This window comes from Hemitrygon akajei, unplaced genomic scaffold (genome assembly GCF_048418815.1).
Source record: "Hemitrygon akajei unplaced genomic scaffold, sHemAka1.3 Scf000033, whole genome shotgun sequence".
In the NCBI taxonomy this organism is placed as follows: Eukaryota; Metazoa; Chordata; class Chondrichthyes; order Myliobatiformes; family Dasyatidae; genus Hemitrygon; species Hemitrygon akajei.
The window spans coordinates 16,829,763-16,901,851 of record NW_027331919.1 but is presented as its reverse complement, the minus strand read 5'-3'; the positions used below and the strand labels follow the sequence as shown (position 1 = coordinate 16,901,851).

Here is a 72,089-nt window from a genome sequence, read left to right as displayed (position 1 = left end):
TAACACATGGCGAACTCCAATTCGAGTTAGAATGTCTAATAATATTATTCTCTAACATATATTCAACTTCTTTCTCAGCAAGTTCACATTTTTCAATGTTCATCCTATATGGATGTTGTTTAATAGGTTTGGCATCTCCAACATCTACATCATGTGAAGCTATAGTAGTCCTTCTCGGAACATCTGGAAACAAATCCTTATGCTTAAAATTAATTCCTCCATCTGCTGTTTCTGCTTTAGCTGTAAATATGCTAATTTCTCATCCATACTTTCCAGAATGGTTGTCTTAGGTAACCTAACAGAAACAATGTTGGATTTAAAATGAAAGTCAGATGAATCATCTATCATTTTCCTTGTTAAATCAAACTCATTCTCACTAACCACAACAGTCACAGTATCAGATTGTTTCCCAAAATATGGTTTAATCATATTTACATGGCAAAGTTGTGTTAACCTTCTACGATCTGGAGTTTTTATCACGTAATCCACACCATTGATTCTAGACACAATTTCATAAGGACCATGAAATCTAGCTTGTAAAGCATTTGTCTGCCCCCGGAAAAGAACCAACACCTTATCTCCAGGCTTAAACATCCTCATCCTAGCTTCTTTATCATACCAAGTTTTCATTTTCTCCTGAGCCAACTTTAAATTTTCCTTGGCTAAGCTACAAGCGTTATGTAACCTGTCCTTAAATTTCAAAACATAGTCCAACAAATTAGTGTGGACTTCCTTACTAATCCACTGTTCTTTCAATAAAGCTAAAGGTCCTCTAACTCTATACCCAAACACAAGTTCAAATGGACTAAAACCTAAAGATTCCTGTACCGATTCCCTTACAGCAAATAAATGGAAGTTTATACCCTCATCCCAGTCACTTTCATTTTCCACACAGTATGTCCTAATCATATTCTTGAGGGTAGAATGAAACCTCTCCAAGGCACTTTGCGACACTGGATGGTATGCAGACGAAGTGATTTGCTTAGCTCCCAATTTATAAACAATCTGTTGAAACAATCCAGACATAAATTTACTGCCTTGATCAGTTTGTATTTCCTTAAGTAATCCAAAATAAGTAAAGAATTTTATAAGAGCCTTTGTCACAGTTTTAGCTTTTATATTCCTAAATGGTACTGCCTCTGGAAACCTAGACGAAGTACACATGATAGTCAACAAATACTGATAACCAGTTTGTGTCTTTGATAATGGACCAACACAATCTACAATAACTTTAGAAAACGGTTCACCAAATTCTGGAAAAGGTTGTAATGGAGCTACTGGTGTAACCTGATTTGGTTTACCCACAATCTGACAAGTATGGCACGTTTTACAAAACATCGCCACATCTTTTCTTAGACCAGGCCAGTAAAAATTTTTAAAAATCTTGTCCACAGTTTTCCTTACCCCTTGATGTCCACCTAAAGGCACACTATGAGCTAAAGTCAAAATCTCATTCCGATAAAGTTTCGGGACAACTACCTGGTAAACAACATTCCATTCCTCACTTGCAGGAATTGTAGGCGACCTCCACTTCCTCATCAACACTCCTTTTTCCAAGTAATATCCTACTGGCACCTTCTCAATTTCACCATCTAGTAAAGCTTGCTCTCTTAACTTTATAATCTCAGGATCTCTATTCTGCTCTGCTATCATCTGCTTCCGAGACAGAGATAAATCTTAATAGTCTGACATACTCCCAGAATCTTGTTCAAACAACGAAGGTAAGAAAGTCTCTGACACATCCTCAAAACTCGAATCCTGAGTTGAACAGTCATGAGTAACAACCTCATTCTGCACATCAATCTTTTTAGCCATAGCTCTAGTCACAACACAGGAAAAATCTGTGTTAGAATTCATCTCTGGTTCCTCTGCCTCCATTGTCAAATGCACTTCAGGAAAAACTTGTCCACCTGCCAAGTCATTACCTAACAATAAAGGAATACCCTTCACGGGTAAGCTATGCTGTAATCCTACTTTAACAAATCCTGTAACTAACCCTGATTTTAAATTGACTTTATGTAAATGTACAGGCATAAAATCACTCCCAACACCTCTTATGTAATTTACCTCACTAGTATCATTCTCTTCATTAAACTTCAATACACTGTCCAACATCAGTGATTGAGAAGCTCCAGTATCCCTAAGGATTTTTATTGGCACCAGAGTAGATCCTTCTTTCAAGGATACCAACCCTTCAGTTATAAAATGATCATATCCCTTTCTAACTTGGTCAGACTCTAACAAAGCCTCATTTGTGTTTACCAAACCCTGTAATTTTACAGGTGCTTCAGTATGTTGCACACAAGCATCTGGAACTGCTTCCTTCTCTTTCTTTTTCAATTTGAAACAGTTAGCTATTATATGGCCAGGCTTCTTACAATAGTTAAAAATAAGACCAAACTGTCTTTCCTTCACAGGTTTTCCTTCCTCCTTACCTTTCTCATTAACCTCTGATTTAATTTCTGATTTACCTTGAGTCTCCATGTTATTTTCCCTCTTAAAAATTCTGCCCTGAGGAAATTTATTCTTATGGATTAAAACATACTCATCAGCTAATCGAGCACAGTCCTGCAATTTATCAGTATCCCTCTCATTTAAGTAGGTCCTTACTTCAACAGGAATGCTTCTTTTAAATTCCTCCATTAAAATCAGCTCTCGCAATGTATCATAGTCTCCATTTACATTTTTAGAAGAAACCCATCTCTCAAAACACATAGCTTTATCATAAGCAAATTCCACGTAAGTCTTTTCCACAGACTTTTTCAAACTTCTGAATCTTTCCCTATAAGCTTCTGGGACTAATTCGTACAGTTTGAGATTATGCATTTTCAAAATATCATAATCAAGTGCTTGCGCAGCAGTTAAAGCTGTGTAAACTTGTTGTGCATTACCTTTAATTACACTCTGTAACAACACTGACCATTTATCTTTCGGCCACTCTGACATCCAAGCAATAGTTTCAAAATGTTGAAAATATCTTTCCACTTCTGTTTCACTAAATGGAGGGACCAATTTAATTTCTTGACTAGCAACAAACGGTTTTTTAGAACCAGAAGACTGTTTCCCAGACCTTAATTCCTCCATTGCATATTCAAATCTCTCTGTTTTTGTGCAGCCTCTAATTTACAACGCTCTAACATCATTTGTTCGATTTGCAACTGCATCTCCAGATTACTTATTGGAAACGTCTCTAAAACCGAATCATCAAAAACACCCGAATCCAAATAGTGAGACGCGATTTTTCTCTGTATAACAGCTTTTGATGTAGTCGTCAAAATACCTTTAGGTTGCAATCTACTAGCAATCTCAGTCACCTCAGTCTTTTTCGCCTTCGCTAACAGCTCGGCGCCTGGCGAATCCAGAAACTCAACAATATTCAGCGTTGCCGATTACCTCTCACAAGCCAATCAAACAAAAGAATCGAGTATTCCCCGTTTCCAAAACACCGACTCAAAAGTTAACAAGCATTTAAACTCAAACGATCCAATCCGGACGCAGCCCCCATATTTATGTTACGTATTCAGGCAACAATAAATATATCTGAGTTAGGCAAGGGTGTATATAACAAGCAACACCTTTATTAAACACAGAAAACAAACCCCCCAAAAGTAAACAAACACTAACGTAACCGGAAATCAGCTGCTATGCGGCAGCTTAACAGTTCTTAAAGTGCTGTTGCAAAAACAGTTCTTTAAAGTGGTATTGCCCAAAGTTCAAAATGCTCAGAGTCCATTCAAAAGGAGAGACTTTTTAAGGCGATTTATATTCTCTTCCACGTCGTGTTGCTTCGATCCCCGGCGTCAAACTCTTCCCACGAAGAATTTTATGAAACGTAACGGCTTAAAGGCACTGACCTTTCCTTGATCACACTGTCCTCAATCTTCTGCTATCCCGCAGAGATTAACACGAGAACTGTCAACGAATTCCTTTCGAATAAGGATTAATCAAGGTCGAACCTGTTTCACCGTCGAAATTCGATTCTCCTCAATCTTTAACTCCCGAACTCCGATCTTCACTCTCCACCGATTCTTAACCAACAGTATTGTAAAGAAACTGCTGGCAATGACCTTTTAAACTTTAGGCATTAGATAAAACTTCATCTTTCAACTAAACTGTGTCATCACATTAAATCACGCAGTGGCATGAAGTCAACATGGCAAATCCAGCCACGAACTGCCCCACCTCACAGGGTGGGGATTTCCTTTTATACCCTGTAAAAAAAAACCTGTCACATGATCTCTAATGGCGGGAAAATGACGTCACTCCACCATCACAGGACCATTACCTCAAGTCCAGTATAGCTTCAACCCCAGTCACGTGACAAAGGTACCACTGTCACGTGTCACGGATACGTAACAGAATAAAGAGAGTTCTGCAGTTGGGGAGAGAAATGTCTCAGGATTGGAATAAAGAGAGTTCAGCAGTTGGGGACAGATGTGAACCACGGTCTTCGGGATTTGCCCAAACACTCCCCTCAGTACGCGGACCAGGCCGGCGGTGTTTCTGCCGCTCCCGGTCTATCACTGACCACACAGATGAGTTTGTTGCTTCTGCAGAGTCATCACTGACCAGATCCTCACGAGTCATGCACCAAAGGACAGGGTGAGTGCAGACAATTACTCTGGAAGGATGGGGAGCTGCTTCAGTTAAGTGCATGGAACGATCGGGTTGTTGTGACAGGTTTATGAATTGCATTTAATATATGCTTCAGCAGGGTAAAGATGGTAGAGCCACAAACACGAGCAATCCAAATGAAGGGTGTTCATCCCACATCAGCAACTCGGCTGCTATGCAAAAAGGGTTAACGGCATCTCTCATTTTACAGAATAGAAACAATGTAAATTCCACGGAGGATTTCGACGTCACAAGAGAGTTTCTCTCTCATATTAATAGCCGTCCGACTCACCGAGTTCTCTCAGTGTCAACGTCAGCAGCCGCCCCGGCACTGACAGCGACTGGAGGACCCACCAAGCGGGACAGAGAGGACATACTTTGGGGGAAGAAGCTTTGCTGGCTCCGGAATGGATCAGAGTCTGCGAACAGCAGTGTGGAATGTAACAGGAATTCGGCAGAATCCCCTCTGGGCTGCTGAATTTCTCTTTGCAAATGATGTGTGGATAACCTTGCATTTTCGAATCCTGTATGCAATAAAAGTAATTCGGATGATTTACTGCCCCGTCCTCGCTATGGTTGCTCTTCCGGCTCAATCTAATGTGTACAACGAATTTGAAATTATTGCTACTGTCACACACCAGATATGAAATCTTCAGCACTCTAAAATCTGCAACCGATGCTGTTCACTGTGGCTTTTAGAAATGTTCCAGTGTAATAGTCAATGATCTGATCGGCAAACTGTGTTCAATCTTTGCTCGAATTAGTTTAGGGTCAAGGCTTTGATATTTTGCATCTGTAGACGTTGCTTCATTTTTGTTTCCACCATACTCGCCTCGGGAATATCTGGTGCTGAATCAAGGTGCTTCTCGCGTTGTGTTTCCATTGAATTTAATCTGATCTTAATATCGGCAATATTCCCGGAGACAACTGCTCTGTTGTCTATTTGCGATGGTCACTGTAACCTGAGATCCAAATCCGCACTATTCCTGCAGGCAACTGTTCGGACTGTGTCATCTACACGCCGGGGTCACTCCCCAACAGCGACAGTCCACAAGCGTACTGAAGCTTCGTACGGGCCAACCATGTCATAAACAGATCATTCCCCCGTTCTACTTCTCCCAGGGCCAGCTGTCTATTCTTAAACTCTCGGGAGGTCCAGAGAACCCCCGGCCCTTTCCTCGCGGTTCTCTGTTGGCATTCGTCCCACTGCAGCTCCATCCTCACAATATCTAAACTTATCAACTGTTCCGCCCCTTCGAAATTCCACATTGTCCTTTCCTGTCTCCACCAAAGTAAATATTTCATTTCCCTTGACTCCCTTTTAGATTGTCACTCTGACCCCATCGTGGAATTGTGTAATAATGAAAGCAAAGTGAAACGGCCCATTATTTGTCTTCTCCTCAAAGAGTTAAGCTATTTTGAATCCTCCCGCCTCTCTTATCCTCTGGTCATTTCAAAAAAATAGTAATCCTCATATCAACAACATGAGCTTCGGCGTTATTGCTCGAAGTTTGGAATTATTCCTTGAAATCCGTTTAAATGTTCTTCATCAAACGGAAAGTGATCACAATTTCCAGTATCCCTCCATTAAAATGTTGCGATGACCCATGCTCCTCCTCACCATGTTGGATGTATCATAGTTATATCTACGACTGGAATTCAACTTTTGTAAAATGCCAATGTTTTTACTGATATTTGGCGGGCGCATTTGACTCAGTGATTTACGGTAGTCGTTGCCTAAAACTGATTGCATTCTCCGATTGCATTACAAAAATGTCCTGAACTGATAGTTTTGTTATCATCGGAGTTTGTTTTGGAAAGTGAACTCAATCCTTGCTCAAAACTGAAAACATACCTGCAAACTGTAAGATTGCGAATAGGCCACGATATTCTTACTGTGCTACTGTGGAGGGGGATCACAGCTGCGGCTAAATAATATTTCGTCAGGAATGGAATAAAATGCATAAGAATGAGGGGAATGCCGTTCATACCGGAAGGTGTTTCTGAAGGGGATAAAGGACCTTGCAGGAATTATTCCGAGTGAGTACGATCTGAGCAGGTAACCCTCGGTCTGTGATCACATCATTTGATGCAGGAAGGTCGGCTCTTCCACTCCGCGTTCCGGAAAGTCTACCCGTTTCTCCAAGCTTTATTTCGGTTGCTTTGTATCAGTTGACGGGTCGTGTGAAACTTGGTTCGATACCGCAGCTCTGACACACTCGCTCATTGAGCGAATTCAACGGAGCTACTGCTGACAGGATGATCAGTGACAGTACCCTTTTGGTTAATGCATCGGGCTAGCATAGGATCTATCATAGGATAGAGAGGCTGGTCGAGACCTTTGCACAGTACTGTACTACAGTAATTTTATGCATTGCACTGGGAGGCTACTGCAAACAAAATAATTGATTCATTGACATGAGAGGGTGATGATGAGCCTGATCTGATGTTGACTGACAGTGGGAAGAGAGCAGGGAGAGGGGAGTCACGGTTGGGAAAAGGAGAAGATAGAGGGCCGGAGCGGGAAGCACTATAGAGACATTCTGTTGTTACGTATTCGGGCAACAATAATATAGATGAGTTAGGCAAGGGGTTTTATAACGATTAACACGTTTATTAAACACTGATAACAAACCCCCTTCAAATGTAAACAAACCCAAACAATGGTCCGAGCTCAGCTGCTGGCAGCTGGTCAGACAGTTCTTAATAGCTTTGCAGTCTCAAACAGTCTTTAAAGTAGTATTGAAAAAAACAGTTCTCCAAAGCGAATTGCCGAATGAAAACAGTTCAAAGAACGATATGCCGACAGTTCAAAAGCTCACGGTACTTTTAAAAGGAGAGACTTTTTAAAGCGATGTAAATTCTCTTCCACGTCGATGTCCTTCGATTCCCAGCGTCGAACTCCCACGTCGAATCTTATTAAATATAACAACTTAAAGTGACTGACCTCTCTTCCACACTATTCTCAAACCCTTTCTGGTCATCCCAGGGGTCAACAGCGAGAATAGTCAACGAAATCCTTCCGAATGAGGATCACACAAGGTCGAAGTCAAACCATCGAAAATCGATTTTTCTTGATCTCCAAACTTCACTCTCCATTAGCAAAGAAACCGTTGGCTCTGACCTTTTAAACTTTTGGCATTAACAAAACTTCATTTTTAACTAAACTGCGTCATCACATTAAATCACACAGTGATATGAAGTCATCTTGGCAAATCCAGCCACGAACTGCCCCACCTGACAGGGTGGATCTTCCTTTTATACCCTGTAGAAAAAACCTGTCACATGACCTCTACTGGCGGGAAAATGACATCACTCCACCATTACCTCATGTCCAGTATAACTTCAACCCCAGTCACGTGACAAGGGTACCACTGTCATGTGTCACGGGTACGTAACACCTCCCTCCAAAAAAAACATTTTTGGTCTGACAAGAACAAAAATTTTAACAATCACTTACAAGAAAAACAACATGCATAAATCATATAACATACACAATATACAATACAGTAGGAGTGTTACAATAAAAAAAAAACACTCCAAAAAAAAAACATTGTACATTCAATATCGAGATAGACAATCAGCAACCACATTATCTTTACCTTTAATATGAGTTATCACAATATTGTACTCTTGTAACATCAAACTCCAATTTAACAATCTTCTGTTTTTGTTTTTCATCTTACTCAGAAAAACTAACGGATTATGATCAGTGTAAACAATAAGTGGTTTTTGAGTTGTACCAACATATACCTCAAAATATTCCAAAGCTAAAACAAGAGATAACAATTCTTTCTCTATTGTTGAATAGTTTCTTTGATGCTTATTAAATTTCTTAGAAAAGTATGCTACCGGATGATCAACCTCATCACCCTCATTCCTTTGCATCAATACTGCTCCCGCAGCTTCATCACTAGCATCTACAGCTAATGAAAAAGGTTTTTCAAAGTCAGGTGCCTTAAGCACAGGTTGTTCACATATCATTGTTTTCAATTTTTCAAATGCTTCCTGACAAAACACTGTCCACACAAACTTTACATTCTTCTGCAGAAGGTTAGTTAATGGAAGGGCAACATTAGCAAAATTCTTACAAAATTTTCGATAATATCCTACCATTCCCAAAAACCTTCTGAGAGTTTTTTTCCCCGTCGGAGTGGGAATTTCTAAAATTGCCTGAACTTTTGCCTGAACAGGAGCTACCTTACCTTGACCCACAACATAACCAAGGTAAGTCACAGTAGCATGTCCAAATTCACTCTTGGCTAAATTAATAGTCAAGTTAGCTTTTGAAAGCTTTTCAAACAATTTCTCCACCGCAATAATGTGTGCTTCCCAAGTATCATTTCCTGTCACTAAATCATCAATATAAGCATCAGTATCTTTCAAACCCTGAATCACAGAATTAATCATCCTCTGAAAAGTACCTGGGGCATTCTTCATCCCAAATGGAAGAACGTTATACTCATATAACCCAGATGGAGTTACAAATGCAGAAATCTCTCTACCTCTGTCCGTTAGTGGAACACACCAATACCCTTTCAATAAATCAATCTTTGTAAGGAACTTTGCTTTTCCAACCTTATCTACACAATCATCTACTCTAGGAATTGGATATGCATCTGTTTTCGTTACAGCATTCACCTTTCTATAGTCCGTACAAAACCTAATACTACCATCAGGTTTTGGCACCATAACACATGGCGAACTCCAATTCGAGTTAGAATGTCTAATAATATCATTCTCTAACATGTACTCAATTTCTTTCTCAGCAAGTTCACATTTTTCCATGTTCAACCTATACGCATGTTGTTTAATAGGTTTGGCATCTCCAACATCTACATCATGTGAAGCTATAGTAGTCCTTCTCGGAACATCTGGAAACAAATCCTTATACTTAAAAATCAATTCCTTCATCTGTTGTTTCTGCTCTAGCTGTAAATATGCTAATTTCTCATCCATATTTTCCAAAATAGTCGAATTAGGTAACCTAACAGAAACAATGTTAGATTTAGAATGAAAGTCAGATGAATCATCTATCATGTTCCCAGTTAAATCCAACTCATTCTCACTAACCACAACAGTCACAGTATCAGATTGTTTCTCAAAATATGGTTTAATCATATTTATGTGGCAAAGTTGTGTTGACCTTCTACGATCTGGAGTTTTTATTACATAATCCACATCATTAACTCTAGACACAATTTCATAAGGTCCATGAAATCTAGCTTGTAAAGGATTTGTCTGCACTGGGAAAAAAACCAACACCTTATCTCCAGGCTTAAACATCCTCATCCTAGCTTCCTTATCATACCAAGTCTTCATTTTCTCCTGAGCCAACTTTAAATTTTCCTTGGCTAAGCTACAAACTTTATGTAACCTGTCCTTAAATTTCAAAACATAGTCCAACAAATTGCTATGCACTTCCTTACTAATCCACTGTTCCTTCAATAAAGCTAAAGGTCCTCTAACTCTATGTCCAAACACAAGTTCAAATGGACTAAAACCTAAAGATTCCTGTACCGATTCCCTTACTGCAAATAAAAGTAAGTTTATACTCTCATCCCAGTCACTTTCATTCTCCACACAATATGTCCTAATCATATTCTTGAGAGTAGAATGAAACCTCTCCAAGGCACCTTGCGATTCTGGATGGTATGCAGACGAAGTAATTTGCTTAGCTCCCAATTTATAAACTATCTGTTGAAACAATCCAGACATAAAATTACTACCTTGATCAGTTTGTATTTCCTTAGGCAATCCAAAATAAGTAAAGAATTTTATAAGAGCCTTCGTCACAGTTTTAGCTTTTATATTCCTAAGTGGTACTGCCTCTGGAAACCTAGACAAAGTACACATGATAGTCAACAAATACTGATAACCAGTTTTTGTCTTTGGTAATGGACCAACACAATCTACAATAACTTTAGAAAACGGTTCACCGAATGCTGGAATAGGTTGTAATGGAGCTACTGGTGTAACCTGATTTGGTTTACCCACAATTTGACAAGTATGGCACGTCTTACAAAACATCGCCACATCTTTTCTTAAACCAGGCCAGTAAAAATGTTTTAAAATCTTGTCCACAGTTTTCCTTACCCCTTGATGTCCACCTAAAGGCACACTATGAGCTAAAGTCAAAATCTCATTCCGATAAACTTTAGGAACAACTACCTGGTAAACAACATTCCATTCCTCACTTGCAGGAATTGTAGGCGACCTCCACTTCCTCATCAACACTCCTTTTTCCAAATAATATCCTACTGACACCTTCTCAATTTCACTACCTAGTAAAGCTTGTTCCCTTAATTTTACAATCTCAGGATCTCTATTCTGCTCTGCTATCATCTCCTTCCGAGACAAAGATAAATCTTCATAGTCAGACTTACTCCCAGAATCTTGTTCAAACAACGAAGGTAAGAAAGTTTCTGACACATCCTCAAAACTCAAATCCTGAGTTGAACAGTCATGAGTAACAACCTCATTCTGCACATCAATCTTTTTAGCCATAGCTCTAGTCACAACACAGGAAAAATCTGTGTTAGAATTCACCTCAGGTACCTCTGACTCCATTGTCAAATGCACTTCAGGAAAAACTTGTCCACCTGCCAAGTCATTACCTAACAATAAAGAAATACCCTTCACAGGTAAGCTATGCTGTAATCCTACCTTAACAAATCCTGTAACTAACCCTGACTTTAAATTTACTTCATGTAAACGTACAGGCATAAAATCACTTCCAACACCTCTTATGTAATTTACCTCACCAGTATCACTCTCTTCATTAAACTTCAACACACTATCTAACATCAGTGATTGAGAAGCTCCAGTATCCCTAAGAATTTTTATTGGCACTAGAGTAGATCCTTCTTTCAAGGATACAAACCCTTCAGTTATAAAATGATCATATCCCTTTCTAACTTTGTCAGACTCTAACAAATCCTCATTTGTGTTTACCAAACCCTGTAACTTTACAGGTGCTTTAGTATGTTGCACACAAGCATCTGGAACTGCTTCCTTCTCTTTCTTTTTCAATTTGAAACAGTTAGCTATTACATGGCCAGGCTTCTTACAATAGTTACAAATAAGACCAAACTGTCTTTCCTTCACAGGCTTTCCTTCCTCCTTACCTCTCTCATTAACCTCTAATTTAATTTCTGATTTACCTTGAGTCTCCATATTATTTTTCCTCTTAAAAATTCTACCCTGAGGAAATTTATTCTTATGGATTAAAACATACTCATCAGCTAATCTAGCACAGTCCTGCAATTTATCAGTATCCCTCTCATTTAAGTAGGTCCTTACTTCAACAGGAATGCTTCTTTTAAATTCCTCCATTAAAATCAGCTCTTTCAAAGTCTCATAGTCCTCATTTACATTTTTAGAAGAAACCCATCTCTCAAAACACATAGCTTTATCATAGGCAAATTCCACATAAGTCTTTTCCACAGACTTTTTCAAACTCCTGAATCTTTCCCTGTACGCTTCTGGGACCAATTCATACGATTTGAGAATATTTTCTTTCACAATATCATAATCTAATGCTTGCGCAGCAGTTAAAGCTGTGTAAACCTGTTGTGCCTTGCCTTTAATCACACTCTGTAATAACACTGACCATTTATCTTTCGGCCACTCTGACATCCGAGCAATAGTTTCAAAATGTTGAAAATATCTCTCCACTTCTGTTTCACTAAATGGAGGGACCAATTTAATTTCTTGGCTAGCAACAAACGGTTTTTTAGAATCAGCAGACTGTTCTACAAACCTTAATTTCTCCATTGCATATTCAAAATCTCTCTGCTTTTGTTCAGCTTCCAATTTACACCTTTCTAACATCATTTGTTCAATTTGCAACTGCATCTCCAGATTACTTATTGGAAACGATTCTAAAATCGATTCTTCAAAATGACCCGAAGCCACAAAATGTGATGCGATCTTTCTCTGTATTACAGCTTTTGATGTAGTTGGCAAGATCCCTTTAAGATGCAACCGATTCGCAAGTTCAGAGACTTCAGTTTTTTTCGCCTTCACTAACAAATCTGCGACTGGCGAATCCAGAAACTCATCAATATTCACCGTTGCCGAATACCACTCACAAGCCAATCAAACAAAAAAAATCGAGCAATCCCCGTTACCAAAACACCGATTCAAAATTCAAAAAACTTTTTAAACTCAAATAATTCAATCCCGAACGTAGCCCCCATAATTAATGTTACGTATTCGGGCAACAATAATATAGACGAGTTAGGCAAGGGGTTTTATAACAAATAACACGTTTATTAAACACTGATAACAAACCCCCTTCAAATGTAAACAAACCCAAACAATGGTCCGAGCTCAGCTGCTGGCAGCTGGTCAGACAGTTCTTAATAGCTTTGCAGTCCCAAACAGTCTTTAAAACAGTATTGAAAAGAACTCAGTTCTCTGAAGCGATATGCCGAAGGAAAACAGTATTTTAAAACGATATGCCGACAGTTCAAAAGCTCACGGTACTTTTAAAAGGAGAGACTTTTTAAAGCGATGTAAATTCTCTTCCACGTCGATGTCCTTCGATTCCCAGCGTCGAACTCCCACGTCGAATTTTATTAAATATAACAACTTAAAGTGACTGACCTTCCTTCCACAATATTCTCAATCTCCCGCTTTTTCCAGCGAAGACTATCGTGAGAATAGTAAACGAAATCCTTCCGAATGAGGATCACACAAGGTCGAAGTCAATCCATCGAAAATCGATTTTTCTCTTCACTCTCCATTAGCAAAGAAACCGTTGGCTCTGACCTTTTAAACTTTAGGCATTATATAAAACTTCATTTTTAACTAAACTGCGTCATCACATTAAATCACACAGTAACATGAAGTCATCTTGGCAAATTCAGCCACGAACTGCCCCACCTGACAGGGTGGGTCTTCCTTTTATACCCTGTAGAAAAAACCTGTCACATGACCTCTACTGGCGGGAAAATGACATCACTCCACCATTACCTCATGTCCAGTATAACTTCAACCCCAGTCACGTGACAAGGGTACCACTGTCACGTGTCACGGGTACGTAACAGTCTGTCAATAGGACTATTTGATGGTAGCGTGCAGAGGGAGCTTCACTCTATTTCTAAACCTCAAAGTCTATGTGATCGGGTGGTTCGGAGGGATCATCTCTTTACAAGTGACGCCGGGAATGTGTGATGGCCCGTTGTGAAAGGATCCCCATTCTGTGTCTGACTGACGGCGGATGTAATGGACGCTGTAGAGAGAGACCGATTTTCCAGAAAAGCCGATGGGACGAGGCAGCAATGTTCTCACTCTCTTTCAAAGCGTTTTGAAATACATTCAAAAAAGGAAGAGGTATGTGTCAGCCAGACAGAACTTACGTACATATCAGACTGAAGCTCCCTCCACTACATCCTATTTCATACTTCGGGTGTAAGACACACAGAGCGTCTCCCTCCACATCGTCCCGGTTTCAGACGCAGAGTGGATCTCCCTACACGCCGTCAACCACACACGCCCGGGGTCAGAGACAGAATGAATCTCCCTCCACACCGTCCCATCACACAATCCCGGGGTCAGAGACAGAATGAATCTCCCTCCACACCGTCCCATCACACAATCCCGGGGTCAGGCACAGAGTGAATCTCCCTCCACACCGTCCCATCACACAATCCCGGAGTCAGACACAGAGTGCATCTCCCTCCACACCGTCCCATCACACACTCCTGGGGTCAGACACAGAGTGAATCCCCCTCCACACCGTCCCATCACACAGTCCCGCGATCAGACACATGGCGAAACGCCCTTCACACAGTCCCATCACACACTCAGACACAGAGTGAAGCTCCCTTCCCAGAGTCCCATCACACAGTTCCAATGTTAGACGCATATTGATGCGCTCTCCACACCGTCGCAGCGCACACACCTGGGGACAGTCACATGGTGAATCTCCCTCCACATCGTCCCATCACACACTCCACGAGTCAGACCAGAATCAAGGTCCTTCCACAAAGTCCCATCACACACTCCCGGGGTCAGACACAGAGTGAATCTTCCTCCACACCGTCCCATCACACTCTCCCGGTGTGAGACACAGAGTGAATCTCCCTCCACACCGTCCCATCACACTCTCCCGGTGTGAGACACAGAGTGAATCTCCCTCCACACCGTCCGATCACAAACTCCCGGGGTCAGACACAGATTCAAGGTCCTTTCACAAAGTCCCATCACACACTCCCGAGGTCAGACACAGAGTGAATCTCCATCCACACCGTCCCATCACACATTCCCGGGGTCAGACACAGGGTGAATCTCCCTCCATACCGTCCCATCACATACTACCGAGGTCAGGCACAAAGGGAATCGCCCTCCACACCGTCCCGTCACACAATCCTGCAGTCAGACACAGAGTGAATCGCCCTCCACACCGTCCCGTCACACAATCCTGCAGTCAGACACAGAGTGAATCGCCCTCCACACCGTCCCGTCACACAATCCTGCAGTCAGACACAGAGTGAATCTCCCTCCACACCGTCCCATCACACACTCCTGCAGTCAGACACATGGTGAGTCGCCCTGCACACAGTCTCATTGCACAATCCAGGTGGCGGAAACAGAGTGAATGACTCTCCACTCTCCCCCCTCCCCCCCCATCACACACTCCCGGGGTCAGACACGTGGTCAACTCCTTGCACAACGTTGGAGTTACTGCTGCTCACTTTCACCGGATATCGATTTCTCGCTTCTCAGCTTCTATACGTCTCTGTGTGTACAGGCCGGTCGTGTGGTTTAACAACATTTCCTCAGAGTGACTGGAAACTCACCACCCCTCCACAGCCCTCTTTCCACTCCCCCACCTTCCTCTGTTCTATCTCTGTTCTCACACAAACTTATTATCCCTGAGACAGACACACTGTTGGAGACTACAGGAACGCTGAAAAAATCTAGTGATTGCTCAGAGGGAGCGAGGGAGTGAAGAGAGAAACTCAATCTGTGTCTGACCCCGGGAGAGTGAAATTGGACGGTGTGAAAGCAAATTTACTCTGTGTCTAAAGCTGTTTGTATGTGCTGGAACTGTGCTTTGACATTTTGACTCAAATTCTGATCAAGGGAATGTGTTTTGGGAGAGTGTTTCAGGAATTTCTCTTTATGTCTGTCAATAGGACTATTTGATGGTAGCGTGCAGAGGGAGCTTCACTCTATTTCTAAACCTCAAAGTCTATATGATCGGGTGGTTCGGAGGGATCATCTCTTTACAAGTGACGCCGGGAATGTGTGATGGCCCGTTGTGAAAGGATCCCCATTCTGTGTCTGACTGACGGCGGATGTAATGGACGCTGTAGAGAGAGACCGATTTTCCAGAAAAGCCGATGGGACGAGGCAGCAATGTTCTCACTCTCTTTCAAAGCGTTTTGAAATACATTCAAAAAAGGAAGAGGTATGTGTCAGCCAGACAGAACTTACGTACATATCAGACTGAAGCTCCCTCCACTACATCCTATTTCATACTTCGGGTGTAAGACACACAGAGCGTCTCCCTCCACATCGTCCCGGTTTCAGACGCAGAGTGGATCTCCCTACACGCCGTCCACCACACACGCCCGGGGTCAGAGACAGAATGAATCTCCCTCCACACCGTCCCATCACACAATCCCGGGGTCAGAGACAGAATGAATCTCCCTCCACACCGTCCCATCACACAATCCCGGAGTCAGACACAGAGTGCATCTCCCTCCACACCGTCCCATCACACACTCCTGGGGTCAGACACAGAGTGAATCCCCCTCCACACCGTCCCATCACACAGTCCCGCGATCAGACACATGGCGAAACGCCCTTCACACAGTCCCATCACACACTCAGACACAGAGTGAAGCTCCCTTCCCAGAGTCCCATCACACAGTTCCAATGTTAGACGCATATTGATGCACTCTCCACACCGTCGCAGCGCACACACCTGGGGACAGTCACATGGTGAATCTCCCTCCACATCGTCCCATCACACACTCCACGAGTCAGACCAGAATCAAGGTCCTTCCACAAAGTCCCATCACACACTCCCGGGGTCAGACACAGAGTGAATCTTCCTCCACACCGTCCCATCACACTCTCCCGGTGTGAGACACAGAGTGAATCTCCCTCCACACCGTCCCATCACACTCTCCCGGTGTGAGACACAGAGTGAATCTCCCTCCACACCGTCCGATCACAAACTCCCGGGGTCAGACACAGATTCAAGGTCCTTTCACAAAGTCCCATCACACACTCCCGAGGTCAGACACAGAGTGAATCTCCATCCACACCGTCCCATCACACATTCCCGGGGTCAGACACAGGGTGAATCTCCCTCCATACCGTCCCATCACATACTACCGAGGTCAGGCACAAAGGGAATCGCCCTCCATACCGTCCCGTCACACAATCCTGCAGTCAGACACAGAGTGAATCGCCCTCCACACCGTCCCGTCACACAATCCTGCAGTCAGACACAGAGTGAATCTCCCTCCACACCGTCCCATCACACACTCCTGCAGTCAGACACATGGTGAGTCGTCCTGCACACAGTCTCATTGCACAATCCAGGTGGCGGAAACAGAGTGAATGACTCTCCACTCTCCCCCCTCCCCCCCCATCACACACTCCCGGGGTCAGACACGTGGTCAACTCCTTGCACAACGTTGGAGTTACTGCTGCTCATTTTCACCGGATATCGATTTCTCGCTTCTCAGCTTCTATACGTCTCTGTGTGTACTGGCCGGTCGTGTGGTTTAACAACATTTCCTCAGAGTGACTGGAAACTCACCACCCCTCCACAGCCCTCTTTCCACTCCCCCACCCTCCTCTGTTCTATCTGTGTTCTCACACACACTTATTATCTCTGAGACAGACACACTGTTGGAGACTACAGGAACGCTGAAAAATCTAGTGATTGCTCAGAGGGAGCGAGGGAGTGAAGAGAGAAACTCAATCTGTGTCTGACCCCGGGAGAGTGAAATTGGACGGTGTGAAAGCAAATTTACTCTGTGTCTAAAGCTGTTTGTATGTGCTGGAACTGTGCTTTGACATTTTGACTCAAATTCTGATCAAGGGAATGTGTTTTGGGAGAGTGTTTCAGGAATTTCTCTTTATGTCTGTCAATAGGACTATTTGATGGTAGCGTGCAGAGGGAGCTTCACTCTATTTCTAAACCTCAAAGTCTATATGATCGGGTGGTTCGGAGGGATCATCTCTTTACAAGTGACGCCGGGAATGTGTGATGGCCCGTTGTGAAAGGATCCCCATTCTGTGTCTGACTGACGGCTGATGTAATGGACGCTGTAGAGAGAGACCGATTTTCCAGAAAAGCCGATGGGACGAGGCAGCAATGTTCTCACTCTCTTTCAAAGCGTTTTGAAATACATTCAAAAAAGGAAGAGGTATGTGTCAGCCAGACAGAACTTACGTACATATCAGACTGAAGCTCCCTCCACTACATCCTATTTCATACTTCGGGTGTAAGACACACAGAGCGTCTCCCTCCACATCGTCCCGGTTTCAGACGCAGAGTGGATCTCCCTACACGCCGTCCACCACACACGCCCGGGGTCAGAGACAGAATGAATCTCCCTCCACACCGTCCCATCACACAATCCCGGGGTCAGAGACAGAATGAATCTCCCTCCACACCGTCCCATCACACAATCCCGGGGTCAGGCACAGAGTGAATCTCCCTCCACACCGTCCCATCACACAATCCCGGAGTCAGACACAGAGTGCATCTCCCTCCACACCGTCCCATCATACACTCCTGGGGTCAGACACAGAGTGAATCCCCCTCCACACCGTCCCATCACACAGTCCCGCGATCAGACACATGGCGAAACGCCCTTCACACAGTCCCATCACACACTCAGACACAGAGTGAAGCTCCCTTCCCAGAGTCCCATCACACAGTTCCAATGTTAGACGCATATTGATGCGCTCTCCACACCGTCGCAGCGCACACACCTAGGGACAGTCACATGGTGAATCTCCCTCCACATCGTCCCATCAAACACGCCCGGTTTCAGACACAGAGCCAATCTCCCTCCACCCCGAACAAACACATATTATCGGGCTGAGGCACAGAAGGATTCTCCCTCAATACAGTCCTGTCACACGGTACCGGCGTGGGACACATGGTTAAACTCCATCCGTACCGTCGAATCAGACAGCCCGTGGTTAGCTGAGAGTGAAACTCCCTCCACACCGTCCCATCACACACCCCCGTGGTCAGACACTGAGTGAAGCACCCTCCAAAGCGTCCCATTACACACTCCCGTGGTCACACAAGCATTCGACCTCTCTCCTTACTGTCTTTTCACATATTCCCGGTGTTAGACACATGGTGAATCTCCCTCCACGCCGTCCCATTATACACTACCGGTTTCAGACAGCGAGTTTAACTGCTTCCATTTGCCTCATGGAAAACGGTAAAAAACAAAACAGAGAGGACAGAGGACATTTTTAAGTGGGGAATGACAAATTATGAGGCTGTAAATCTAGAATGTGCGTGTGTGAATTGGGATGATGTTTCTTCTGGGAAATGTACCATGGACATTTTTGTTCCAAGTTTAGGGATCTCTTGCAGGATGTTAGAGTTAAATTTGTTCCAGTGAGAAAGATAAAGAATGGTAGAGTGAAGGCACGATGGTGACAAGTGCGGTGGAGAATCTAGTCAGGTGGAATTAGGCAGCATACATGAGATTTAGGAAGCAAGGATCAGATGGGTCTATTGAGGAATATTAGGTAGCAAGAAAGGAGCATAGGAAGGAACTGAGGAGAGCACGAAGGGGGCATGAGAAGCCGTCGGCGAGAAAGGTAAAGCAAAACGCCAAAGATTTCTTGAAATATGTGAAGAACAAAAAGTTGAGAGGAATGAAGATAGGTCCGATTAGAGACAAAGGTGGGAAGATGTGCCTGGAGGGTGTGGAATAGAGCGAGGTCATTAATAATTACTTGTCTACGGTATTCACTAAAGTGAGAGAACTTTTTCCGGTGAGGACAGTATGAGTGAGGTTGATGTTCTGGAGCACGTTGATATTAAGGGAGAGTAGGCGTTGAAGCTGTTAAAATAATTCAGTGTGGATAATTCCCCGGGGTCTGAAGCAATAGTCCCTAGGCTGCTCCACGAGACGATGGAAAACATTCCAGAGCCTCTGGCTACGATTTTTAATTCCTCGTTGTCCACGGGAATGGTACAGCAGGATTGCAGGGAGGCGCATGTTGTCCCCTTCTTCAAATAGGTTAGTAGGGATAGTCCGGGTAATTAAAGACCAGTGAGCCATACGTCTGTGGTGGGAAAGCTATTGGAAAAGATTCTTACAGATAGGATCTCTGGGCATTTAGAGAATCAGGGTCTGATCAGGGACTGTCAGCATGGCTTTGTGAAGGGCAGTTCGTGTCTAAGAATAGACAATAGACAATAGACAATAGACAACAGGTGCAGAAGTAGTCCTTTCGGCCCTTCGAGCCTGCACCGCCATTTTGAGATCATGGCTGATCATCTACTATCAATACCCGGTTCCTGCCTTTTCCCCATAACCCTTGATTCCCCTATCCATAAGATAACTCTCTAGCTCCTTCTTGAAAGCATATAGAGAATTGGCCTCCACTGCCTTCCGAGGCAGTGCATTCCAGACCCCCACAACTCTCTGGGAGATGAAACTTTTCCTTAACTCTGTCCTAAATGACCTACCCCTTATTCCCAAACCATGCCCTCTTGTACTGGACACTCCCAGCATCTGGAACATATTTCCTGCCTCTATCTTGCCCAATCCCTTAATAATCTTACATGTTGCAATCAGATCCCCTCTCCATCTCCTTAATTCCAGCGTGTACAAGCCCAGTCTCTCAAAGCTCTCTGCATAAGACAGTCCTGTCATCCCAGGAATTAACGTTGTAAATCTACGCTGCACTTCCTCCACAGCCAGGATGTCCTTGTTTAACGCTGGAGACCAAAACTGTACACAATACTCCAAGTGTGGTCTCATCAGGGCCCTGTATAAATGCAAAAGTATTTCCTTGCTCTTGTACTCAATTCTTTGTAATATTACTTTGTAATAAAGGCCAAAATTCCATTAGACTTCTTCACTGCCTGCTGCACTTGTTGATTCACCTTCAGTGACTGATGAACAAGGACTCCGAGATCTGTTTGTATTTCTCCCTTACCTAACTCTACACCGTTCAAAGAAGGCTGATCGAGTTCTTTAAGGAGGTGACCAGGCATATAGGTGAGGGCAGCGCAGTTGATGAAAAATCTACTTGAATTTTTGTAAGGCATTTTACAAGGTTCTACACGATAGGCTTATTCAGAATGTCAGAAGGCATGTGGTCAAGGGAGGTTTGTCAAGGTAGATTCTGAATTGGCTTGGGTGCAGAAAGCAGTGTGTTGAGGAGCATGTGTACATTCAGATTGGAAGGCTGTGACGAGTCGTGTCCCGCAGGGATCGGTTCTGGGACCTCTACATTGCGTGATTTTATTAACGACCTAATGTTGGGGTAGAAGGGCTGGTTGGCAAATTTGCAGGCGACAAAAAGGTTGGTGGTGTTGCGGCCAGTGTAGAAAAATCTCGAAGATTGCAGAGAGCCATTGATAGCATGCTGAACTGGGCTGAGAAGTGGCAAATAGAATTCAACCCGGAGAAGTGTGAGGTGGTACACTTTGGAAGAACATACTCCAAGGCGGGGTACGTGTCCACAGATCCCTGAAAGTTGCCTCACGGGTAGATAGTGTAGTTAAGGCAGCCAATGAAGAGTTAGTTTTCATAAGCCGAGGGTCACAGTTTAAGAGTCGCGGCTTATTGATGCAGCTCTGTGAAACACAGGTTAGCCCACACTTGGAGTACTGTGTCCAGTTCTGCTCGCCTCACTATAGGAAGGAGGTTGAATCTGTGGAAAGGGTGCAGAGGAGATTTACCAGGATGCTGCCTGGTTCGGAGAGTATGCATTATGAGCAGAGATTAAGGGATCTAGTGCTTTACCCTCTGGACAGAAGTAGGATGAGAGGAGACATGTTAGAGGTGAACAAGATATTAAGAGGAAAAGATAGAGTGGACAGCCAGCGCCTCTTCCCCAGGACGCCACTGCTCAATACAAGAGGACATGGCTTTAAGGTAAGGGGAGCAAAGTGCAAGGGGATATTAGAGGAAGGTTTTTCCACTCAGAGCGTGGAATGCACTGCCTGAGTCAGTGGTGGACAACTAGACAGGTTTATAGGGAATTTAAGGTGGGGTTTTATATGGGAGCAGGGTATAAGTATCGGCACAACTTTGTGGGCCGAAGGGCCAGTACTGTGCTCTATCGTTTTCTGTTCTTTGTTCTCTACCGTTCAATCACACACTCCCGGGATCAGACACGTGGTCAACTCCTTGCACAACGTTGGAGTTACTCCTGCTCTTTTCCACCGGATATCGATTTCTCGCTTCTGAGCTTCTCTACGTCTCTGTGTGTACAGGCCGGTCGTGTGGTTTCACACCATTTCCTCCCAGTGACTGGAAACTCACCACCTGTCCACAGCACTCTTTCCACTCCCCCTCCCTCCTCTGTTCTATCTCTGTTCTCACATACACTTATTATCTCTGAGACAGACACACTGTTGGAGACTACAGGAACGCTGAAAAACTGGTGATTGGTGAGAGGGGGAGAGGGCGTGAGGAGGGAGATTCACTCTGTGTCTGACCCCGGGAGTGTGAAATTGGACGGAGTGGAAGAAACTTTACTCTGTTTTCTAGCGCAGTTAGTATGTGCTGCGACTCTATTTTGGGATCTTGACTCCGTGCCTGATCCCGGGAAGGTGCTTTGGGAGAGTGTGTTAGGTACTTCTCTGTATGTCTGACAACAGGATAATTTGATGGAGAGTGAATAAGGAGCTACACTCTGTCTCTTCCCGCCGAACCCGGACGGTTCGGAGGGATCTTCACTTTACACCTGACGCCTAGAAAGTGTGATGCTCATATGTAAGACGATGCCCATTCTGTATCTGACTACCCGTGGATCTAATTGACGCGGAGGAGACAGCTTCACTGTTTATTGTTCCTATTTTTTAGAGCTGACGATGGGGCAAAGCAACATTGTTCTACCTCTGCTCCAAAGCCTCTTGAAATAAATTCAAATGAGGAATTGAGATGTGTGATATATTCACAGCAGTGTAACACTCCCTCCACTCTATCCCATTTCATTCTTCGGGGATCAGACACACTGACTAGCTCCCTCCACAACGTTCTATAACATTCTCCTGGGGTCAGACACAGAGTGAATCTCCCTCCACACCGTCACATCACACACTCCGGGGTCAGACACAGAGTGAATCTCCATCCACACCGTCCCATCACACACTCTACGGGTCAGACGCAGAATCAACGTCCTTCCAAACCGTCCCAACACACACTCCTGGAGTCAGACACATGGTGAGTCGCCCTCCACACCGTCCTATTTCACAACCCAGGTGGCAGAAACAGAGTGAATGGCTCTCCACACTCCACCACTCCCCCATCACACACTGCCGGGGTCAGACACGTGGTCAACTCCTTGCAAAACGTTGGAGTTACTTCTGCTCACTTCCACCGGATATCGATTTCTCGCTTCTGGGCTTCTCTACGTCTCTGTGTGTACAGGCCGGTCGTGTGGTTTCACACCATTTCCGCCCAGTGACTGGAAACTCACCACCCCTCCACAGCCCTCTTTCCACTCCCCCACCCTCCTCTGTTCCACTTCTGGTCTCTCAGACACACTTATAATCTCTGAGACAGACTCTGTGTTGGAGACTACAGGAACGCTGAAAAACTGGGAGTGAAGAGGGAGATTCGATCTGTTTCTGAATCCGTTAATGTGTTATAGGACTGTGAGGCGGCATATTAGCTCTGTTTGTGACCCTGGGACTGTGCAATGGGTCAGTATGGAAGTAGCTGCACTTATGACTGATCCCGGGAGTACTTGTTCGGCACACAACCGCTACAGCACATCGCCTCCCGCACTTCCACCCCTTTATCCAATACCCTCACCCCCATTTCAAAAGCCCCCATTTCCTTTCACTTCCCCCCCTTGCTTTCAGTGAAGGATGTGAGATAGAAATGCAGAGGAGAGAGAGGGAGTAGAGGAAAAAGCAGAGAGCTGGAGAGAGGGGCGAAATTGAATCTCTCCAACAATCCTCCCTTTCTATTTCTACCCCTCTCTCTACATTCCCTCCCAGTTTTTGCCCTCCCCTTCTTTCAGTGATACCCTTTTCTAACCCCTGTAATTCACGATTCTGCTTTCCGCCAAACCATAACCTTCCCCTCGCTCTCCCTCCCTCTGTTTCTCTCCACTTGCACTACTCTTCTCCCCGCGCCACTCTAATCGCTACAGACTACCCCCTCTCACACCCTCAATCTCCCTCGTCCCCAGCGCTTCGTCCCTCTGCTGTCGGCTCTCCTCTTCTTCGGCTGCTCATCCGTTGTTTGCTGGTCTCGTTCTGATCCACTTGTCAACACAGGCTTCCTCTGACAACGGTTGCTTCCCCTCGCTGAGCTCAGAGACGCAGAGGGCCAGCGACAGGATGGCCAAGAGCGAGACCTACATGAAAAAGCAGTTCGTAAAACCGGACTCACTGTCTCCATCGGGAGGTGAGTGGGGCAGAGATGGAGTGAGGGGGTTTCAGTCTCTTTCTAACCCGTGGAGTTTGTAATGGCGGGTGTAGAGGGAGCTTCACTCTGTGTCTGACTCCGGTAGTGTGTGATGGGACGGAGTGGAGGGAGCGTCACTCCTTTTCTGATCACGGGACTGTATAATATAAACCATATAACAACCATATAACAATATAACAGCACGTTAACAGGCCGTGTCGGCCCTTCCAGTCCGTGCCGAACGCTTACTCTCACCGAGTCCCACTGGCCCGCACTCAGCACATAAACCTCCATTTCTTTCATATCCATATGCCTATCCAATTTCACTTTAAATGACAATACCGAACCTGCCTCTACCACTTCTACTGGAAGCTCGTTCCATACAGCTACCACTCTCTGAGTAAAGAAATTCCCCTTCCTACTATTCTTAAACTTTTGCCCCCTAACTCTCAAATCATGTCCTCTTGTTCGAATCTCCCCTGCTCTCAATGGAAAAAGCCTATCCACACCAACTCGATCCCCCTCATAATTTTAAATACCTCTGCCAAGACCCCCACAAGCTTGTACGCTCCAAAGAGCAGTCTGTCCCCCATTATGGGACAGAGTGAAGGAAGATTTAACTCTGTGTCTGACCCCGGGAGTGGGTGATGGGACGGTGTGGAGAGAGATTCACTCTGTGTCTAACCCCGGGAGTGTGTGATGGGACGGTGTGGAGGGAGCCTCACCCTGTTTCTGACTCTCACTGTTCTGTCCCCAGCTAAACCTGATGTATCGTATGTGGAACTTCATTTTAAATCCCTCTCTGCTCCCCAGGTCCGGACGAATGGAGGTCAGTTTCACTTTATTGGTTTAACTCTGATCAGATGATGTGCATCTTCCTGTCGAGAAATCTCATCCCAAGCGCACAGTTAACCCTGATTGTTCCCTATTAGTCAATAGGTCAGGAGCAATGCGTGCGAGACTGGATGAGAGACGGGCTCTATGGGTAGGTCGGTGAGGAAGGATCGCTCTGGGAAGGGTCGGAGTGGAGGCAGAATAACAGACGGGGTTGTACAGAGGGAGGGCTGTGGAAAGGAATGAGAGACGGGCTCTATGGGAGGGTCGGTGAGGAGGGAGAGCGCTCTGGGAAGGGTCGGGGTGGAGACAGAGCAACAGGCGGGGTTGTACAGAGGGAGGGCTGTGGAAAGGAATGAGAGACGGGCTCTATGGGAGGGTCGGTGAGGAAGGAGCGCTCTGGGATGGGTCGGGGTGGAGACAGAGCAACAGGCGTGGTTGTACAGAGGGAGGACTGTGGAAAGGAATGAGGAGTTTCTCCGGGTGGGGTCGGTGCAGAAAATCCCATGAATTTTTTTTGTGTGGTGTGAGTACCGTGAGAGGGGGTTAAACTGGGGGCACTGAGGGGAGCTTTGTGATGGGGCGGGTGCGGGAGCAGGGAGTGCTGTGGCATGGCCGGTGAGCAGGAAACACCTTGGGAAGAGTGGCGAGGAGGGAGGAGAGTGGCAGGAGTCAGAGAGGAACGAGAACTTTATAAAATGTTTATAACACTGACACCGTTCCAAACCAACTCTCTCATCACTCTCTTTCCTCTCTCTCCCCTGCCTCCTTTCTTCCCCTATCTCTCACACACTGATCCTCTCTGATCCTCTTTTTTCCCTCCACTATTTCCTTTCCCTACCGCACACTCTCACGCTTTCTCCCCATTCCCAACTCTTCTCTCTCTTTTCCACATCTCTCCCCTTCTACGACTCCTGCTCTCTGCGTTGACATTCCCCTCTATCTGCTTACCTTTCCCCATTTTCCCCTTTCCCACACTCTCTGCTCCCTCTCTTTCACATTCCCCCGATTACCCCTCTCTCCCTCTCGCTTACTCCTCTCTCTCCTCTGCTGTCTCTTCTCTCTCTCTGCGACTCTTTCCCTCATTCTCTACCGTTGTCTCATTCTCTCCCTGACCGGCCTGTCCGACTCTCTCTCCCAGATGGTTTGATCTCCACCTACTCAGAGCTGAACTTTCGGAGAGACGATCCCCTCATCGATGAGGAAGACAATGCTCACATCACCTCGGGACCCGGAGGGATGCCAACTACTGCACAAACAGGTCAGAGTTCACAGTAGTGACGCCATTCTGAAAGCGTCCGGTGTCATTTGCCCAAGTGTTTCAAATTTTAATTCATCTGCGAGCTCGTTCCACCTGCTGTCTGTGATGTGTATAAATGATCGGGTTGAATTTGTAGATGGGTGTGTTTGTGAGTTGCACATGATGTAAAGATGGGTACTCTTGTGGATCATGTTGAAAACTGCCAAATTAAAAAGTTCAATGCGACAGTAGATCAGTCACAGATCTGGCTGGAGAATTTAAGAGTTTAGCCCGTCATGTATCCGATTTGTGGAAAAAGAACAAAAAGTGGGCAGACAATAATACAACTGTGAAAAAATAATAAACTCTGAATCCAGACGGCCGATTCCCCGTGGATCCCCTGTATCATAATCATCTGGATAAGCTTCCCCTGAGGGACCCAGTCAAGCTCCCAAATGAAGTTGACGGAGACAACACCCAGAACTCCAACTTAATCAATCGCGTAGGAGAGGGTAAAACACATCAGGAATCAGTCAGACACTTCTCAGCCTTTGCCGAGTCCAGGAATTTGGACTCTGAGCGATTACGGCTGAAGGTAACTGAGCATGTCAGTGACTTGGACCACGGGATTAAATCTCATGGACCTGATGGAATGCACCCTCGGGTTCTGAAGGTAGTAGGCAGAGAGATTGCCGAGGCGTCAACAATGATCTTTCAGGAATCGATAGAGTTTTTGGATTTTTAGAAGGCCTTTGACAATGTACCGCACATGAGGTTGCTTAGGAAGAGCAGAGCCCGTAGAATTACAGAGAAGTTTCTAGCACGGGTGGAGCATTGGCTGATCGGCAGAAAAGAGAGTGTGGGAATGAAGGGATCCTATTTTGGCTGGCTGCCGGTTACCAGTGGAGTTCCACAGGGGTCGGTGTTGGGACCGCTGAATTCTACAATGTCTGTCAAAGATTTGGACCATGTGTGTCATGGACTTGTGCAGAATTCGCCGATTATACAAAGAAAGGTGGAGGAGCGGGAAGTGTTGTGGAAACAGAGAGCTTACAGAGGGACGCAGATAGTTTAGGGGAATGGGCAAAGAAGTGGGAAATGAGACACAATGTTGGAAATTATATGGACATGCACTTTGGAAGATGAAATAAACAAAAAGACTATTATTTAGATGGTGAGAGAATTCAAAATGCAGAGTTGCAAAGGCATTTGGGAGTAGTTTTGCAAGTGACCCTAAAGGTTAACCCCTAAGTTCAGTTGGTGGTGAAGAAAGCGAATGAAATGTTGACATTCAGGTACAGAATATAAGAGCAGGGATGTGATGTTGAGGCACCAAAAGGCACCGTGAGACCACACTGAGAGTATTGTGTGCAGCTTTGGGCTTCTCATAAATACTGGCATTGGAAAGGGTTCAGAGAAGATTCAGGAGAATGACTCCAGGAATGAGAGGGTCACTGTATGAGGAACATCCGGCAGCTCTTGGGCTGTATTCCCTGGAGTTCAGGGGAATGAGGGGGCCTCTCATAGAAACTTACCGAATCTTCAAAGCGTGAACAGTTTAGATATGGAAATGTTATTTCCAATGGTAAGCGATTCTAGGGCAAGTGACCACGACTTCCGGATTGAACGACGTCCTTTTAGAACTGAGATGCGGAGAAATTACTTTATTCAGAGGCTGTTAAATCTGTGGAATATGTTGCCACGAGCGTCTGTGAAAGCAAAATTATTGGGTGCAGAGACAGATAGGCTCTTGACTAGCCCGGGAATTAATGGGTATCTGCAGTCGGGAGGGGAGTGGGGATGACAGGAAGAATTCCTTCGGCCCATAATTGAATGGCGGGGCAGACTCGATGTTCCTAATCGCCTAATTCTGCTACTATATCTTATGGTCTTATGCTGGTGTGGCCTCTCCACAGCTGCGCAAGAACGGAAGTCGAAAGTGAAGATCGGAAATAGACGGTACCGTCTGATCTGCCTACTCTGCCTAGTTACGTCCGCCCTCATCGTGATAGTGGTCGGTCTCTCGATCCATAGTGAGTGGAACGGGCTCCGGGTGGGGTCAGACCGTAAATAAAGAGAGTGGAATGAATTGTTATTGTAAAACACCACAGTGACACCGACACGCCCCTTACCGTAACACCGACTAAAACACATCACCACAACACGGACGCACCCCTAACCGTGATAAAAAACACGGCCTTTACCGTAACACAATCAAGACTCGTTCTGACACAGTCAAGCCATTCACCATAACATCAACAATGCTGCCACGATCACGAACTTCAACGAGACACAAGAACACTCCTGACCGCGACACTGACACGACCATCGCCGTGACACACACAGGTCAGTCACACTGACCGCAACGCACCCCTCACTGTAATATCGACATGCCCCTGACGGTGTTACTGATAAACTCATCAAGGCGACACCGACACACACCTCACAGTGACAGCGACACGCTCTTCACCGTGACACTGAGGTACCGTACACCGTGACACCTTCACGCTCCTCAAAGTGATCCGCTCCGCTGCGCATCGTGACAAAGACTCAGAAGTAATTGGAACAGCCCTTACCGAGACAGTATCACCCCTCAACATGACACCGATACACCGGTCACTGACGCAATTACCCACACCTCACCCTGACACAGGGAAAACCCCGAACGTGATACCGGGACCTGAATTCACAATGACACCGACATAGTACTCTCCGTGATACCGCCAGAATGCTGAGCGTGACACTCTCACACACACCATGACCATGACATTTCTCTCACCGTGAAACAGACATACCCCTCTCTGTGAGACCAGCACATCCCTCATTCTGATATTCCCATCGTCTGGACATCGAGATTCACTTCATTGTGATCCGGCACACCTCTCGCCGGGGCACAGAAACTACTATCATCGTGACACCGACACGTCCCTCACAGCAACCGGACATGCTCTAACATGCCCCGCACAATACTGACGCAGACCCCCCATGGTAACAACAACCAAACCTTCACCGGGACATTGATAACCCCTCAGAGTGACACAGACACGCCACTCAAGGTGGCGCCGACGCCTCTCACTGTGCCACCAGCACATCTTTTAATGTGACACGCTTCACCGTGACACTGACACAACACTCTCTGTGACCCGTTCGGTTGCGTGACGCTGACTCACGTGTCACTGTAAACGCTAAACATCCTTCACCATCTCTCTCAGTATCACAGATTCGTCAGTCTAAGGTCACCTCCGACCGAAACTACTATGAGTTAAACTCATCCCTTCAATCCAAGCTTTCTTCGCTTAGCTGTAATCTGTCTTTTCTTAAAGGAATTCACAACAATTTCCGTCACCAGTTCACTGAGCTGGAAGCGAAGTATAGATCTGTCAACGAAACCAAGGCTCAAATCTGTGAATTGTTGACCAGCAGAAGAGGTGAGACATCATCCCCCTCTTTCACCCGCTCCTCATCACAGGGCAGGCATGGAGAGAGGAAGCGTCACTCTATGCTTGACATCGGAAGTGTGTGAAGAGATGGTATGGAGGGTGATTCACTCTGCCTTTGAGCCGGTGACTGTGTGATGGGGTTGCGTGGAGGAAGTTTCACTCTATCACTGAATGCAGGAGAGTGTAATGGAAAACTTGTGGAGGTTTAATCACTCTGTGTCTGACCCCGGGAGTGTGTGGTGGGAAGTGTGGAGGGAGATTCACTCTGTGTCTGACCCCGGGCGTGTGTGGTGAAACGGCGTGGCGGGAGTAACACCCAGATTCTGACCCCGGAGGGAGCTTCACTTCGTGCTTGATTCGGGGGTCTCTGATGGGACGGCGTGGAGGGAGCATCGCTCTGTTTCTGACACACTGAGTGTGTGATAGGATGGTGTAGCGCGAGGATCCTTCTGAGTCTGTCTCCGTGAGTGTATCAGTGGAGGGGAAGAAGTAGCCTCATTCTGTGCATGACTGGAGAGTCTGTGATGGATTATTTGGAGGGAACTTCACTCTGTGCCTGATCCTGTCAATCTGAGATGGGAAATTGTGGAGGGAACTCCATTTTGTGTTTCTCCCCGGGCGTGGGCGATAGGAAAGTGTGCAGGGAGATTCACTCTGTGTCTCACTGTTTCTTGTTCCTGATTTCCAGAGCAAACGTGTTCAAAGAACTGTGTCACAAATACAGACCGGCGTTATTACGTATCCAAGTTTACAACATCTTTCTACAGAGCGAGGAAAGAATGTTCAAACCGTAACTTCAGTCTGGTCGAAGTCAATTCGAGGGATGAAGTGGTATGTGAGACAGCACGAGAAGATCCCACAGTAACACAGGAATCATCACACACCCTCCGACACAGAGTGAATCTCCCTCCACACCCTCCCATCACACACTCCCGGGATCAGACACAGAGTGAATCTCCGTCCACACCGTCCTATCACACACTGCCGGGATCAGACACATGGCGAAATTCCCTCCACACCATACAATCAGATGCGACCGGGGTTAGACACAGACTGAGGCTCCTTCCACACCGTCTCACCAACACACTCCCGCATTCTGTCACACTGAGAAGCTTCCTACACACGGTCCCATCACAAACTCCCGGGGTCAGACACCGAGTGAATCTCCCTGCACACGGTCCCATCACACTCTCCCGGAGTCAGAGACAGAGTGAATAACCCTCCACACAGTCCCTTCACGTACTCCCGGGGTCAGACACAGAGTGAATCTCCCTCCACACCGTCCCATCACACACTCCCGGGGTCAGACTCACAGTGAATCTCCCTCTTCACCGTCCTATCACACACTCCCGGGATCAGACACATGGCGAAACTCCCTCCACACCATACAATCAGATATTACCGGGGTTAGACACAGACTGAAGCTCCCTCCAGACCGACTCATCACACACTCCCGGTGTCTGTCACAATTAGAAGCTTCCTACACACGGTCCGATCACACACTTCCGGGGTCAGACACAGAGTGAATCTCCCTCCACACAGTCCCATCACACATTCCCGGGATCAGACACAGAGTGTATCTCCCTGCACACGGTCTCATCGCACTCTCCCGGGGTCAGAGACAGTGTGAATCTCCCTGCACACCGTCCCATCACACACTCCCGGTATCAGACACCGAGTGAATCTCCCTGCACACGATCCCATCACACTCTCCCGGGGTCAGACACAGACTGAATCTCCCTGCACACGGTCCAATCACACACTCCCGGGGTCTGACACAGAGTGAATCTCCCTCCTCACCGTCCCAACACCCACTCCCGGGGTCAGACACAGAGTGAAACTCCCTCCAAACCGTCCCATCACACACTCCCGGGGTCAGACACAGAGTGAATCTCCCTGCACACGGTCCAATCACACACTCCCGGGGTCTGACACAAAGTGAATCTCCCTCCGCACCATCCCATCACACTCTCCCGTAAACGGTTTTCGATTCTCGGCATTAATGAAAGGAATTTAATTTTACAGAGTTTTGTTTTCGACTCTCTTGTCCGCTGGAACGTTACTTACTGGGTTGGAAAATGCGCGAACGGGTGAGATTTGTACTGATCTGTGAGTGGGAGATGGGGAATGAGGGGAGAAAATGGGATTTGTTTACGGACTGAAGTAGGATTGTGAGAAGAGGGTGGGGTACTGGAATTTGTTTTCGGGAGATGATGATACAAGTGGAATATTTTAGGGAGCGATACGTGTCTGTCACAGGACAGGGCAGTGAAATACTTTTGCCGATTGTCAGTGGGCTCCGGAGATTATTTCCCTGGGATTATTTTGGATACTGACGCAGTGCTGCGGCGATTGGGAGATGCAGTGGAATCAGTTTGGGGTCTGACACTGATCTGGGGGGAGAGAGTGGGACAACTGGATTAGTTTGGAGACCGATACGGGGATGTGGGTAAAGAGTCGGTCAGTGGGCCCAGTCTGCTGACTGACACAGGGCTTAGGGAGCAGTGAGAGGCAATGGGATTAACCTGGAGACGGACATAAACTGTCGGGCGGGAGAGGAGCCGTGGGATGTAATTTTGGGACCGACAGAGGGTTGCAGGATCAGATTGTGCCAATGGGATTAATTCCGGAACCGCGTACGTCTGTGGGGTTTGGGATATTTTGATTTGTTTGGGGACTGAAATAGATCTGACGGGAGAAATGGGTGTGTTCGATTCGCACCGGGACTGCCACAGGACTGTGGAGACCGCGGGACGACCGAACGGTGGCTGTGGGGGAGGTGGTGTAGTTGGATTAATCTGTCGACTAACACAGAGCACTGGGGAGACATTGGGACACTGGAATTATTTTAGGAACGGCACAAGGCTGTGGTTATTGCCCGGATTTAATGGGATTAGATTGGCGACGGGCTCGTGTTCCGCCGGATCTGTTTTGTCTCTGTTCACATTTTTTAACCATTTATTGATAGGGATGATGCCACTGGTCTGCTGTACAATGTGTCCTCCGGAAGGTGCTCCTGCAGGGCATGCACATCGAGTGGAGGGAGTGACTATTGCCTTCATGATAAACACCATTTCATCTGCGTGAAGTCTGCCCCCTGCTGGCCGGATATTCCTGAAAAGATCCAGCTTCTCTGTCAACAGCCCGTAGAGCCGACTTGAATCAAATGATTACCCTGTCTTTCCCTTCCTTATCCCTCCTCCACTCTCACTCAGCCCATCCTCTCAAAATCCTCCCTGCAGTCTCTGTCCCTACCTGCTACTATATTCTCCTCTTTTCGCAACCCCATTCTCCCCACCACACATGGACAAACCCCAATCTCCATCTATCCTCTTCTTTCTCGCCATCCCTCCCTCATCTCGGTCTTCCCCAATCGCACTAACACTCTCTACCCCCTCTCCTCATCTTACTTCCTCGACATTTCTCCGCCCGCTATTTCAGCACTCCCTCTTCCAATCTCTTTATATTTGTCTCCCTTTCCCCCCTCTCTACCGCACTCTCTCCTTCTCCACTCCGTTCCCTCGAACACCTGCGTTTCTCTGATCTCGCTCTTTCTATCTCCTTTCCACCCACTCTCACCTAAATCCTGTCCCGTCTGGGTCTCGATACCCCAGCTCTGGGTGAAAGTCTATGCGCATACCGTCTGTCTGTGCCCCTCTTGAGTTTATGCAACTCCTTAAGGTTCCAACTACGCTGCAGCGAATAAAGACCCCTTCCTCTCTCCGTCTCTGTTACTCGAGTCCCGGCAATATTCCTGTATATCTCCCTGTACATTCTTTCCGGCTCAATGGCATTTTTCCCAGAGCAGGGTGACCAAAACTGTGCCGCCTCACCGACGTCCTGTACCACGGCATCGTGACCTCCCGACACCTGTACTCAGTGCCCTGACCAGTGAAGACCAGCGGGCCAAGTGTCCTGTCCACTCGCATCGTGACCTCCCGACACCTGTACTCAGTGCCCTGACCAGTGAAGACCAGCGGGCCAAATGTCCTGTCCACTCGCATCGGGTGTTTTGCAACGGAATCGCTATTTGATTTATTATCTGAGAGTTACACACCTGGATTTGTTTTTGCAGCACCAGTAACGCACAAAGATGTAAAATTAATTTCAATTACAAATATTAATAAATACCGGAATAAATGTCGAGTTAGTTCTCGTGCGTTCAGAGATGCGATGGCGCAGTGGAAAAAGATGTTCCCATTGCATCTCTGTCTTTTGGATTTTCTCCCCGATTAGAAAATAGTCTGCACATTTATTTCTACAACTCATGTGCACGGCCATGCATGTTCCAACATTGTGTTTAATTTGTCAAAGTAAATTCTACTCATCTGTCCAAGTTCTTCTGCATCCTGCCTTTGTCCTGAACACTACCTGCCCCGCCAACAATCTACGTATCATGTGCATACTTGGCAAAGTTGCTTTCTTTCCATCATTTAAATAATTTATATACAGCATGTAAACACCGACCCTGCGGAACACCACCAGTCGCTGGCAGCCAAATGATCCCTTTATTCCTACTCTCTGCCTCCCACCAACCAGCCAAATCTCTGACCATGTTAGTAACTTTCCTCTAATACCATAGGCTCTTAACTTGGTAAACATCCTCATTATTGGCACTGTGACGTATCCTGTAACGGTTTAAAAAGAACCAGCAGAAATGGACACACCTGGGATCTGAGACTTCCGTTATAAACTCCATTTAATAATAACTACGCGATAAAGTAATATAAAACAAGATAAGGTAAACAGGTTAGCAGAGTTTCTGCATATATAAGTGAGTAAATAAAGTTCCCAAGCCTCTCCCAGCTCAGATGATTAGATGATACAGCCTTACGGTGGTGTGGTAGCTTGTCAGTTCAGATCTGGAATTTGGTTTCGGTAGAGTTGGAGAGAGAGAGGGTTTTGTTTTGTCCTCCCAGTGCTGATGCCGACGATCATCCACGTTGTCCTCCTGCTCCCGAAACTTATTGTAAGTCACCAACTTGTGACCACAAAAAGAAAACCGTCTTCTGTGGTGGAGTTATCAACCCAGGCGAGAGTTAAACACACCGACAGCTCGCCACCGGTCACTCCTCTGTCCACACTGTGAGCACAACCCACCCTCGTCGTGGACACACAGAGCTCACCAGTGTCTTCCTTGTCTCTGGGGTGTCGTGTGTCTCTGGTGAGTCCGATTATAAATCCAACTGATCATGTATATATATCACAAGGCGGAACATGAGCTGTCCATCATATAGCTCCGCCTTTCAGTTTCCAAGGCAACTCACAGACTCTCTCTCTCTCTTTTTTTAAGGAGCAGTCCACTTTAGAACGATACTTCAGATCTCGTCACACCTCCCTCCCTTTTAGAAAAAAAGATGAAATAGCAATTTTTGTTGTCTTAGCTATCGAGTATACAGCTAACAGCAATACATGTGTAATTATGAAGTAATGCAGCAAAGCAATACAAATTCAAACTTAATATCTAGACAGTCTGCTACAATATTGTCAGTACCATTCACGTCTTATATTTCCATGTCAATAGACAATAAACAATGAATAGGTGCAGGAGTAGTCCATTCGGCCCTTCTAGCCATCCCCGCCATTCACTGTGATCATGGCTGATCATATACAATCAGTACCCTGTTCCTGCCCTTTCCCCATATCCCTTGACCCTGCTATCTGTAAGAGCTCTATCTAACTCTCTCTTGAAAGAATCCAGAGACCTGGCCTCCATTGCCTTCTGGGGCAAAGCATTCCACATATCTACCACACTCTGGGTGAAAAGGTTTTTCCGCATCTCTGTTCTAAATTGCCGACCCCTTATTCTTAAACTGTGGCCTATAGTTCTGAACTCACCCATCAGCGGAAACATGCATCCTGCCTCCGGCGTGTCCAATCCCTTAATAATCTTGTATGTCTCAATCCGATCCCCTCTCATACTTCTAAATTCCAGAGTATACAAGACCAGTCGCTCCAATCTTTCAACATACAACAGTTCCGCCAATCCGGGAATTAACCTTGTGAACCTACGCTGCACTCCCTCAATGGCAAGAATGTCCTTCCTCAAATTTGAAGACCAAAACTACAGACAATACTCCAGCTGGGGTCTCACCAGGGCCCTGTACAGCTGCAGAAGGATCTCTTTACTCCTATACTCAATTCCTCTTGGTATAAAGGCCAGCATGCCATTGGCTTTCTTCACTGCCTGCTGTATCTGCATGCTTGCTTTCATTGTCTGATGGACAAGGACACCTAGATCTCGTTGTACTTCCCCTTTTCCTAACTTGACTCCATTTAGATAGTAGCCTTCCTGTTCTTGCCACCAAAGTGGATAACTTCACATTTATCCACATTAAACTGTAACTGCCATACGGTCGCCCATTCACAAGCTCAACAAGCTTGTATAATACAACTCCACAAGCTCCAGATCCTGGGCCAGTGAACCTCCCCCTGTAACTGGATGATGGACATCCTCATCGGGAAACCTCAGTCAGTGCAGATCGGCTGTGACGTCACCGATCTACAGGTCGGGTAGAGGAAGCAGAGAGGCTACAGAAGGGTTCAGAGGGATTGGGCGAATGGGGAAAGAAGCGGCGGGTGGATCACAGTGTCGGGATGTGTATGGCCATGCACTTTGGTAGAAGATATAAAGGCATAGACTGTTTAATAAATGGTGAGAGAATTCAAACACATGAGTTGCAAAGGGACTTGGTAGACATCGTGCAGGATTCCCTAAAGGATCATTTCCAGGTGGAGTCCCTGGCGAGGAAGCCAAATACAATGATCGCATTCTTGTCGAGAGGATTAGAATATGAAAACAAGGATGTAGCGTTGAGACTTTATAAAGCACTGGTGAGGCCTCACTTGGAAAACTGTGAGCGGTACTGGGTCCCTTATCTATACCGGCCAGATGAGCTTGCATTGAGAAGGGTTGAGAGGAAGTTCACGGGAATCTTTCCGGGATCGAAACGCTTATCGGATCAGGAGCGTTTGATGGCTGGAACTCAGAAGAATGAGGGGGCGGCGGGGAGAGGGTTGTTGTTGAAATCGATCGAATGTTCAAAGGCTTCGACAAAGTAAATGTGGAGAGAAGGTTCCCCGTGGCGAGACCGGTGGACCCACATCGGAATGGAGATCCGTCCTTTTAGAACGGAGACTGGGAGGAATATATTCAGCCAGAGTTTGGTAAATATGTAGAACAGGTTAAACAGGCGGCTGTGGAGTCTGACTTTAGATATATTGAAGTCAGAGATTGACAGATTGTGATTACTCAGACCATGAAGGAATACGGTGAAAAGGCAGGAGATTGGGGCTGAGGGGGACCTGGATCAGACATGATGAAATGGCGCAGCAGACTCGATGGCCTAATTCTGCTCCTATATCTCATGGTCTGATTTTAGGTTCCTGTGTTGCCGGGTGTCAGCATCTCAGTGGATCTGTCCTGGTGGGACCAACACATTCATGCAAACACGGAGAACGTGTCATGTTCCCGACTGAACAGCGCCAGGCAACCAAGTGTCGGCACGTCCATTCCCCGGAGTGTGATGAGATGTCACTTCCCTTTTAAGACTCAGACTGACAATTATTGCCTGTCAACATTGCTTCATGGAAAGTCTGTCGTAGACGTCCCCGTGCTGAGCACTCAGTGCTCAACCGTAGGAGATCCACTTCGAGAACTATTCTTAGCGATATAAACTTCAGATGCATTTGCTGTCGTCCTGTTTATTTCGAGTCTGCGTTTCAGTGTATTCCAGACCATACTCTACATTTCCCATCACCACCATAGATCTCTCGTTACAGAAGGAATTACAACGTTAGCCGTTTGAGAAGGTTTGGTCTTTCATTGAAGACTAACAAATGATCGCTGGGAATTATTGCATCGCCGCCTGGTACGGCGGCTGCAATGCACAAGGTAGCCAGAGGCGGCAGCAGGATGTTGACTCAACCAGCTCCATCACGGGCACAACCCTCCCCAACATCGAGGACATCGTCAAGATGCGGTGCCTCGACAAGGCGGCATCCATCGCTGAGGCCGCTCGCCCAGGGAAAAACTCCCTGTTCATTTCTACCATTGGGGAAGAGGAACAAGAAACAAAAAATCTCAGAGATTGAGAAACACCTTCTGCCCCGCCGGCATCATTTTTTTGAATGTATGACACCGCGTCCACATTTTTGCAGTATTTATTCTCTTTTTGCATCTTACATTAATTTTGCATTCTTGCGACGTACTGATCATGCAAAGATACAAAGCCCAGGGCGGATAAGTCACAGATAATGAGTCAGGCGGTAAACATCCTATACAGTCCTTTGATACTGGGAGCGGGAGGCCTGAGAGTGAGGGGAAAGAACATGGGGATCAGATAAGGGGAGATGGCAGGGGAGGAGTTATGAGAGAGCGAGAGTTTGGAGGGACGAGGGTAAAGAGAGAGCGAGATGCTGAGTAAGAGTGCCATAGGTAGAGAGAGGAGATTAGTGTAGGGGCAAGAGGCGGAGCGGATGGGTTTGTCAGAGTCTGGGAGAGAGCTGGAATTGGGGTAAGATAATGATGCCACTTGATTTAACTCGGTTCCCCGGGATTTTGACAGAGATCCCGGATCTTTTCATGAATATCCGGGAACAAAGCTGCAGGCTTCTCACAAATGAAACGGTGCTGATCATTTTTGCAACTTCCAAGCCAACTGAATTTACATTCACTGCATTCGAACTTTCCAGCGTTCACCTTGTACACGACGGTCGAGGACGCTTCCCTGTCAAGGGGAGATAAACAATTTCAAAAGGGACAACACAACTCCAGCAGACAGCCCGGTGTCAGTCCCCTGAATACTCCCACTGTCTCAATCTCTCCTCACCGACCGGTGTCAATCCCCATAATACTCACTCTGACCCTCTCTCTCCACACATATCTGTTCCAGTTTCCAAAATACTGTCATTGACCCAGTCTCCGCAGCGCAGTGTCAGTCCCCGAATAATCCCTTGCCCAACACTCTACTCACTGCGCTGTGTCTGTCCCCAAACTAATCACACTGCTCCACTCTCCCCTCAGCCCTGTCTCAATCCCCAAAATACTCACACTGATACACTCTCTCTCCCAAGGCCTCAAAGCACTCGTACATCCTGCTCTCCACCCACAGCCCCGTGCCAGTTGCCAATATGATCCCACTGTCCAAACTTCTGCCTGCAGACATGTGCCAATCACCAAAACACTCTCACTTTCCACTCCCTTCCCACAGTCCATGACAGCCCACAGATTAAACCAACTGTCCGCTCCCTACCAAGAGCCCGTCTCGGTCCCCAAACTAACCGTATTGACTAATCTCACCCCACAGAGATTAGACACCCCACCGTGTCAGTCTCAAATTAATCGCAGTACTCCACTCCCTGTCCCTCCCCAAATAGACCCACCGCAGCATTTGCTCTCCAAGGACCCATGTTAGTCCCCAAAATAGTCCCCCTTTCCACTTTACTCCCTCAGACTGCGTTCGTCTCCAAATTAATCGAACTGCCCAGTCTGTTCCTGCAGGGGATGCAAGGCCACAGAATAATCCTACCGCCTTACACTCTCCCCATTGACCTGGTTCTGTCCTGAAAATATCCCCAGTGATCCAGCACATATGCATCCCCCAAAAGCACCACGTACCCCACTTCCCCCACAAACTTGTGTCAGTTCTCGAAATAAATCCCATTGCCCAATCCCTCTCCGAAACCGACATGACCCCAACTCTCACCCGGCTTTGCATGTTCCGATCCAGTATGAACTGTCTTCTCCGCGTACAGCGTTGTTAACAAAATTCTGTGAAGTTAAATTGCCATCATTAATGATTGAAATCGAGCACAATTTAAGGACCATCATTTTATGTCTGACCTGGGGACTGTGTGATGGGACGGTGTGGAGGGAGAGTCACTCTGTCTGACCCCGGGGTGTGTGGTGGGACGGTGTGGAGGGAGATTCCCTCTCTGTCTGACCCCGGGAGTGTATGATGGGACGGTGTGGAGGGGGATTCACTCTGTGTCTGACCCCGGGAGTGTGTGATGGGACGGAGTAGAGGGGAGATTCAATCCGCCTCTGACCCCGGGAGTGTGTGATGGTACGGTGTGGAGGGAGATTCACTCTGTGTTTGACCCCGGGAGTACATGAAGGGACAGTGTGGAGGGAGATTCACTCGTTGTCTGACCTTGGGAGTGTGTGTTTGGACGGTGTGGAGGGAGACTCACTCTGTGTCTGACCCCGGGAGAATGTGATGGGACGGTGTGGAGGTAAATTCACTCTGATATGGATATTTCTTCTGTCAATCTGTCACATACCTCTTCCTCGTTTGAATTTATTTCAAGAAGCTTTGAAGCAGAGATAGAACAAAGTTGCTTCGCCCCCTCGTAAGAACTTTCAAAAGTGGAAATGAAATAACACAGGCCTTGATTTCTGATCCAGTCCTGGGAACACACTTTATCTGGAAATCAGGAACAAGGAACAGTATTGTCAATTACGTCCGCTGAGAGTCAGATACAGATAGAGGATAACTCCACACCGTCCCATCACAGAACCGTGGAGTCCAAAACGGAGTGAATCTCCCTCCATACCATCCCCTGACACACTGAAGTAGTCAGGCAGAGTGTAAAATCTGCTGCACACCGTCCTATCACACACACTGATGTCAGACACAGAGTGCAACACAGCCGTCACCGTCCCATCGCACACTCCCGTGGTTAGACAGAGTCAAACTGCCTCGTCACCGTTCCATCACGCCCTCCCGCTGTCACACAGAGTAATGCTCCCTGCACTCAGTCCATTCTTAGACTCCCGTGGTCACACAGAATGAAGCTCCCTCCACACATTTACATTATAGACTGTCGGGTCGGCCACAGACAGAATTTCTATCCACACTGTCAAGTCACACATACTCGTGGTCAGACAGAGAGCGCAGCTGCTAACAGAAACACCGGGTGTCAAACGCAGAGTGACAGTCCCTATGCAGCAATGCCAGACGCTGAGAGAAGCTGCCTCTGTAGCGCTGTATCATGCAATCCCGGGTACAGACACTAGGTGGCACTCTCTCCACCTGTCCATACACTCCCGGAGTGGGACATTGGGTGTCGTTCCACCCACACCGTCTCATCACACACACCGGGAGTCAGACTGTGAGTGTCTCTCCAATCGGACCTTCTCATTGCACATTCAGGAGATCGGCCACAGGGTATAGGAGCGGGAGAATGGCGGATGTTCTCTCACCTTTTCTGCTGGTCAGCAGCTGGCAGATTTGAGCCTTGGTTTCGTTGAGAGTTCTACACTTCAGTTCGAGGTGACTGAAGTTGTGACGGAGATCGGTTTGCGTTTGATGCTGATCGGAGAGATCGGTGCTCATGACCGAGAGGTTGCTTTCCAGGGCGAACAATTTGTTTTCAAGGATGGAGTGGTTTCTTTCGAGGATAAACAATGTATGTTCGAGGATGGAGACGTTGTTGCTTGGGACGGAAATGTTCTTTAGACAGGTGCTCTGGGAGAGATCCAGGACGGAATTATCTGATGTCATGGATTCCAGGGTTGAGTTCGGCTCGTGGATTTGTACTGGACATTGGCACTGGGTCCTGTTCATCTCCTGATTTTGCTCCCAAAGTCTCAGGTACTTTTGATCGGAGGCGAGCAGAGACTGACGGATCTGTAACACTGAGAGAAATGGTGAGGTGTGTGTCTGTGTCACGGTGATTCACGAGTCGGTCAACAGTGAGGGGAGTGTGGGTATCACGTTGTGGGTTGTGTCCGTGTCGTGGAGAGGGGTGCGTCTTTGTCACGGAGAGGAGATTGCCAGTGTTACGGAAAGGCTGTTTCAGTGTTCCTGTGAGGGATGTGTCAGTGTCACGGTGAAAGATGACTTCTCGTCACTCTGAGATGAATTTCTGTTTGATGGTGAAGGGCGTGTCGGTGACATAGTGAAGTGCGTGTAATTGTCACGCTGCGAGGTGTGTTGGTGCCTGAAGCATTGTTGCAGCGACCGACTTTTAGATATCTGTATCAGCTGGATGAAGAATGACCCGCAACACCCAGGTTATTCCCTCCACTCTAACACTGGATCACTCACACAATGGCCGCTCCGGTTAAGTCTAACTCGTTGTTAGCCATCGCAAATTGCCCAAAAAATCGCTATGACAGAAGACTGCAAAAAGATCCCAAAAGGGCGGTCAGGTTTTAAACCTCTTGCTGGCTCTCTGGAAAACAAGCGACTGCTCGCGATGACTTAAGCCCGCCGAAAAGTGCCATAAGGCCCCATGCACATCTTAAATCTCTTGCTGGCTCAGCACAGATCAGCTGGCAAAGTATTTACTGACTCTCACTGTTTCATCCTGATGTTTGCACCTCCTTTGAGAAGACAACTATCATCAGAGAACTTCAGATTCCAGTTTAAGATCATTCTGGTGAATCTGATAGATTTCTGGCAAGGCGACAACCGCCTGGCACTCACCGCCAGTAAGACGAAAGAGCTTATTCTGGACTTCAGGAAGGTTAAGACGAAGGAACACATACCAAAATTCATAACGGGATCAGAACTGGATAGAGTGAGCAGCTTCAAGTTCCTGGGTGTCAAGATCTCTGAGGATCTATCTGGTCCCAACATATCATTGTTGTTATAAAGAAGGCAAGACAGCGGCTATAATTTATTAGGAGTTGAAGGGATTTGGCACGTCAACAAATGCATTCCAAAACGTCTATAGTTGTACCGTGGAGAGCTTTCTGACAGACTGCATCACTCTGGCATGGAGGAGCTACTGTACAGGACCGAAAGTAGCAGCAGAATTTTCTGAGGCTTGTCAGCTTACAAGGTACCCAGGACAATATTAGTGAACGTTTTCCCTGGAAGGCAGAGACCATTATTAAGGACCTCCAGCAGCCAGGTATGCCCTCTTCTCACTCTTACCATCAGGAATGAGGAACAGGAGCCTGAATGCAAACACTCAGTGGATCAGGAACAGATCCTTCCCCTCCGCCGCCCGATTTCTAAATGGAACCTGAACACTTGGACACTACCTCACTTTTTAATATATCGAATTTCTGTTTTGCTCGATTTATCATCTATTCTATATACTAAAATGTATCTATCTATCTATCTATTTATAATTATTTATTTGTTTGTTTGTTTAAGTATTTATTTATTATTCTATGTTATCTATTAACTTGTAGCGGAAAACAAGGCATGTAGGCTGATAGAGAGGCTTGGCATTGTTGGCAAAATAAATGAAATCAAACCATTGGAGAGTATTGACAGAGGATCGTCAGGTGCAGAATCATTGTGGATCGAGTCACGGAACTGCAATGTTAAAAAGCCAAATATATCAAAGAGGAAATGAAACGTTTCTTCAGATATATAGAATGTAAAAGAGAGCCGAGAGTACATATTGGATCACTGGAAAATGATAGTAATGGGCGACAGGGTGATGGTGAAGGAACGGAATAAATATTTTGCTTGAGTATTTACTGTGAAAGGCACCAGCAGTATGCCTGAGGTTGGACACAGTCTGAGGACAGAAGGGAGTAACGGAGCCATGTGTAGAGAAGGTGCTGGAGAAAGTGAGGGGTGTGAAGGTGGATAAGTCATTTTAAATAGATTGTCTACACCCAGGGTTCTGAAGTGTTGGAGACAGTCTGAGGGCAGAAGTGAGTAACGGTGCCATGTGTAGAGAAGGTGCTGGAGAAAGTGAGGGGTGTGAAGGTGGATAAGTCATTTTGAATAGATTGTCTACACCCAGGGTTCTGAAGGAGGCAGCTGAAGAAATCGTGGATCTTTGTTAATGCTTATTCAAGAAGAATTGGATTCTGCCCTGGTACCGGAGACTCGGAAGTTGCTGGTGTCACTCCACCCTTCAACAACGGAGAGAGGCCGAGTTCTCTGAAGGTGAATATGCTGGTTGAGTCTGTGGTGAGGAAGGAAAATGAGACGCTGGCGTTGATTTCGAGCGGACCAGAGCACAAAAGCAAGGATCTCATATTGAGCCTTTATAAAGCCCTGGCGAGGCCTCAGGTGGAGTATTATGAGCTGCTGTGGGCCCCCTTATCTAAGAATGGACGTGTTGACATTGGAGATGATTCAAAGGCGAATCACCAAAATGAATTCAGGCTTGTCGAATGAAGAACATTTCATAGCTCTGGGCTTGGACTCACTGGAGGTCAGAAGGGTGAAGTGGGAATCTCATTGAAACCCATCGGTGACACGAGTGTTCAGTGTCCGTGACCGTGTCACTGTCAGGGTGCTATTGTTGTCACGTTGATTGGCGAGTCGGAGTCAGCATGAAGGGGGTGTTGGTGTGGGGCGTATCCGTGTCACGGTAATGAGCGTGTTGGTGTCAAAAGTGAGGGTTGTGTCGGCGTCACTGTGAGATTTTACGTGGTCACCTGAATCCACTCCGTTTCATTACCGTCTGACTCCACACGCACCCTGTTTGACTCACCATGGATCGAGAGCCCGGCAACTATCGCGACGAGGACGGACGTAACGAGGCAGAGTAGGCAGATCTTACGGCACGGTCTATGTCTCGGCTCCTGTTCATGCGCAGCTGTGGAGAGACCATTCAGCGTGTGCGTGAATTCAGCCGTGTCCCCCAGTGGGATTGACTTCCACCCGCCACCCGCGCTCTCTCCTTCCACCACGATCACCCTCTCCCGCCTCTCTCAATCTCATCCACTTTCCAGCCGTCGTCTTTGACAGTCCCAAATCCTGTACTCGGCAAAGACTGTCTGATATTTGATTGATTTTTCCCAGTTGTAAATTGTTCAGAGATTGGTAAATATTCGAGTAAAAATTTGATGATAACTGTATTTTGAATACTGAGCTTTTGACTTTGAGTTGGCCAGCCCACACGAGCCAGAGGAAGTGGCGCATGGGACTTATTCTCGCTCGTGGTCTGAGATTAATCGTGTTCCGCACTGACCTGCCCGGGACCTCTGGTATTGTTGATGTATCGGACAGACAAAGATGAAAATGGAGCTGGGTGGGTCGTAATCTTGCGAATCGCCAAAAAAATTGTGATTTTTGTGGACTGTGTCGAAGATCGCCCACGGATTCAGTGGGATATCGATCAGATGTAAATGTGGTTAGGGAAAAAGGGAGATAGAGATTAACCCGTGTAGGTGTGAGGTTTTGAGCTTTGCCAAGTCAAATGTAAAGGGGCAGGACAGAGGTGACGGCAGGAATCTTAAATGTCGACCTACAAAGGGACCTTGGGTTGACAGTGCAGGTTAGTGAGTGTTAAAGAGTTGACTTCTGACGGGCATTTGACAACGTCCCTCTCATGGGAGATTCATTCACAAGTTTGCGATGCATGGGATCCACGGTGAATTAGCCATTCGGAATCCTAATCCACAGAACTCAGAGTGTTGAGGCCGCTGGTTGGACGTCAGTGACAAATGGAAAAACCCGGATGAAAACCGGGATAATAATCTCGGTTCTGTGTGTTCAGGACATTACGCCTGGTAGATTTGGAAAATGGTTTATTATTGTCACAGAGAGAAGACAGAGCAAGCAGTTCAACACATAACAGGCCACAGTGTTTTCCCGAGTACATTCCCTCTGGTATTCGTCATTTCAACTTTAGGTGGAAAAAAGATTCTGTCAGTCTACTCTGTCTGTGCCTCTGATAATCTTATAAACCTCTGTCCTATCTTCCCTTAACTTCCGCCGCTCCAGGAAAAACAACCCAAGGGTCCGACCGACCTCTCGTTGTAACACACGTCATCGAATCCGGGCGGCGTCATGTTGACCCTCTCTGGAGGCTCTCCAAAGCCTCGACATCCTTCCGATAATGTGGTGACCGGAACTCTCCACAATGCGCTTGATACAGCCCAATGTGAGCATTATAATGTTGCAGCATAACCTCCTGCCTTGCTGACATAACGCCACGACTAATAAAGGCAACCATGGCATTCAACATCTCAAACATCCTACCAAACTGTGTAGCTAGGAGCAATGACACTGGGCCCCAAGATCCCACTGCTCTGGGCGTTGGCTTTAATAGTGAGACTTATCTTCGCATTTGGCATACCAAAGAAAAAAAAAGTACTTCTTTACTGAGTTAATCTTCATCTGCACTTTCTCCAACCAATATCTGTAAGTGATCCATATCCCAGTGAATATCCCACTTTGGGCTCCTTATTTAAGAAAGGATGTGCTGACATTGGAGAGGGTTCAGAGAAGATTCACTAGAATGATTCCGGGAATGAAAGGGTTAACATGTGAGGAACGTGTGACCGCTCTTGGACTGTACTCCTTGGAGTTTAGAAGAATGAGCGGGGACCTCATAGAAACATATCGAATGCTGAAAGGCATGGACAGAGTGGATGTGGCAAAGTTGTTTCCCATGGTGGGGGAGTCTAGTACGAGAGGACACAACTTGAGGATTGTAGGGCGCCCATTCAGAAGAAGGATTGCGAATTTTTTGGCCAGAGGGTGGTGAATCTCTTGAATTTGTTACCACGGGCGGCAGTGGAGGCCAAATCATTGGGTGTATTTAAAGCAGAGATTGATAAGTATCTGAGTAATCAGGGTATCAAAGGTTATGGTGAGAAGGCGGGGGAATGGGATTAAAGGGGAGATTAGATCAGCTCATGATGAAATGGTGGAGCAGACTCGATGGGCCGAATGGCCGACTTCTGCTCCTTTGTCTTATTGTCTTCTGGAAAATTTTCCACAACACCACCTACCTTTGGCCCATCTGCAAATCTACTATCCCACTGATCTACATTGTCAACATATAATTTATATACATCACAGACAGGAGAGGTCCTAGTTACATCCATAGATACAGGTCACTTTACTGGAGAACAAGGCAAATCAATCACAGAGTGCAGAATAAAGTGTCACGCGTACGGAGGAAAAGAGGTGCAGGCGGACAATGAGGTGCACCGGCCGCGACGAGGGAGATTGTGAGGTCAAGAGCCCATTCTATCTTGCTAGGGGACGGTTCAGCAGTCTGATATCAGCCCGGCAGAAACAGCCCAGATGGTAAACTACTCTGGAGGATGATGTGATATCCATGGAGATCTGTGGGATTCATGTGGTTATCGAGGACCGAGGGGTAGGGATGGTGGATGTAATGCGCATAGATTTAAACGACTGCACAGATGGATTGACTTACAGACATTACATGTCGCTGGTCGTTTCCCAGAGTAGAAGCCCATCTTAATGGTATTTACCAGGGAATCTCGGATGGGTCGGGTGATCATTGTCAACTCTATTTACCATTTGTAGCAGATTATACAAGGTGCTGTTGGTAAGCTTCAGACGGCACTAACTTTGGTGGCTTGGTAAACAGTGAATATAGTTATCTCTACAGCGGGATCTCGACTGGCTGGGGAGTTGTGAACGGGACCCTGGGGAATGTTGTGGAACAGAGGGACCCAGGGGTACAGGGACACGGTTCCCTGAAAGTGGAGTCACAGGTAGACAGGGACCATGGGGAGTGTTGTGGAACAGAGGTACCCAGGGGTGCAAGGATACGGTTCCCTCGGAGTGGAGACATGGGTAGACAGGGACCATGGGGAGTGTTGTAGAACAGAGGGACCCAGGGGTACAGGGACAGGGTTCCCTGAAAGTGGAGCTACAGGTTGACAGCGACCCTGCGAAGTGTTGTAGAACAGAGGGACCCAGGGGTACAGGGACATGGTTTCCTGGTGAAGTCACAGGTAGATGGGGCGCTGAAGATGGCAAAGAAGAGAGGGGAACGAGTGGTAGAGGGTGAAGGAAAGGGGACAGAGAGGAGGAGACAGATGGAGTATAGAGTGACGGAGGGTGAGAGACAGGAAGAAAGGAGGGAGAGGACGGGGGGGAGTGTTGAAAAACGGGAGAGGGGAGAAAGGGGAAAACAGGGAGAGAGGGGGTGTGGGTGATAAAGGAATGAAGGGGAGATGGAGTGGAAGAGAGAAGAGAGATGGGATGACAGAGGGGGAAATCGGTGAGGGAAAGGAAGAGAGGGGGAAGAGAATGGAGAGAGTAAGAAAGGAAGGAAGAAGAAGAGGAGAGGGGAACAGATAAAGGGCGAGTGGGGAGGCAGGAAGTAGAAGTGGAGAGAGGGAATAGTGGGATTAGAAGCGAGAGAGAGTGGATATTAAAATGTTATCGAAATCTCCCCCTCATCACCGCCTCTCCCATTCCCGTCGCAGAAAAACATTCCTTCAATGGTTCTTCTAAATCACTTGTCATCACCCAGCGATCACTCCTCACTGCCCCTTCCCCCGCACCGTCCCTCCAACGACATTCACACCACGACCCCCTTCCCACGGCATTTTCTTCTCCCACGCCACCCTATCCTTACATCTTTGTTAACCCTGTCCCCACAGAGTCACTGCCACGGCGATCCCTACACCCCGTCCTTCCAAACGCACAGCATCCACACAAACGCCGCCACACATTCACTATGCTCCCTCTTCAATCCCGCCCTCACGAGTTCCCTCTCAATCAGGGAATCACTCGGGTCAGCTCCACGCCACCTAAACACAGCCAAAGGAACAAAGATGAAACTGACGTCCATCTGCCCGGAAATTAGGTCCAACGTATAACACACCAGGTTCAGCTCGGCACAGTGCACTGAGGGTCGGAAACAGAGTGAATATACCTCCACCCCGTCCCATCACATAATCCCGGGGTCCGACACAGAGTGAATCTCCCTCCACATCGTCTCATCACACACTCCCGGGGTCAGAAACAGAGTGAATCTCCCTCCACAGCGTCCCATCACACAATCTCGGGGTCAGACACAGAGTGAATCTCCCTCCACACCGTCCCATCACACACACCCAGGGTCAGACACAGAAGGAATCTCCCTCCACACCGTCCCATCACACACTCCGGGGTCAGACACAGAGTGAATCTCCCTCCAGACCGTCCTATCACACACTCCCGGGTCAGACACAGCGTGAATCTACCTCCACACCATCCCATCACAAACTCCCGGGGTCAGACACAGCGTGAATCACCTCCGCACCGTCCCATCACACACTCCCAGGGTCAGACACAGAGTGAATCTCCGTCCACATCGTCCCATCACACAATCCCGGGGTCAGACTCAGAGTGAATCTCCCTCCACAGCTTCCCATCACGCAATCCCGGGATGAGACACAGAGTGAATCTCCCTCCACACCGTCCCATCACACACACCCGGGGTCAGACAGAGTTAATCTCCCTCCACACCGTCACATCACACACTCCCGGGGTCAGACACAGCGTGAAGCACCTCCACACCGTCCCATCACACACTCCCGGGGTCAGACACGGAGTGAATCTCCCTCCACACCGTTCCAGCAAACATTCCCAGGGTCAGACACAGAGTGAATCACCCTCCACACCGTCCCATCACACACTCCCGGGGTCCGACGCAGTGAATGTCCCGCCACACCGTCCCATCTCACACTCCCGGGGTCCGTCACAGTGAATCTTCCTCCACCCCGTCCCATCACACACTCCCGGGGTCAGACAGAGAGTGATTCTCCCACCACACTGTCCCAACTCACGCTCCCGGGGTCCGACACAGTGAATGTCCCTCCACACCGTCCCATCATACACTCCCGGGGTCAGACACAGAAGGAATCTCCCTCCACACCATCCCATCACAAACGCCCAGGGTCAGACACCGAGTAAAGCTCCCTCCACACCGTCCCATCACATACTCCTGAGGTCAGACAAGGAGTGAATCTCCCTCCACACCGTCCTACTACACACTTTCGGGGTCCGACACAGAGTGAATCTCTGTCCGCACCTACCCATCACACACTCCCGGGGTCCGACACAGTGAATGTCCCTCCACACCGTCCCATCTCACAATCCCGGGGTCCGACACCGTGATTCTCCCTCCACACCGTCCCATCACACACTCCCGGGGTCAGACACAGAGTGAATCTTCCTCCACACCGTCCCATCTCACACTCCCTCGGTCCGATACAGTGAATTTCGTCAACACAGTCCCATCTCACAGTCCCGTGGTCCGGTACAGTGAATCTCCCTCCACACCGTCCCATCACACACTCTCGGGGTCCGACACAGTGATTCTCCCTCCACACCGTCTCATCAGAGACTTTCGGCGTCCGGCACAGAGTGAATCTCCCTCCACACCGTATCATCACACACTCCCAGGGTCAGACACAGAGTGAATCTCACTCCACACCGTCCCATCTCACACTCCGGGGGTCCGACACAGTGAATCTCCCTCCACACCGTCCCTTCACACACCCTCTGTGTCAGACACAGTGTGAATCTCCCTCCACACCGTCCCATCAAACACTTTCGGGGTCCGACGCAGAGTGAATCTCCCTCCGCACCGACCCATCACACACTCCCGGGGTCCGACACAGTGATTCTCCCTCCACACCGTCCCATCTTACACTCCCGGGGTCCGACACAGTGATTCTCCCTCCACACCGTCCCATCACACACTCCCGGGGTCAGACACAGAGTGAATCTTCCTCCAGACCGTTCCAGCAAACACTCCCGGTGTCAGACACAAAGTGAATCTCCCTCCACACCGTCCCATCTCACACTCCCTCGGTCCGATACAGTGAATTTCGTCAACACCGTCCCATCTCACAGTCCCGTGGTCCGGTACAGTGAATCTCCCTCCACACCGTCACATCACACACTCTCGGGGTCCGACACAGTGATTCTCCCTCCACACCGTCTCATCAGAGACTTTCGGGGTCCGGCACAGAGTGAATCTCCCTCCACACCGTATCATCACACACTCCCGGGGTCAGACACAGAGTGAATCTCACTCCACACCGTCCCATCTCACACTCCGGGGGTCCGACACAGTGAATCTCCCTCCACACCGTCCCTTCAGACACCCTCTGTGTCAGACACAGTGTGAATTTCCCTCCACACCGTCCCATCAAACACTTTCGGGGTCCGACGCAGAGTGAATCTCCCTCCGCACCGACCCATCACACACTCCCGGGGTCCGACACAATGATTCTCCCTCCCCACCGTCCCATCTTACACTCCCGGGGTCCGACACAGTGATTCTCCCTCCACACCGTCCCATCACACACTCCCGGGGTCAGACACAGAGTGAATCTTCCTCCACACCGTTCCAGCAAACACTCCCGGTGTCAGACACAGAGTGAATCTCCCTCCACACCGTCCCATCGCACACTCCCTCGGTCCGACACAGTGAATTTCATCAACACCGTCCCATCTCACAGTCCCGTGGTCCGGCACAGTGAATCTCCCTCCACACCGTCCCATCACACACTCTCGGGGTCAGACACAGAGAGAATCTCCCTCCACACCGTCTCATCACAGACTTTCGGGGTCCGACACTGAGTGAATCTCCCTCCATACCGTCTCATCACACACTCCCGGGGTCAGAAACAGAGAGAATCTCCCTCCACACCGTTTCATCACAGACTTTCGGGGTCCGACACAGAGTGAGTCTCCCTCCACACCGTCTGATCACACACTCCCGGGGTCCGACACAGAGTGAATCTCCCTCCACACCGTCCCATCACACACTCCCGGGGTCAGACACAGAGTAAAGCTCCCTCCACAGGGTTCCAGCAAACACTTTAAGGGTCAGATACAGACAGAGAGTCTGAAACGCAGCCGTTATCAGACACGTAATGGAGCTCTCTCCCTTCATCTTTCTGCCCCTCTCACCTCTGGAAGGAGACCGCGATTCCATCTTGGCGAACTTTGCATTCATGGAAGCATCGCTCAGTCCTCCTGTCGAGGACCCTCTGCGTGTCTGAGCTCAGCAAGGGGAAGTAACCGTTGTCAGAGGAAGCCCGTGTTGATAAAGGGATCAGAACGACACAAACAAATACCGGATGAGCAGCTGATAAAGAGACCAGGGGGAGGAGAGAGTTTGAGGATTTTGGGGAGGGTGATCGAGTGAGTCGAGGGTGGCGGGGCAATGAATAGTGAGAGTGGGGAGATAGGGGGGAGGGAGAGAGATAGGTGTTGCCGGAGAGAGCGAAGTGGCTAACAGGGGGCAGTCTGGTTAGAGAGGGTGAGAGAAGGAGGAGTGTGAGGCGTGACCTGGGAAAGTAAGAGATGGAGACGGCAAACGTGAGGACAGGGAGACTTGGAGAGGGACTGAGAGACAGAGGGAGTAAAGAGAGGGCGAGCAAACAGGGGAAAGAGAGAGTAAGAGATGGAATGTGAGGGACGGAGAGGAGAAGGGGGACGAGAGGGAGAGCGGGAAGGGTGAAGATGGGCTCATGGAAGGGAGGAGTGAAGGAGAGTGTATGACGATAGAGGGAGAGAGTTCTCGAATGAGCGGGAGAGGAAACAATTTGAGCGAGGGGAGTGGGGAGGGAGGGGCGTAGAGAGAGAGGACAGGCGCAAGGAGGTGGAATTGGAGGGAATCTCGGTGGTATTTGTGTCACTAATGCACAGAATCCATGGTCCTTGAGATTTACATCGCCCCGGCGGTTCCTGGTTTGATCGTCGGACGCTTCCACTGCTCCGGCTCATCCCCTCTGTCCATGAGAAACCGCGGCCCCGGGACAAACACCCAAACCCCACAGAGATGAGTGAGGAACCCCCACCCTCCCCCCTTCTCTTGCCGTCTCTGACTGTGTGTCTCTGTCTCTCCGTGAAGACTCACAAAACCAGGACAAGTACATCTCGGCACACGGAAAAGTGAGGGCCAGAGTGGAGTCCTCACCTCCTCCTTCCCCAATTCCCAATTCCCCTTCCGGCTCCTCTGCATCTCCCTCTCCCGCTCCCCTCGCTTTACCTCCCCTCTCCGTTTCTATCCTCACTCTCTCCTCCGTGTCTCTGTCTCCCGCCTCCCTACCCGCTACGCCGTGTTTATCTCTCTCTATCTCACCCTCTCTGTCTATTCTCCCCCCTCACCGTAACAGCTCTATCTCCCCCTTCTCTGTCGCTATAACTCTCTGCATTCTGCCCACACCGTAATATCACTGTAACATCTCTATCACCCATCCTCCCCCCACTCCCCACACTATCTCTGACCCAGCTATCTTTATCAGGCAGTAGCAAGCCAAGGGAACTGGAACATTCCCCGGTCATTGGTTCAGGAATGGGGATGGAACCTGGGTCAAGCTCCTACGCTGACTTGGATTTGTTACCTGGGTTTCAGCACCTAAGTTACAGGGAAAGGTTGAACAAATTAGGTCTTTATTATTTGGAGCGAAAAAGGTTGAGGGGGGACTTGATAGAGGTATTTAAAATTATGAGGGGTTAGAGTTGACGTGTATAGGCTTTTTCCATTGAGTGTAGCGGAGATTCAAACAAGAGGACATGAGTTGAGAGTTAGGGGGCAAACGTTTAGGGGTAACACGAGGGGGAATTTCTTTACTCAGAGAGCGGTAGCTGTGTGGAACGAGCTTCCAGTAGAAGTGGTAGATGAAGGTTCTATATTGTTTTTAAAAACTCAATAGGTATATGGACAGGAAAGGAATGGAGGGTTATGGGCTGAGTGCAGGTCGGTGGGACTAGGTGAGAGTAAGCGTTCGGCACGGACTGGAAGGACCGAGATGGCCTGTTTCCATGCTGTAATTGTTATAGGGTTAACCTCAAACTCCATGACACACAAGCCTTCACAGAACACATCAGCTCGGTGGATGAAAACATCAACTTTACACCGGACGCGTCGAGAACAATGGACTGCCTTTTTTAGACTGTGGAGTCCTTATCAAAGGAAATGGAGATCTGGATATTGAAGTTTACAGGAAACCAACACGGACAGATCACCATCTACGGTTTGACTCTGATCACCCATTAGAACATAATTGTGGGTTATCAGAACACGACATCACCGCGCCGAGTGTAAGCCCACCAATATCACAGCTAAAGACAGGGAGCGCAGGTATTTCAGATAAAACTTCAAGGCGAGCGGCCACCCGGACTGGCCCTTCGTCAAGACAGCAACAACAAAAATGAACAGCAGTGACGTCAGCCCAGCAGACAGCCGTAAGGAGCAAAGCAAACGGAAAAACAGAGTCTTGCCATCCGAAGCTGGAGCTTCAGAGAGACTCAAAAGGGTTTTCAACAACCACCCCTCCTTCTCCACTCCCTCTCCCTCCATCCCACACCCTTCCCTTTCTCGCCGTCCCTATATAACTTTTTCAACCCTCTACCTCTCCCTATATCTCTATGACCTCTCTCTCAAACTCCTGCTATGACATGCTGACTATCCTGTTATCTCCCTCTCCAGCTCGTTCCGTTTCTCTACTCTCTCTATCACTCTGCCTTTCCATCTCACTGCACTCCTCACTGAGCCGTCTCTGAATATCTCCCCACTTCCTTTCTCCCCTATCCTTTCAGCCCTCTTTTCTCTCTTCCCTCTCTCTCCCATTCCCACAGAATTGTCACCTGACGGCTCGAACTCACCTCCCGAGGTCAGACACAGAGTGAATCTCCCTCCACACCGTCCCATCACACACTCCCGGGGTCAGACACAAAGTGAATCTCTCTCCGCACCGTCCCATCAAACACTACCGGGGTCAGACACAGAGTGAATAACCCTCCGCACCGTCCGATCAAACAATCCCGGAGTCGGAAACAGAGTGAATCTCCCTCCACACCGTCCCATCAAACACTCCCGGGGTCAGACAAAATGTGAATCTCCCTCCACACCGTCCCATCACACACTCCCGGGGTCAGACACAGAGTGAATATCCCTCCACACCGTCCCATCAAACACTCCCGGGGTCAGACACAGAGTGAATATCCCTCCACACCGTCCCATCAAACACTCCCGGGGTCAGACACAGAGTGAATCTCCCTCCGCACCGTCCCATCAAACACTCCCGGGGTCAGACACAGCTGCAAGCACCTCCACACGGTCCCATCACACACTCCCAGGATCAGAGACAGAGTAACGCTCCCTCCAGACCGTCCCATTACATACTCCCGGCGTCAGACACTGAGTGAATCTCTGTCCACACCTTCCCATCACACACTCCTGGGGTCAGACACAGAGTGAATCTCCCTCCACACCGTCCCATCAAACTTCCCGGTGTCAGACACAGAGTGAATCTTCCTACACACCGTCACATCACACACTCCCGAGGTCAGATACAGAGTGAATCTCCCTCCATAGCGTCCCATCACACCATCCCGGAGTCAGTCACAGAGTGAATCTCCCTCCACAACGTCCCATCACACACTCCCCGGGGTCAGACACAGAGTGAATCTTCCTCCATACCGTCCCATCACACACTCCTGGGGTCAGACAAAGAGTGAATCTTCCTCCACACCGTCCCATCACACACGCCCGTGGTCAGACACTGAAGGAAGCTCCCTCCACACCATCGCATGCACACTCGCAGGGTCAGTCACAGAGTGAATCTTCCTACACACCGTCACATCACACACTCCCGAGGTCAGATACAGAGTGAATCTCCCTCCATAGCGTCCCATCACACCATCCCGGAGTCAGTCACAGAGTGAATCTCCCTCCACAACGTCCCATCACACACTCCCCGGGGTCAGACACAGAGTGAATCTTCCTCCATACCGTCCCATCACACACTCCTGGGGTCAGACAAAGAGTGAATCTTCCTCCACACCGTCCCATCACACACACCCGTGGTCAGACACTGAAGGAAGCTCCCTCCACACCATCGCATGCACAATCGCAGGGTCAGTCACAGAGTGAATCTCCCTCCACACCGTCCCAACACACACAACTAGGGTCAGACACAGTGTAAAGCTCCCTCCACGCCGTCCCATCACACACTCCCGGGGACAGACACAGAGTGAATCTCCCTCCACACCGCCCCATCACACACTCCCGGGGTCCGACACCGTGAATCTCCCTCCACACCGTCCCATTTCACACTCCCGGGGTCAGACTCTGAGTGAATCTCCCTCCACACTGTCCCATCCCACACTCCCGGGGTCCGACACAGTGAATCTCCCTCCACACCGTCCCATCACACACTCCCGGGGTCAGACACAGAGTGAATCTCCCTCCACACCGTCCCATCACACACACCCGTGGTCAAACACAGAAGGAATCTCCCTCCACACCATCCCATCGCAAGCTCCCGCGGTCAGACACAGCGTCAATTACCTCCACACCGTCCCATTACATACTCCCGGGGTCAGACAAGGAGTGAAAATCCCTACACACCGTTACAGCAAACATTCCCAGGGTCAGACACAGAGTGAATCTCCCTCCACCGCGTCCCATCACACAATCCCGGGGTCAGACACGGAGTGAGTCTCCCTCCACACCGTCCCATCACACACACCCGGGGTCAGACACAGAGTGAATCACCCTCCACACCGTCCCATCACACACTCTCGGGGTCCGATACAGAGTGTATCTCCCTCCGCCCCGACCCATCACACACTCCCGGGGTCAGACACAGAGAGAATCTCCCTCCACACCGTCTCATCACAGACTTTCGGGGTCCGACACTGAGTGAATCTCCCTCCATACCGTCTCATCACACACTCCCGGGGTCAGAAACAGAGAGAATCTCCCTCCACACCGTTTCATCACAGACTTTCGGGGTCCGACACAGAGTGAGTCTCCCTCCACACCGTCTGATCACACACTCCCGGGGTCCGACACAGAGTGAATCTCCCTCCACACCGTCCCATCACACACTCCCGGGGTCAGACACAGAGTAAAGCTCCCTCCACAGGGTTCCAGCAAACACTTTAAGGGTCAGATACAGACAGAGAGTCTGAAACGCAGCCGTTATCAGACACGTAATGGAGCTCTCTCCCTTCATCTTTCTGCCCCTCTCACCTCTGGAAGGAGACCGCGATTCCATCTTGGCGAACTTTGCATTCATGGAAGCATCGCTCAGTCCTCCTGTCGAGGACCCTCTGCGTGTCTGAGCTCAGCAAGGGGAAGTAACCGTTGTCAGTGGAAGCCCGTGTTGATAAAGGGATCAGAACGACACAAACAAATACCGGATGAGCAGCTGATAAAGAGACCAGGGGGAGGAGAGAGTTTGAGGATTTTGGGGAGGGTGATCGAGTGAGTCGAGGGTGGCGGGGCAATGAATAGTGAGAGTGGGGAGATAGGGGGGAGGGAGAGAGATAGGTGTTGCCGGAGAGAGCGAAGTGGCTAACAGGGGGCAGTCTGGTTAGAGAGGGTGAGAGAAGTGGGAGTTTGAGGCGTGACCTGGGAAAGTAAGAGATGGAGACGGCAAACGTGAGGACAGGGAGACTTGGAGAGGGACTGAGAGACAGAGGGAGTAAAGAGAGGGCGAGCAAACAGGGGAAAGAGAGAGTAAGAGATGGAATGTGAGGGACGGAGAGGAGAAGGGGGACGAGAGGGAGAGCGGGAAGGGTGAAGATGGGCTCATGGAAGGGAGGAGTGAAGGAGAGTGTATGACGATAGAGGGAGAGAGTTCTCGAATGAGCGGGAGAGGAAACAATTTGAGCGAGGGGAGTGGGGAGGGAGGGGCGTAGAGAGAGAGGACAGGCGCAAGGAGTTGGAATTGGAGGGAATCTCGGTGGTATTTGTGTCACTAATGCACAGAATCCATGGTCCTTGAGATTTACATCGCCCCGGCGGTTCCTGGTTTGATCGTCGGACGCTTCCACTGCTCCGGCTCATCCCCTCTGTCCATGAGAAACCGCGGCCCCGGGACAAACACCCAAACCCCACAGAGGTGAGTGAGGAACCCCCACCCTCCCCCCTTCTCTTGCCGTCTCTGACTGTGTGTCTCTGTCTCTCCGTGAAGACTCACAAAACCAGGACAAGTACATCTCGGCACACGGAAAAGTGAGGGCCAGAGTGGAGTCCTCACCTCCTCCTTCCCCAATTCCCAATTCCCCTTCCGGCTCCTCTGCATCTCCCTCTCCCGCTCCCCTCGCTTTACCTCCCCTCTCCGTTTCTATCATCACTCTCTCCTCCGTGTCTCTGTCTCCCGCCTCCCTACCCGCTACGCCGTGTTTATCTCTCTCTATCTCACCCTCTCTGTCTATTCTCCCCCCTCACCGTAACAGCTCTATCTCCCCCTTCTCTGTCTCTATAACTCTCTGCATTCTGCCCACAACGTAATATCACTGTAACATCTCTATCAACCATCCTCCCCCCACTCCCCACACTATCTCTGACCCAGCTATCTTTATCAGGCAGTAGCAAGCCAAGGGAACTGGAACATTCCCCGGTCATTGGTTCAGGAATGGGGATGGAACCTGGGTCAAGCTCCTACGCTGACTTGGATTTGTTACCTGGGTTTCAGCACCTAAGTTACAGGGAAAGGTTGAACAAATTAGGTCTTTATTATTTGGAGCGAAAAAGGTTGAGGGGGGACTTGATAGAGGTATTTAAAATTATGAGGGGTTAGAGTTGACGTGTTTAGGCTTTTTCCATTGAGTGTAGCGGAGATTCAAACAAGAGGACATGAGTTGAGAGTTAGGGGGCAAACGTTTAGGGGTAACACGAGGGGGAATTTCTTTACTCAGAGAGCGGTAGCTGTGTGGAACGAGCTTCCAGTAGAAGTGGTAGATGAAGGTTCTATATTGTTTTTAAAAACTCAATAGGTATATGGACAGGAAAGGAATGGAGGGTTATGGGCTGAGTGCAGGTCGGTGGGACTAGGTGAGAGTAAGCGTTCGGCACGGACTGGAAGGACCGAGATGGCCTGTTTCCATGCTGTAATTGTTATAGGGTTAACCTCAAACTCCATGACACACAAGCCTTCACAGAACACATCAGCTCGGTGGATGAAAACATCAACTTTACACCGGACGCGTCGAGAACAATGGACTGCCTTTTTTAGACTGTGGAGTCCTTATCAAAGGAAATGGAGATCTGGATATTGAAGTTTACAGGAAACCAACACGGACAGATCACCATCTACGGTTTGACTCTGATCACCCATTAGAACATAATTGTGGGTTATCAGAACACGACATCACCGCGCCGAGTGTAAGCCCACCAATATCACAGCTAAAGACAGGGAGCGCAGGTATTTCAGATAAAACTTCAAGGCGAGCGGCCACCCGGACTGGCCCTTCGTCAAGACAGCAACAACAAAAATGAACAGCAGTGACGTCAGCCCAGCAGACAGCCGTAAGGAGCAAAGCAAACGGAAAAACAGAGTCTTGCCATCCGAAGCTGGAGCTTCAGAGAGACTCAAAAGGGTTTTCAACAACCACCCCTCCTTCTCCACTCCCTCTCCCTCCATCCCACACCCTTCCCTTTCTCGCCGTCCCTATATAACTTTTTCAACCCTCTACCTCTCCCTATATCTCTATGACCTCTCTCTCAAACTCCTGCTATGACATGCTGACTATCCTGTTATCTCCCTCTCCAGCTCGTTCCGTTTCTCTACTCTCTCTATCACTCTGCCTTTCCATCTCACTGCACTCCTCACTGAGCCGTCTCTGAATATCTCCCCACTTCCTTTCTCCCCTATCCTTTCAGCCCTCTTTTCTCTCTTCCCTCTCTCTCCCATTCCCACAGAATTGTCACCTGACGGCTCGAACTCACCTCCCGAGGTCAGACACAGAGTGAATCTCCCTCCACACCGTCCCATCACACACTCCCGGGGTCAGACACAAAGTGAATCTCTCTCCGCACCGTCCCATCAAACACTCCCGGGGTCAGACACAGAGTGAATAACCCTCCGCACCGTCCGATCAAACAATCCCGGAGTCGGAAACAGAGTGAATCTCCCTCCACACCGTCCCATCAAACACTCCCGGGGTCAGACAAAATGTGAATCTCCCTCCACACCGTCCCATCACACACTCCCGGGGTCAGACACAGAGTGAATCTCCCTCCACACCGTCCCATCAAACACTCCCGGGGTCAGACACAGAGTGAATATCCCTCCACACCGTCCCATCAAACACTCCCGGGGTCAGACACAGAGTGAATCTCCCTCCGCACCGTCCCATCAAACACTCCCGGGGTCAGACACAGCTGCAAGCACCTCCACACGGTCCCATCACACACTCCCAGGATCTGAGACAGAGTAACGCTCCCTCCAGACCGTCCCATTACATACTCCCGGCGTCAGACACTGAGTGAATCTCTGTCCACACCTTCCCATCACACACTCCTGGGGTCAGACACAGAGTGAATCTCCCTCCACACCGTCCCATCAAACTTCCCGGTGTCAGACACAGAGTGAATCTTCCTACACACCGTCACATCACACACTCCCGAGGTCAGATACAGAGTGAATCTCCCTCCATAGCGTCCCATCACACAATCCCGGAGTCAGTCACAGAGTGAATCTTCCTCCACACCGTCCCATCACACACACCCGTGGTCAGACACTGAAGGAAGCTCCCTCCACACCATCGCATGCACACTCCCAGGGTCAGTCACAGAGTGAATCTCCCTCCACACCGTCCCATCACACACAACTAGGGTCAGAAACAGTGTAAAGCTCCCTCCACGCCGTCCCATCACACACTCCCGGGGACAGACACAGAGTGAATCTCCCTCCACACCGCCCCATCACACACTCCCGGGGTCCGACACCGTGAATCTCCCTCCACACCGTCCCATTTCACACTCCCGGGGTCAGACTCTGAGTGAATCTCCCTCCACACTGTCCCATCCCACACTCCCGGGGTCCGACACAGTGAATCTCCCTCCACACCGTCCCATCACACACTCCCGGGGTCAGACACAGAGTGAATCTCCCTCCACACCGTCCCATCACACACACCCGTGGTCAAACACAGAAGGAATCTCCCTCCACACCATCCCATCGCAAGCTCCCGCGGTCAGACACAGCGTCAATTACCTCCACACCGTCCCATCAGACACTCCCAGGGTCAGACACAGAGTAAGGCTCCCTCCACACCGTCCCATTACATACTCCCGGGGTCAGACAAGGAGTGAAAATCCCTACACACCGTTACAGCAAACATTCCCAGGGTCAGACACAGAGTGAATCTCCCTCCACCGCGTCCCATCACACAATCCCGGGGTCAGACACGGAGTGAGTCTCCCTCCACACCGTCCCATCACACACACCCGGGGTCAGACACAGAGTGAATCACCCTCCACACCGTCCCATCACACACTCTCGGGGTCCGATACAGAGTGTATCTCCCTCCGCCCCGACCCATCACACACTCCCGGGGTTCGACACAGTGAATCTCCCTCCACACCGTCCCATCTCACACTCCCGGGGTCCGACACAGTGAATCTCCCGCCACACCTTCCCATCACACACTAAAGGGCTCAGACAGTGTGAATCTCCCTCCACACCGTCCCATCTCACACTCCCGGGGTCCGACACAATGAATCTCCCTCCACACCGTCCCTTCTCAAACCCTCTGGGTCAGACTCAGAGTGAATCTCCCTCCACAGGGTTCCAGCAAACACTTTAAGTGTCAGATGCGGACAGAGAGTCTGAAACGCAGCCGTTATCAGACACGTAATGGAGCTCTCTCCCTTCATAATTCTGCCTCACTCACCTCTGGAAGGAGACCGCGATTCCATCTTGGCGAACGTTTCATTCATGTAAGTATCGCTCAGTCCTCCCGTCGAGGATCCTCTGCGTGTCTGAGCTCAGATAGGGGAAGTAACCGTTGTCAGAGGAAGGGTTGATAAAGGGTTCAGAACGACACAAACAAATACCGAATGAGCAGCTGATAAAGAGACCAGGGGGAGGAGAGAGATTGAGGATGTTGGGGAGGGTGATCGAGTGAGTCGAGGGTGACGGGGCAAGGAATAGTGAGAGTGGGGAGATAGGGGGGAGAGAGTGAGATTGGTGTTGCCGGAGAGAGAGAAACGGCTAACAGGGGGCAGTCTGGTTAGAGAGAAAGAGAGAAGGGGGAGTGTGAGGCGTGACGTGGGAAAGTAAGAGATGGAGACGGCAAACGTGAGGACAGGGAGACTTGGAGAGGGACTGAGAGACATAGGGAGTAAAGAGAGGGTGAGCAAACGGGTGAAAGAAAGAGAATAAGAGACGGAATGTGTGGAACGGAGAGGAGAAGGGGGACGAGAGGGAGAGCGGGAGAGTGAAGAGGTGCTCATGGAAGGGATGAGTGAAGGAGAGAGAGTGACGATGGAGGAAGAGAGTTCTCGAATGAGCGGGACAGAGAGGAAATAATTTGAGCGAGTGGAGTGGGGAGGGAGGGGACTAGAGAGAGAGGACAGGCACAAGGAGGTGGAATTGGAGGGAATCTCGGTGGTATTTGTGTCACTAATGCACAGAATCCATGGTCCTGGAGATTTACATCGCCCCTGCGGTTCCTGGTTTGATCGTCGGACGCTTCCACTGCTCCTGCTCATCTCCTCTGTCCATGAGAAACCGCGGCCCCGGGACAATCACCGAAACCCCACCGAGGTGAGTGAGTAACCCCCACCCTCCCCCCTTCTCTTGCCGTCTCTGACTGTGTCTCTGTCTCTCCTTGAAGACTCACAAAACCAGGACGTCCATCTCGGCACAAGGAACGGTGAGGGCCAGAGTGGAGTCCTCGCCTCCTCCCTCCGCAATTCCCTACCCGCCTTCCGGCCCCTCTGCATCTCCCTCTCACGCTCCCCTCGCTTTACCTCCCCTCTTTCTTTCTATCCTCACTCTCTCCTCCGTGTCTCTGTCTCCCGCCTCCCTACCCAATACGCAATGTTTATCTCTCTCTATCTCACCCTCTCTGTCTATTCTACCCCCTCACCGTAAGAGCTCTATCTCCTCCTTCTCTGTCTCTATAACTCTCTGTATTCTGCCCACAACGTAATATCACTGTAACATCTCTATCACCGCCCCCCCCCCCCCCCCCCGCCACCCCACACACACACTATCTCTGACCCAGCTATCTTTATCAGGCAGTAGCAAGCCAAGGGAACTGGAACATTCCCCGGTCATCGGTTCAGGAATGGGGATGGAACCTGGGTCAAGCTCCTAAGCTGACTTGGATTTGTTTCCTGGGTTTCTGCACATCAGTTACAGAGAAAGGTTGAACAAATTAGGTCTTTATTCTTTGGAGCATAGAAGGTTGAGGGGGGACTTGATAGAGGTATTTAAAATTATGAGGGGTTAGAGTTGACGTGTTTAGGCTTTTTTCCATTGAGTGTAGCGGAGATTCAAACAAGAGGACATGAGTTGAGAGTTAGGGGGCAAACGTTTAGGGGTAACACGAGGGGGAATTTCTTTACTCAGAGAGTGGTAGCTGTGTGGAACGAGCTTCCAGTAGAAGAGGTAGATGAAGGTTCTATATTGTTTTTAAAAAAGTCAATAGGTATATGGACAGGAAAGGAATGGAGGGTTATGGGCTGAGTGCAGGTCGGTGGGACTAGGTGAGAGTAAGCGTTCGGCACGGACTGGAAGGACCGAGATGGCCTGTTTCCATGCTGTAATTGTTATAGGGTTAACCTCAAACTCCATGACACACAAGCCTTCACAGAACACATCAGCTCGGTGGATGAAAACATCAAATTTACACCGGACGCGTCGAGAACAATGGACTGCCTTTTTTAGACTGTGGAGTCCTTATCAAAGGAAATGGACATCTGGATATTGAAGTTTACAGGAAACCAACACGGACAGATCACCATCTACGGTTTGACTCTGATCACCCATTAAAACATAATTGTGGGTTATCAGAACACCACATCACCGCGCCGAGTGTAAGCCCACCAATATCACAGCTAAAGACAGGGAGCGCAGGTATTTCAGATAAAACTTCAAGGCGTGCGGCCACCCGGACTGGGCATTCGTCAAGGCAGCAACAACAAAAATAAACAGCAGTGACGTCAGCCCAGCAGACAGCCGTAAGGAGCAAAGCAAACGGAAAAACAGAGTCTTGCCATCCGAAGCTGGAGCTTCAGAGAGACTCAGAAGGGTTTTCAACAACCACCCCACCTTCTCCACTCCCTCTCCCTCCAACCCACATCCTTCCCTTTCTCACCATCCCTATATATCTTTTTTAACTCTCTACCTCTCCCTATATCTCTATGTTCTCTCTCTCAACCTCCTGATGTCACATGTTGACTATCCTGTTCTCTCCCTCTCCAGCTCGTTCCGTCTCTCTACTCTCTCTATCCCTCTGCCTTTCCATCTCACTGCACTCCTCACTGAGTCGTTTCTGAATATCTCCCCTCTTCCTTTCTCCCCTATCCTTTCAACACTCCTTTCTCTCTTCCCTCTCTCTCCCATTCCCACAGAATTTTCACCTGACGGCTGGAACTCACCTCCCGGGGTCAGAGACAGAGTGACGCTCCCTCAAGACGGCCCTATCAAACACTCCCGGTGTCAGACACAGAGTGAATCTCCCTCCACACCGTCCCATCACACACTTCCAGGGTCAGACACCAGGTGGCGCGCCGTCCGTACCGTCCAATCACACAATCACTGGGCCGGACCCTCAGTGAAGTTCCCTTTGCTCTCTGTCATAATACAGTAACGGGGTCAGAAACTCTGCCAATCCCTTTCTCTCTGACCACTCTCTCCTCTCACCAATCCCAAGCACTTCCGCGTTCCTGTCATCTTGAATTCTGTCTGTTTCAGAGATGGTATGTGTGTGTGAATGGACGCAGCGCCGAAGGAAAAGGGGGAGATGGAGGGCAGTGAGGATGTGGTGAGGTTGTAATTACTGACAGGAAACCGTGTGGATCCACACGACCGGCCTGTCCACATGGAAACGCAGAGATGCTCAGCACGAGAGATCGATATCAGATGGTGAGTTGGAAGTGTTACACGGGACATCAGCTCTCCCCCATTCTCCCCACAATTCCCTGTGATCACAGAGAGGGAGGCGTTTGGGTGGGAGTGGGTAGTAACGGAGACGTTGGGGCTGTTGGAGATGAGGTCTGCAATGGAAAATGGGCATGGGGAGAGAGGGCATGGCAGAGAAGGGGAGGGGTGTAGATCCCACAATGTGGCGAAAACAAAGGGGCTGTTTGTGGACTATAAGAGGACTGGAGACAGGCTGAGCTCTATTGACATCAATGGATTTGCGGTTGAGAGTGTGACCTGCTTTAAGTTCCTCGGCATTCACATCACCGAGGGTCTAACACGGACTGTACATACCAGCTGTGCGGTGAAAAATGCACAACAGAGTCACTTTCACCTCAGACAGTAGACCAAGTTTGGTATGGGTCCCCAAAACATTAGAACTTTCCACAGGGACACAATAGGGAGCATCCAGAGTGGATACATCACTGCTGGTCTGGGTCCCCAAAACATTAGAACTTTCCACAGGGACACAATAGGGAGCATCCAGAGTGGATACATCACTGCCTGGTCTGGGTCCCCAAAACATTAGCACTTTCCACAGGGACACAATAGGGAGCATCCAGAGTGGATACATCACTGCCTGGTCTGGGTCCCCAAAACATTAGCACTTTCCACAGGGACACAATAGGGAGCATCCTGAGTGGATACATCACTGCCTGGTCTGGGTCCCCAAAACATTAGAACTTTCCACAGGGACACAATAGGGAGCATCCTGAGTGGATACATCACTGCCTGGTCTGGGTCCCCGAAACATTAGACCTTTCCACAGGGACACAATAGGGAGCGTCCTGAGTGGATACATCACTGCCTGGTCTGGGTCCCCAAAACATTAGACCTTTCCACAGGGACACAATAGGGAGCATCCTGAGTGGATACATCACTGCCTGGTCTGGGTCCCCGAAACATTAGACCTTTCCACAGGGACACAATAGAGAGCATCCTGAGTGGATACATCACTGCCTGGTCTGGGTCCCCAAACATTAGAACTTTCCACAGGGACACAATAGGGAGCAACCTGAGTGGATACATCCCTGCCTGGTCTGGGTCACCGAAACATTAGAACTTTCCACAGGGACACAATAGGGAGCGTCCTGAGTGGATACATCACTGCCTGGTCTGGGAACCGTATTTCACTCAATCGCAGGACTCTTCAGAGAGCGGTGTTGACAGCCCAGCGCAACTGTAGATGTGAACTTCCCACGATTCTGAACATTTACAGAGACAGCTGTGTAAAAGGGGCGTGAAGGATTTTCGGGGACCCGAGTCACCCCAACAACCAGCCGTTCCAGCTGCTACCATCCGAGAACGTGTAGCACAGCAAAAAATAAATAAATAAACAAATAAATAAGCCGCACCGGGAGAGCGTCTTTGGCCCGGCCATCAGACTGATTAATTCACGCTGAAAGAATTTAATTTCTCTGTTATATTGACAGCCCTGTTGCAGCTAATATTTATTACAAATTGCTATAAATTGCACATTCCACAATTAAACGTAACATAAATATTTATACTCCTCATGAAAATGAAGCATGCAAGTACAACGTCAATTCAATTTAATTGACGGAGACGGGGACGGGTGTAGAAGAGGGATAAGGTGACGGAGACGTGAGGGGTGTAGATGAGGGATAAGGTGATGGAGACGGTGAGGGTTGTAGATGAGGGATAAGGTGATGGAGACGGGGAGGGGTGTAGGTGAGGGATAAGGTGACGGAGATGGGGAGGTGTGTAGGTGAGGGATAAGGTGACGTAGATGGGGAGGGGTGTAGATGAGGATCAAGGTGACGGAGATGAGGAGGACTGTAGAGTGGACTGGAATTTCCGAGGACATCTTCAATCCCTCACCGCTGCAGACGGAATTTCCCCCCACTTGAAAATGCCGACATTGACTCCATGCCCGAGAAGAGTAGGGTGAGCTTCCTCAACTACACTCGCCCAGTGACACTCACAACTGCTGTGATTATGCGCTTTGAGAGTCGGGTCATACCCAGAGTTAACCTTTTCTCCAGCAAGGACGTGGACGCGCTGCACCCTGACGATGAGCAGAATAGGTCTACATCCGGTACGACCCTGTTCGCTCTCCACTGGTCACTGGACCACCTGGACAATACAATACCGGGCAGCTGTCCTCCTCATCGGGAAACCTCAGTCAGTGCAGATCGGCAGTGAAATCCCCGATCTACAGATAGTGCTGAGGAAGCAGGGAGGCTACAGAATGTTCCAAAGAGATTGGGCGAATGGGGAAAGAAGCGGCGGATGGATCACAGTGTCGGGATGTGTATGGTCATGCACTTTGGTGGAGGAAATAAAGACACAGACTGTTCTATAAATGGAGAGAGAATTCAAACACTTGAGATACAAAGAGACTTGGGAGTCCTTGTGCTGGATTCCCTGAAGATGAATTTGCAGGCGCAGTCGGTGGCGAGGAAGCCAAACGCAATGTAGCATTCATGTCGAGAGGATTAGAATAGAACAACAGGAATGGAAAGTTGAGGCTTTATAAAGCACTGGTGAGGTCTCACGGAAGATTGTAAGCAGTTCCGGGTCCTTTACCTATTCCGGCCGGATGTGTTGTATTGGAGAGGGTTGAAAGGACGTTCACGGAAATTGCTCCGGATTGAAAAGTTTATCAAATCAGGGGCATTTTATGGCAGGAGCTCTGAAGAATGGTGGGGTGGTGGGAGGTGGGAGGGTGGTGGTTGGTGTTGTTGAAACCGATCAAATGCTTAAAGGCCTCGATAAAATAGATGTGGAGGGAAGTTTCCCTATGGTGGGAGAGTCTAAGGCCAGTGGGCTCACATGGAATAGCGGGCCGTCGTTTTAAAATGCCGATGAGGAGAATTTCGTTCGCCTTTCTGGGATGAACCTATGGAATCTGTTGCCACAGCAGACTGCGGAACTTAAGGCCTGATATTTAAGGGAGAGTCTGAGAGAATCTTGATTAGTCAGGTCAGGTCGGGATACAGGGAGACGGCGGGAGACTGGTGCTGAGAGGGAAATGGATCGGCCATCATGAAATGGCGGAGCAGACCCGATGGGCCAATGAGCTTAATTCTACCTCTCCGTCCTATGATCGTATTTGCAGTTTCTGTGTTGCTGAGTGTCAGCATCTCAGAGGATCTACACTGGGCATGTAAACACGAAGAAAGTGTTTTCATCGGCAGGCATCCAGGATTCGGAACCGCCATTTCTCGGAGTGTGGTTAGCTGTCACTTTCCCTTTAAAGCTCTGACTGCCAATTATTGCCCGGCAGAATTAAATGGCTTGTGCTTTACTAGCATTTCTAATGCGACAGATTGTGATTTAAGCTTTGAATTTCGTTACCGTCGTCCTTTTTTTTCGAGTCTGAGTCTGAATGAATTCCAGACCATACTCTACCCCTGTTCACCATTACAGAACGTGTTGCAACATCAGGAGCCTGGAAATATTTGGCTTTCCACTGCAGTTTAGGAAATCTCGACAGATGAACTTTGGGAGCAATCTGACTTGCAGCATCGCCGCCTGGTGTGGAGGCCGCAAGGGACAGGGTCACCGGAGGCAGCAGAGGGATGTAGACTCAACCAGCGTCAAAGGCACCACCTTCCCCAGCATCGAGGACATCTTCAGGTTGCGATGCCTCGAGAAGGGGGCATCCATCTGCGAGGCCCCGCACCCCAGGACAAGATCCCTGTTCAATACTACCATCGGAGAAGGGGTGCAGACGCCTGAACTCTCAATGCTTCGGAAACACCTTCTTCCCCTCCAGCACCACGTTTTCGAACGCATGTGCACCACCTCTACATTTTTCAGGTTTTTATTATTTTTTTTTGGTAATTTACATTGATCGTACATCTTTGTGCCGTATCGATGCTGTAAAACAACAAATTCCAGGCCGTTTAAGTTTCAGATAATAAATCAAATAGCGATTCCGGTGGAAAACATCCGATAGGGTGGACAGGACACTTGACCCGCTGGTCTTCACCAGTCACACCGAGTACAGGAGTCGGGAGGTCACGTTGCCGTGAGACAAGACGTTGGTGAGGCCGCCCTGCATTAGGAAAAAATGTCAATTGAAAAAGTTGAATTTCCCCATGGGGATGAATAAAGTATCTATCTATCTATCTATCTATCTATCTATCTATCTATCTATCTATCTATCTATCTATCTATCTATCTATCTATCTATCTATCTATCTATCTATCTATCTATCTATCTATCTATCTATATTGTACAGGGAGTTCTACGGGGATGTGACCGAAACTCGGAGGACTGAGTTATGGTGGGAGGGAGGGAAAGTTGGGACTTTATTTCCTGGAGAGTAGTTGTAAATTTAGAGATTTCCTTAAACCCGAGATGGGCGCAGACAGAGGGAATAGGTATGCTCAAGGGAATAGGTAGGTCTTTCACCCAGGGTTGTGTTGTCGAGCACCAGACCGCACAGGATTAAGTTGAGAGTGGATGGAAAGTAGAAAGAGAGTGAGAGATCAGGGAGACGGAGGATTTAGAGAGAACGTGGAAGGGAGGTAGAGAGTGCCTGGGGGAAGGAAGGGGAGAGAGGTGTAAGCGGTGTGCAGAGGGAGCAGAGAAAGAGCGGGCGTAGAAAGTTCGAGGAAATAAGGGGAGGTGAGGGGGTAGAAAGAAAGGTAGAGGGAGCGGGGAAGAGCGGGACAAGAGAGAAAGAAGAGGGTAGACGGCGAGAAGGGTTTGTCGGTGTGTGGTGGGGAATAATATGATGGCGAGAAGAGGAGGAGATGGAGTAGGAGGTTGGGGCAAAGAAGGTGGGGAGCGAATTTGAAATGATTTAGGAGTGAGAGTGAAAGAGAAAGAAAGATGAGAAAATGGGGATAGTCACTGGATTCATGTTGACTCCACTGGCTGTTGGCAGAGACCCTGGATCTCTTCAGGAATATCCGGGAACAAAGGAGCCGTCTTCTCGCAGATAAAACGCCGATCACTAACACAAGGGTGCCTCCTTACGTACGGCTCGCAGTTTCTGCAGTCGGACGTCCCCGGGGACACATTGTACAGGAGGGCCAAGCCCACAGTCCTATCCAAGAGGGTTAAACAAGTTCAATATAGACAAAACAGCTCCAGCAGAGAACCCGAACCGAGAGACCGTCCCCAAGCTAATCCCATGAAATCGCTCTCTCCTAACAGCCTGTGTCAGTCCCCAAACTCATCCCACTCAACAACTCTCTCCCCACGGCCCCGTGCCAGCACCTGGACAGATACTACGGTTCTAATATCTCCCCACAGCCCTGTGTCTCCTAAACTAATCCCACCGAACCGCTTCCTCACCACAGTCCTCTGTCAGTCCCCATACGAATCGAACAGGTCCACCCTCTCCCCTCAGATCTGTTTCAGTTCCCGAACAAACCCCACTGTCCCATCGCCTCACCACAGAGTTATGGCGGTCCCGAAATGAATCCCATTGTTCCACACTATTCCCTGAACCCTCTACCGGTCCCAGATTAATCCCGCTGCCCAACCCTCTACCCAGAGCTTCGTGTCTGTCTACTGACATATTCCACTACTCCGCGCTCTCCCCATAGCCTCTGGTCCGCCTCCAGACTTATACTACTGGCACCCTCTCTCCCACATCCTTGCGTCAGTTCGCAAACTAATCCCATTAACCCACTGTGTGCCAACCGGTCTGAATCGGTCTCCAAACTAATCCCGTTGTCCTACTCTCGCCCCTCAGATCCATGTCATTCACCAAAATAATCCCACTGTTGATCCCTCTCCTCACAGACTGGCAACTATCTTCAAATTGATCCCACTGCACCGCGCTGTGCTCACCCACATGCGTCAGTACCAGAATAAAATAATTTCTGTGTACTGAACACTCCACACTGTCCCCTGGCAGTTTCCGAAATATTCCCACTGCCCTGTCCTTCCCCGACAGACATGTGTCGGCCCCAAAACGTGCCCATTGTACCACACGCTCCCGGCAACCTCGTACAGTCTAATCGTAAACTAATCCCATATTCTCCCGTCAGGACTATGTCAATGCCCAACTCTCACCCCACATATTACTGCAAATCTCACCCATCTTCGCATTTTCCAATCCAGTATGCACGGTTTCCGTACAAAAGTTTGTGGGATACAAACTCTGGGAAATTAAATTTATTTCATTAATGCCAATAATTGAAAAGGATCTATGTAGCTTCTCTCTGTTGATTACAACAGGAATCTGTGATGGGACGGTGTGCAGGGAGCTTCACTCTGTCTAACCCCGGGATTGTGTGATGGGACGGTGTGGAAGGAACTTCACTCTGTGTCTGACCCCGGGAGTGTGTGATGGGACGGTGTGGAGGGAGATTCACTCTGTGTCTGACCCCGGGAGTGTGTGATGGGACGGTGTTGAAGGAAATTCACTCTGTGACTGACCCCGGGCGTGTGTGATGGGACGGTGTGGAAGGGGATTCACTCTGTGTCTGACCCCGGGCGCGTGTGATGGGAAGGTCTGGAGGGAGATTCACTCTGTGTCTGACCCCGGGAGTATGCGATGATTCCTGTGTTACTGTGGGATCTTCCCGTGCTGTGTCACATACCGCTTCATCTCTTGAATTTATTTCCAGCAGCCTTGAATCACTGTTTGAGCATTCTTGCATCGCTCTGCGGTAAGATGCTTCAAACGTGGAGACATAATAACATCGGTCTTTATTTGTGATCCAATCCATGGAACACGTTTGCTCTGGAAATCAGGAACAAGGAACAGTCAGACACAAAGTGAATCTGCCTTCACACTTTCCTGTCACAAACACGCGGTGTGTCACACAGAGTGTATTTCCCGCCATGCGGTCTCATCATGCACACCTGATGTCAGGTACAGAGTGAATCCCCCCCCCCCCCCCACACCGTCCAATCGAACATTAACACAGATCAGGCACAGTGAATTTCCCACCAAACCATCCATCACACACTCCCGTGGTTATGACACACAGTGAATCTCGTACCAGATTATCCTATCGCACACGCCCGGTGACAGACACGGAATGAATTTCAATGCGCAACGTCCCGTCACAGATTCACAGTATCAGACACAGAAAGAAGTTCCCTCCAAATCTCCAAATCAACCATCACAGACTCTCCAGTCAGGCACAGACTGAGGCTACCTCTACCCCCTCCCCGATACACTCACGGAGTCAGACACACATTGATGCTCGTTCCACGCCACCACATCACAGTCCCTCGATCACACACGGAGTGAAGTTCACTCTACCGGGCCTCGTCACACAGTAATTGGGGCGGATCTCCACACCCTCCCATCGCGCACACCCCGGGGTCAGTCTCTCTCTCTCTCTCTCCGGCCCCATCACAAAAGCAAGGTTTCAGACTGCAAACTGCTCACTGTCAAATCACAGGCTCTTGCGGACAGACACCCTGTACACATCAGACTTCCAATATAACTCGGAGTCCTGCCATGTGCAGAAGTTCGCTGATGACACGGCCATAGTGGGGTGTGTCAGGAATGGACAGGAGGAGGAGTATAGGAAACTTATACAGGACTTTGTGATATGGTGCAACTCAAACTACCTGCGTCTCAATATCACCAAGACCAAGGAGATGGTGGTGGACTTTAGGAGATCTAGGCCTCATATGGAGCCAGTGGTCATTAATGGAGAATGTGTGGAGCAGGTTAAGACCTACAAGTATCTGGGAGTACAGTTAGACGAGAAGCTAGACTGGACTACCAACACAGATGCCTTGTGCAGGAAGGCACAGAGTCGACTGTACTTCCTTAGAAGGTTGGCGTCATTCAATGTCTGTACTGAGATGCTGA

General features: G+C 48.6%; 2 protein-coding genes across 4 annotated transcripts; one reads left to right on the top strand and one right to left on the bottom strand.

Moving 5' to 3' along the window:
* The first annotated feature begins 23,396 nt into the window (after nt 1-23,396).
* LOC140719927 (uncharacterized) lies at nt 23,397-33,071 on the top strand. The gene is made up of 9 exons (XM_073034848.1): nt 23,397-23,506; nt 24,089-24,218; nt 24,976-25,047; nt 26,194-26,313; nt 28,209-28,325; nt 29,616-29,720; nt 30,421-30,563; nt 31,758-31,822; nt 32,701-33,071. Exons 1-9 carry the CDS (start codon nt 23,444-23,446, stop codon nt 32,891-32,893), a joined length of 1,008 nt encoding a protein of 335 aa, XP_072890949.1. The 5' UTR covers nt 23,397-23,443; the 3' UTR covers nt 32,894-33,071.
* A 1,360-nt stretch (nt 33,072-34,431) lies between these two features.
* On the bottom strand, nt 34,432-51,910 carry LOC140719854 (uncharacterized). 3 transcript variants are annotated; one of them, XM_073034775.1, is made up of 7 exons: nt 51,338-51,910; nt 44,148-44,252; nt 40,939-41,373; nt 40,017-40,159; nt 39,440-39,504; nt 38,352-38,461; nt 34,432-35,074 (listed from the first exon to the last, which is right to left on the bottom strand). In XM_073034775.1, exons 1-7 carry the CDS (start codon nt 51,381-51,383, stop codon nt 35,061-35,063), a joined length of 918 nt encoding a protein of 305 aa, XP_072890876.1. In that variant the 5' UTR covers nt 51,384-51,910; the 3' UTR covers nt 34,432-35,060. The 3 variants fall into 3 exon arrangements, with proteins under 3 accessions (XP_072890876.1, XP_072890877.1, XP_072890875.1); XM_073034776.1 differs by having other exon boundaries at nt 38,403-38,461; XM_073034774.1 differs by lacking the exon at nt 34,432-35,074 and having other exon boundaries at nt 37,880-38,461; nt 51,338-51,909.
* Between the last annotated feature and the right edge of the window lie 20,179 nt (nt 51,911-72,089).

Coding starts and splice junctions, on each gene's coding strand:
- LOC140719854 (XM_073034774.1), bottom strand. CDS start 51,383: ATGAATGCAAAGTTCGCCAAGATGGAATCGCGGTCTCCTTCCAGAG. Junction 41,374..44,147: donor TGCCGGGCTCTCGATCCATG/GTGAGTCAAACA, acceptor CATTTCTCTCAG/TGTTACAGATCCGTCAGTCT. Junction 38,462..39,439: donor ATCGGAACATGCAAAGCCGG/GTGAGAGTTGGG, acceptor TCCCCTTGACAG/GGAAGCGTCCTCGACCGTCG.
- LOC140719927 (XM_073034848.1), top strand. CDS start 23,444: ATGTGTTATAGGACTGTGAGGCGGCATATTAGCTCTGTTTGTGACCCT. Junction 24,219..24,975: donor CTCACTGTCTCCATCGGGAG/GTGAGTGGGGCA, acceptor TTCTGTCCCCAG/CTAAACCTGATGTATCGTAT. Junction 31,823..32,700: donor GTTGGAAAATGCGCGAACGG/GTGAGATTTGTA, acceptor ATTTATTGATAG/GGATGATGCCACTGGTCTGC.